This window comes from Rhinoderma darwinii, chromosome 5 (assembly GCF_050947455.1).
Source record: "Rhinoderma darwinii isolate aRhiDar2 chromosome 5, aRhiDar2.hap1, whole genome shotgun sequence".
Taxonomy (NCBI): domain Eukaryota; kingdom Metazoa; phylum Chordata; class Amphibia; order Anura; family Rhinodermatidae; genus Rhinoderma; species Rhinoderma darwinii.
The window spans coordinates 180,452,139-180,524,227 of NC_134691.1; positions in this window are offsets into that span (position 1 = coordinate 180,452,139).

Below are 72,089 nucleotides of genomic sequence, written 5' to 3' on the forward strand. Positions count from 1 at the left end.
GTTGTTTTGTGCACATGGCGGTTCCTACCTTGCCGGGCAGGGGCTTGTTATGGTGTACCGCGTCACTTGGTACATTCGTCCCTTATATAGGGATTGATGGAGCTAAAGAGACGTTTACTTTGAATAATAAAGTCATTACAGCCCTACAAATTTTCTTTCATCCTGTGAACATCCTCTAGTTTTCCACATAGCTGGATACATTCTTCCTCCTTTTTTTTTTATATATTGCTTTTTTCCGCCAACAGTTGAATACATTTTCCCACTCTAACTTACTATATATCAGAGCGGGTTGATATACATAATGTCTATGGACTGACATGATTTCAGGACAGCTGCTTTCTTAGCACGACATAGTCATAGGGTGTAGAAACTGTTAGGGACATCTATTTCTCAATCTAGAAAAGTAGAATCCTCCCATTTTCAAAGCAAAATGTGTGTCCTGAAAGCCTCCGGGTGCTCCCTTCCTTTTGGGTCCTGCCGTGTGTCCAGGAAACACATTAGGGCCACAATGGGGATATTTTTGAACACAGGAGAAACAGGGTGATACATTTTCTGGTGCATTTCCTTATTCTCATGTCCTCTGTACAAGAAATCTGACCTTAAAATGACACATTTGTGAAAAAAAGTGAAATTAAATTTTCTTTCCACCTGCTTTGCATTAATTCCTGCGAAAACTGTGGGGTCAAAATACTTAGTACACAGCTAGATGAATGCCTTAAGCGGTCTAGTTTTCAAAATGGGGTCATTTATGGGGAGTTTCTATCTTTTTGGCAGCTGCCTCTATAAATGTGTAATGGGACCTGAAACATTTTCAAGCAAAATGTGTGTCCTGAAAGTCTTCGGGTGCTACCTCCCTTTCGGGCCCTGCCGTGTGTCCAGGCAACGCATTAGGGTCACAATGGGGGCATTTTTGAAAACAGGATAAACAGGGTGATAGATTTTGAGGGTTGTTTCTTCATTCTCTTGGTCGCTTTACAAAGAAATCGGTCTTCAAAGTGATACTTTTATATAAAAAGTGTTTGTTTTTTTATTTCACCTGCTATGCATTCAATTTAGCAAAAAACTGTGTGGTCAAAATACTCACTACAACCCTAGATAAATACCTTAAGGGGTCTAGTTTTCTAAATGGGGTCGTTTATGGGGAGTTTCTATCGTTCTGGTAGTTCAAAACCTCTCCAAATGTACAGTGGGGCCTAAAACATTTTCAAGCAAAATATGAGACCTGAATGCCTCCGGTTGCTCCCTTCCTTTCGGGCCCTGCCGTGTGTCCAGGCAACGCATTAGGGTCACAATGTGGGCATTTTTGAAAACAGGAGAAACAGGGTGATAGATTTTGGGGTGCATTTCTTCATTCTCATGGTCGCTTTACAAAGAAATCGGTCTTCAAAGTGATACTTTTATGAAAAAAGTTAAATTATATTTTTTTACGCCTGCTTTGCATGAATTCTTACAAAAAAACTGTGGTGTCAAAATACTTACAACACCCCTTAATAAATACCTTAAGGGGTGTAGTTTTCAAAATGGTGTCACTTGTGGGGGTTTCCACCATTCTGACACCTATGAGCCTCTGAAAACCTGGCTTGGTGCAGGAAAACAAAATGTACTTCAAAAGTTATAAATTCATTACTAAACTTGTAAGTCTTCTAAATTGCTCAAAAAAAAAAATTTTTTTTCAAAAGTGCTGCCAAAATAGAGTAAAGCGATGGAAATATATATTTAATAAAAAAAATGGTACAGTATGTATGTACATATGTGACATATTGCAGTTAAAAATAGGGAAAAATGATAATTTTTAAAAAATTTCTTCAATTTTTCTATTTTTTCATTAATTTCCGCAAATCTTATCAGTCTACTTTTACCACTAAAATAAAGTACAACATGTGACGAAAAAACAATGTCAGAATTACTTGGATATTCAAAACTTTCGCAGAGTTATTCTCTGATAAAGTCAGACATACCAGATTTAACAAATCTGGCTTGGTCATTAAGGTCTTTTCAGGCCCGGTCATTAAGGGGTTAAAGCAGATCTAGGTGTTGGAGCATATACATAAGGCCACTATGGCTCGAGAGACTCAAGGGGAACTTTCCACATTGAGGAATAAATTAAAAGATGTCCTTAATATTAGCTCTGCTAAGACTTACATGCGCTGCCGTCAACGTTTTTATATGCACGGAAATAAAGGTAGTAAATTAATGACATCGTTACTCAAAAAACAGGTTACCAAATCCTTTATATCCCAGATTATTACTCCTTTAGGTATAAATGTCCCATCCACACCTAATATTGCGGAAGCTTTTAGAACATATTACTCTTCTCTGTATAATCTAACCAGTGATATCCCTACTCACCCATCTTCTGACACTTCTGAACTGGTAGATAATTTTCTCTCCAGGATGACTTTACCACAACTTAGTCCCGAGCAAAAATAAACCCTTGTCCAGCCCATTACTTCGTCTGAAATCTTGGCCACTCTTAAATCTATTCCTAATGGTAAAAGTCCCGGTACTGATGGGTTTCCTATAATCTATTATAAAAAGTTGCTGGATCCCCTCCTTCCTCATCTAGTCACTCTCTTTAATGGATTGTTGAGGTGGGATTCTCTCCCTTCACAGGCTTTATCAGCTCATATCACCATTCTCCCGAAAGAAGGAAAAGATCTGTCCCTATGTAGCAGTTATAGGCCGATTTCACTATTAAACACAGATATTAAGCTTTGGGCCAAGGTACTGGCGAGATGGATGGGTACTATTCTCCCATATATTCATCGAGAGCAAACAGGATTTGTGGGGGGTCGTGAGGGGAGGGACAATTCTGTTAAACTTTTACATATAATCAGACACGCTTGCGTGAAAAAGGTACCATTGGTACTTCTTAGCACTAATGCTGAAAAAGCGTTTGATAGGGTTAGCTGGTCATATATGGTAAAAACCTTAGAGCATTTTGGATTTCCGGCTCAGTATGTGGAAGCAGTGTTGTCGCTCTACTCGGACCCTACTGCAAGGGTGAGGATAAATGGTTCTCTATCATCTACGTTTAGGATCTCTAATGGGACAAGACAAGTGTGTCCCCTATCACCCTCCCTTTTTACAATAGTTATGGAAACATTAATTCAAAGCATAAGGGAGACACCGCAAATTTGTGGCATCACTATAGAGGGAAAACCCTATAAAATGGCTGCGTTTGCAGATGACTTGTTAGTCCTGGTTTCGAACCCCCTTCAGGCTTTTCCAATTCTTATTTCCATATTCGAAGAATTTGGCCAGATGTCAAATTTTAAAATAAATTACTCAAAATCTGAAGTATTAAATATTTCCCTGAACCATACCACGGCAGATATTCTAAAACGTACTTCACCGTTCAAATGGGCTGAACACCAAATTAAGTATTTAGGGGCTTGGCTGGCAAAGGATACAAAAGGCCTATTTGCTCATAATTACACTTCCTTATTGAATTCCTTAAAATCCCTATTAAAGACCTATGATACACTTATGCTCTCGTGGATGGGACGTAAAAATGTCTTGAAAACTTATATCATGCCCACGATATTATATTTGATGAATATGGTACCCATCAAACTGCCTTTATCTTATTTTACAGCAGTTCGGCGTATGTTTTCTCAATATTTATGGGCGCATAAGAAACCTAGAATTGCGCATCATACACTAATTAGACCTAAAGGGCTGGGAGGGATAGGCTTGCCAGATGTTTATACTTATTATATTGCTCTTCATCTGGGTAGATGGCTGGACCTGGTTAGATCTCCTCCCAGGACGTTAGCAACTGAACTCGAACTTGCTCTGTTATGTGCTGACCGCCTACATATGTTGTGGACGGAATCACCGAACAGCGCTTCGTTAGGAAAAATCTCAAATATTACTTGGAAGACTATTATGATATGGTGTAAAACAAATGCCCAACTCCATCTGTCACCTTTTCCATCCCCCATAGCACCTGCCACGATAATTCCTTATGTTTTGGAAGGTTCGTTTAACCCCTTCGCACTCAGGTCAGTAATAGTACGTCCTGCTAAGTAGAACGTTCGCGCTCAGGTCAGTACTATTACTGACCTGAGTAAACACGGCGCCATTTAATCCCGGCGCGTGTCTGAGCTGTGATACCTGCTGTTTCCGACAGCAGGCTATCACAGCTTAGTGTGCAGGGACCGATCGCGGTGGTCCCCGCCGATTAACCCCTTAGAAGCCGCGTTCAATAGCGATCGCGGCTTCTTAGGGGTTAAGCTGCCATCGCCGGCCTGCTACACGATAGCGGGCCGTGATGGCTACTATGGCAACCAGAATCCTAACAATGGACTCTGGCTACGCCATCGACGGAAGCCTAGTGGGTCCCGACAAAGTCAGGACCCACTATGCTTGCTGTCAGCGAACAGCTGACAGCTCTAATACACTGCACTACGTATGTAGTGCAGTGTATTAGAATAGCGATCAGAGCCTCCTGCCCTCATGTCCCCTAGTGGGACAAAGTAAAAAAAGTGTAAAAAAGTAAAAAAAAGTTATGTAAAAATAAGAAAATAAAAGATTTAAAAGTAATAAAAGTAAAAGTCCCCCTTTTTCCCTTATCAGTTCTTTATTATTAATAAAAATATATAAATAAACAAATAAACTATACATAATTGGTATCGCCGCGTCCGTAACGTCCTGAACTACAAAACTATGTCGTTATTTATCCCGCGCGGTGAACGCCGTAAGAGAAAATAATAATAAACCGTACCACAATCACAATTGTTTGGTCACTTCACCTCCCAAAAAATGGAATAAAAAGAGATCAAAAAGTCGCATGTCCCTAAAAATGGTACTGATGGAAACTACAGTTCGTTACGCAAAAAATAAGTCCTCGCACGACTTTCCTGATTGAAAAATAAAAACGTTATGGCTCTTAGAATAAGGTAACACAAAAAGTAAATGATATTTTACAAAATGTATTTTATTGTGCAAACGCCATAAGACATAAAAAAAACCTATAAACATCTAGTATCGCCGTAATCGTATCGCCCCGCAGAATAAAGTGAATATGTCATTTATAGCGCACGGTGAACGCTGTAAAAAAAATTGAATAAAAAACAATAGTAAAATTGCTGTTTTTTTAGTCCCCACGCCACCTAAAATTAGAATAAAAACTGATCAAAAAGTCGCATGCACCCCAAGAAAACTACAATGGATTCCTCAAGGTCTCTAGTTTCCAAAAAGGGGTCACTTTTGGGGGGTTTCCACTGTTTTAGCACCACAAGACCTCTTCAAACCGGACATGGTGCCTAATAAATTAAATTAAATTAATTAAATGTCACCTCTACTTTGCTCTAAATTCCTGTGAAACACCTAAAGGGTTAATAAACTTTTTAAATGCTGTTGTGAATACTTTGTGGGGTCTAGTTTCTGAAATGGGGTGTTTGATAAGGGTGTCTAATATATGGGCCCCTCAAAGCAACTTCAGAACTGAGCTGGAAACGAAAAAATAAAATAAAAATGAGGCAATACTTCGCTTCTTACATTATACTCATAATGAGCCGCGCCCACCCCGAGATGACCCCAGTTTTGACCGTTTGTATAAACGGAGACCCCTATTAGACCATTTCAGTGCCCGGTTTTCCCAGCATTCACCCCCGAGAAGTGTATTTCTATAGATGAATCCCTGGTACATTTGAAAGGGAGGCTTCAATTCCGCGAGTACCTGCCGGGTAAGAGGGCAAGGTATGGCGTGAAGATGTATGAGCTGTGCGAGAGTGCATCAGGGTATACCTACAAATTTAGGATATATAAAGGGAAGGACACCAGTACTCAGCCCCCAGAATGCCCCCCCTTACTGGGAGTTAATACAAAAATTGTGTGGGATTTGGTGCACCCACTGCTGGACCAGGGTTACCACCTCTACCTGGATAATTTTTATACCAGCGTCCCACTCTTCAACTGCCTCGCTTCCAGAAGTCCTGCGGCATGCGGCACTGCTAGAAGAAATCTGAGAGGCCTCCCTAAGACTCTGCAGGGCAAAGCTCAGAAGGGGTGAGAGCAGGGCACAATCTAGCAGCAACATATTGTGTGTCAAGTACAAGACCAGGGAGATGCCACACCAGTACCCATGTACCTGTACGAGGTACCAGTACAGAGACCCCCAAACCAGACTGCATCCTGGACTACAATAGGTACATGGGAGGGGTGGACTTGTCAGATCAAGTCCTGAAGCCTTACAGTACTTCTGGAAGCGGGGCCACAGGCATCGTACCAGGGCAACACTTTTTTAGCACTGTTTTAGCACCACAAGACCTCTTCAAACCGGACATGGTGCCTAATAAATTAAATTAAATTAATTAAATGTCACCTCTACTTTGCTCTAAATTCCTGTGAAACACCTAAAGGGTTAATAAACTTTTTAAATGCTGTTGTGAATACTTTGTGGGGTCTAGTTTCTGAAATGGGGTGTTTGATAAGGGTGTCTAATATATGGGCCCCTCAAAGCAACTTCAGAACTGAGCTGGAAACGAAAAAATAAAATAAAAATGAGGCAATACTTCGCTTCTTACATTATACTCATAATGAGCCGCGCCCACCCCGAGATGACCCCAGTTTTGACCGTTTGTATAAACGGAGACCCCTATTAGACCATTTCAGTGCCCGGTTTTCCCAGCATTCACCCCCGAGAAGTGTATTTCTATAGATGAATCCCTGGTACATTTGAAAGGGAGGCTTCAATTCCGCGAGTACCTGCCGGGTAAGAGGGCAAGGTATGGCGTGAAGATGTATGAGCTGTGCGAGAGTGCATCAGGGTATACCTACAAATTTAGGATATATAAAGGGAAGGACACCAGTACTCAGCCCCCAGAATGCCCCCCCTTACTGGGAGTTAATACAAAAATTGTGTGGGATTTGGTGCACCCACTGCTGGACCAGGGTTACCACCTCTACCTGGATAATTTTTATACCAGCGTCCCACTCTTCAACTGCCTCGCTTCCAGAAGTCCTGCGGCATGCGGCACTGCTAGAAGAAATCTGAGAGGCCTCCCTAAGACTCTGCAGGGCAAAGCTCAGAAGGGGTGAGAGCAGGGCACAATCTAGCAGCAACATATTGTGTGTCAAGTACAAGACCAGGGAGATGCCACACCAGTACCCATGTACCTGTACGAGGTACCAGTACAGAGACCCCCAAACCAGACTGCATCCTGGACTACAATAGGTACATGGGAGGGGTGGACTTGTCAGATCAAGTCCTGAAGCCTTACAGTACTTCTGGAAGCGGGGCCACAGGCATCGTACCAGGGCAACACTTTTTAGGAGAAGTTCCCCAAACTGGCAAGAAGGGAAAAAGTCAAAAGAGGTGCAGAGTCTGCTATAAGAGGGGGATAAGGAAGGACACAATATATCAATGTGACGCGTGTCCCGAAAAACCAGAGCTCTGTATGAAAGAGTGTTTTAAAATGTATCATCCATCCCTTTATTTTTAATTTACCCCAGTTTTACTCGCTCTGATCCACTTCGCACAGCTTACCCCTCCTCATCTTTCCCCTCTGAGCCCTGCTGTGTGCCCAGGCAGCTGATAACAGCCACATGTAGGGTATTGCCGTACCCGGGAGAGCCAACATTACAGTTTATGAGGTGTATATCTCCGGTGGCGCATGCTGGGCACAATATATCGGACACTGAATTGGCTTATATGTATAGAAAATTGCAAATTTCACTCTGCACCAACTGCTGCACATTATCTTTTACACAATACCTGTGGGGTCAAAATGCTCACTACACCTCTAGATGAATGCCTTAAGGGGTGTAGATTTTAAAACAGGGTCACTTTTTGGGGGTTTCAACTGTACTGGTACCTTAGGGGCTTCTGCGTACAAGACTTAGCACCAGAAAAGCTCCAGTAGGCCAAATGGTGGTCCTTTCCTTCTGAGCCCTGCCGTGTGCCCAGGCAGCTAATAACAGCCACATGTAGGGTATTGCCGTACCCGGGAGAGCCCACATTACAGTTTATGGGGTGTATGTCTCCGGTGGCACATGCTGGGCACAATATATCGGACACTGGCATGGCATATATATAGAAAATTGCAAATCTCACTCTGCACCATCTGCTGCGCATTATCTTTTACACAATACCTGTGGGGTCAAAATACTCACTATACCTCTAGATGAATTCCTTAAGGGGTGTCGTTTTTAAAACGGGGTCACTTCTCGGGGGTTTCAACTGTACTGATACCTCAGGGGCTTCTGCACACACGACTTAGCACCAGAAAATTTCCAGTAGGCCACATGGTGGTCCTTTCCTTCTGAGCCCTCCCATGGGCCCAAACGGCAGTTTATCACCACAAATAGGGTATTGCCACACTCAGGACAAATTGGGCAACAAAATGCGGTATTTTATTCCTTGTGAAAATAAGAAATTTTGAGCCAAAACTACCTCTTATTGGAAAAAATAATTTTTTTTTTAATTCACAGCCCAATTCAAATAAATTCTGTGAAAAAACTGTGGGGTCTAAATGGTCACAACACCCATAAATAAATTCTTTGAGGGGTGTAGTTTCCAAAATGGGGTGACTTCTGGTGGGTTTCCATTGCTTTGATAACTTTGGGGCTCTGCAAATGCGACATGGCACCCGAAAACCAATCCAGCAAAATCTGGGCTCCAAAGAACACATAGCGCTCCTTTCCTTCTGAGGCCTCCCATGGGCCCAAACGGCAGTTTATCACCACAAATGGGCTATTGCCGCACTCAGGACAAATTGGGCAACAAATTGGGGTATTTTATTCCTTGTGAAAATAAGAAATTTTGAGCCAAAACTACCTCTTATTGGAAAAAATTACATTTTTTTGAATTCACAGCCCAATTCAAATAAATTCTGTGAAAAAACTGTGGAGTCTAAATGGTCACAACACCCATAAATGAATTCCTTGAGGGGTGTAGTTTCCAAAATGGGGTCACTTCTGGTGGGTTTCCATTGCTTTGATACCTCTGGGGCTCTGCAAATGCGACATGGCACCCGAAAACCAATCCAGCAAAATCTGGGCTCCAAAGAACACATAGCGCTCCTTTCCTTCTAATACCTCCCATGGGCCCAAACGGCAGTTTATGGCCACAAATAGGGTATTGCCGCACTCAGGACAAATTTGGCAACAAAATGGGGTATTTTATTCGTTGTGAAAATAAGCCATTTTGAGCCAAAACTACATCTTATTGGAAAAAAGTTTTTTTTTTAAAATTCACAGCCCAATTCAAATAAGTTCTGTGAAAAAACTGTGGGGTCTAAATGGTCACAACACCCATAAATAAATTCCTTGAGGGGTTTTGTTTCCAAAATGGGGTCACTTTTGGTGGGTTTCCATTGCTTTGATACCTCTGAGGCTCTGCAAATGCGACATGGCACCCGAAAACCAATCCAGCAAAATCTGGACTCCTAAGAACACATAGCGCTCCTTTCCTTCTGAGGCCTCCCATGGGCCCAAACAGCAGTTTATCACCACAAATGGGGTATTGCCGCACTCAGGACAAATTGGGCAACAAAATGGGGCATTTTGTTCCCTGTGAAAATAAGAAATTCTGATCAAAAATGACATCTTATTGGAAAAATTGTCATTCTTTTAATTTCACAGCCCAATTCAAATACGCGCTGTGAAAAAACGACAGGGTCAAAATTGTAACAATAACCATAAATTAATTCCTTGAGGGGTGCAGTTTCCAAAATGGGGTCAGTTTTGGGGGATTCCTACTGTTTTGGCACCTCAACACCTCTCCAAACCTGGCATGCTGCCTAAAATATATGCTAATAAAAAAGCACCACCAAAATGCACTAGGTGCTTCTTTGCTTCTGGGGCTTGTGTTTTAGTCCACGAGCGCACTAGAGCCACATGTGGGACATTTCTAAAAACTGAAGAATCTGGACAATACATATTTAGTAGTGTTTCTCTGGTAAAACCTTCTTTGTTACAGAAAAAAAATAGAATAAAATTGAAATTCAGAAAGAAAAACGAAATTTGCAAATTTCACCTCCACTTTGCTTTAATTCCTGTGAAATGCCTGAAGGGTTAAAAAACTTTCTAAATGCTGTTTTGAATACTTTGAGGGGTCTAGTTTTTAAAATGGGGTGCTTTATGGGGGTTTCTAATACATAGGCCCCTCAAAGCCACTTCAGAACTGAACAGGTACCTTAAAAAAAAGGCTTTTGAAATTTTCTTAAAAATATGAGAAATTGCTGTTTATGTTCTAAGCCTTGTAACGTCCAAGAAAAATAAAAGAATGTTCAAAAAACGATGCCAATCTAAAGTAGACATATGGGAAATGTGAACTAGTAACTATTTTGGGTGGTATAACCGTCTGTTTTTCAAGCAGATGCATTTAAATTCTGAAAAATGCTATTTTTTGTAAATTTTCTCTAAATTTTGCAATTTTTCTCAAATAAAGACTGAATATATCGACCAAATTTTACCACGAACATGAAGCCCAAAGTGTCACGAGAAAACAATCTCGGAATCGCTTGGATAGGTTTAAGCATTCCGACGTTATTACCACATAAAGTGAAATATGTCAGATTTGAAAAATGGGCTCTGAGCCTTAAGGCCCAAACTAGGCTGCGTCCTTAAGGGGTTAAAGACCCTTTCAATATTTGGAAGGACCTATGGTCCACTCCGTGGACAAGATTATTAGTGGATCGAAAATTGCCAGTTGTGCATGAATGGAGTGAGTTTTTGGGAGGGAGACGGCTAGGCACAGCCCACCTATCTTATCTCTCAGTGACTTGTACGAGCTTTCTTTCCAAAGTGGTCTTTAAGGGATATTTCGTGGTTTGAAACCTATGTTATGTTACCAAAACCTATTCCGAAATTACTATCTTCTTTGTATAATAAAATAATATCCTGAAGTGCCATTATATTTGAGACAGTGGGAAGTAGAGTTAGACACCACCTTTTCAGATGCAGATCTTAAAGCTTTAGGGAAAAATGCACATGGCTTCTCGCGTTGCATTAAAATGCAAGAGAGCTCCTTTAAACTAATTGCTAGATGGTATAGGACTCTTGAAATATTATATAGATTAAATTTGGCAGAAAATGATCTTTGTTGGAGATGTCGCGCAAATACAGGGTCCTTGTCTCATATCATCACAGAGGTGTTGTTATCTTTGCCTTCTCAGACATATCGCCCCTCTAAAACCAATTTGGTAACATATTTGTTGAGCGTCGCACGAGCTTTGATTCCTCTTCATTGGCTAGACGATAAACCCCCGGGACTACAAGAATGGCTGGATAAGGTCAAAGATATATATAGATTGGAAGAAATCTCTAGTTGGCATACACACACACATTCTCTATTCCTCAACATATGGGCTCCTTGGCGCAACTGGAAGCAATAACAAGGTGAAAATAATATAAGGGAGGCTCCTCCCAGTTAACCAGTGTCCTCTACTAAGGGCCCAACATTGGTTATCTACCGTTTCTTTGGCTTTCTGTTTATCCGAACTTTCTCTTATGGGTGTGCATCTTAAACTTTAGCAAATTAAACTAGGGAGCAAAGGATTCTCAGTATCAATATAATTATAATTATAATACATATATTTCTCGGCAATTACTCAACTTTCTGTATGGGGTTTTTGTTTTCTGTTTTCTTTTTCTTTTTTTTTTTTCTTCTTCTGTATAGGGGTATTGAGGGCTTACCTAAGCTGTTGATTTGATGTCTAGTATCTAAATGAATATATATCTATGTACTTATTATTATATATGATGTATCATAAAATGTTTCTTTTTTCATTGTTTTATTATTTTATTTTATATTTTTCATTTTTATTTTTATTTATATTCTATTACTTATTCTTATTTTTTATGTCTATGTTGTCATTATTAATTCGCTGTACTGGATAGGTCTCCCGACAAGGTAGATTTGTACATGTAATAATATCTTTTGAAAAATAAATAAATAAAGAATTTAAAAGAAAAAAGACGACTAAGGGGGGACATGATGAACTTATATAAATATATTAATGGCATATATAAAAAATCTGGTGAAATCCTGTTCCATGTAAAATCCCATCAAAAAACAAGGGGGCACTCCTTCCGTCTGGAGAAAAAAAGGTTCAATCTACAGAGGCAACAAGCCTTCTTTACTGTGAGAACTGTGAATCTATGGAATAGTCTACCGCAGGAGCTGGTCACAGCAGGAACAGTAGATGGCTTTAAAAAAGGCTTAGATAATTTCCTAGAACAAAAAAATATAAGCTCTTTTGTGTAGAATTTTTTTACTTCCCTTTTCCCATCACTTGGTTGAACTTTTTTTCAACCGTACGAACTATGTAACTATGTAACTATGTACTGCTGACATAATAGAAATGTATGGGGACGACGCTCGTTTACACGGCCCACGTCGGGCCTTGCATGAGGAGTTCTATTGCCTAAATCATGTACAGATGTTGGTTATACATATGTAGAAGAAAGTTAATGTGGGCCAAGGTAGTGGTGGTGGTAAAGGTAGGGCCCACTTATAGTCACAAAGTGTCCAGGGAGAAACCGTTTTTTTATTCAGTACGGCCTTGGCCGATTTCCTGCCTCACTCTGCTTCAGTGACAGTGAGCTGGAAGATAATTATTATGAGTCGTAGGCGGTGTTGCCCTAAGCACATTGGACACGAAGTTTAGGGCAGAGAAAGACTAACGGTTCTTGCACACTGTGTAAGAGCAGCTGCACTGCCATAGTTGTTTAAGGCATGTAGCTGCTGCTAAATTGATTTCTCTCAAAGTGCCACTGTCATGTTGCCACTCTACAGCACCCATGCCAAGGGGAACATGTCTGCCAGCTTTCTCTTAGCTGTGCTCCAAACATTTGGACCCCCTCTCCTAGTATGCATTAAGCCCTTTATTAGAGTTGCGCACACGTGAGCAATTTCTTTTGCTTTCTTTCTTTTCTATAAATAATGCTGCCCCATGAGGCTCCTGTGTACCTACACAAAGTCACAAATAGCAGAAATTGACATTACTCTAGATTTGATGAATTCCTACTTTTTCCCTGAAGAATAACCATGTAAAACATATTGAAAAAAACGTCAGTGTTTTTTCTGTTTCAATATGTCTTTATTAAACAGTTGAGACATTAGAAAATATATGTGAACTGTTCTACTCGCAGGTAGAAGTAAATAGTTAGTCTCAAATAATAATTAAATCGTTAATTCCTATAAGTTTTAACATTTTGAGAAAATTGGATTCAAAATAATATGGATAATAAAAGAAAGGTAAATAAAATAAATGTTGTGAAGAACGTATACAGGTCATCATAAAGAAAAAATAAAATGTATACAACAGACAACGTATGAGCTCCCACTAGAAAGGGAGTGGATCTTGATATGCCTACCAAAATAGAGAAAATCCCATTCCAAATCTTGAATGACTTTCTTCCAGATCTAGACATAAACAGCTGGATAAACACAGGCTTAACATATATAGATGATCTATATGTGGAAAATAATCTATGTTGCTTCTCTGACTTATCATTCAGATACAAACTAGATAAAACTCAATTCTACAAATTTCTGCAGATAAGAACGATTATGAGACAAATTCCATATCCATTACTTTCCCTACCTACGCCGGCCTCTACGTACTTAAATAACCAATTAAAAACAATTAAAGGTATTCACATGTTTTATCAGATTGGTTCCCAATCACTTACCTTTGAAAATCAGACACATAAATCTAAATGGCATAGAGATCTGAACGGCCAATTTTCAAGAGACCAGTGGTTAAGAGCGTTCTCCATCTCTCTTAAATCCTCTTCCTGTACTAATCATCAAGAATTATATTATAAAATATTCTATAGATGGTATCTCACTCCGTATAAACTTTCCAGAATATATAGTGATGCATCGCCCCAATGTTGGAGAGGCTGTAACCATTTGGGATCCATACTTCACATATTTTGGGAATGTCCTTTATTATTAACCTTTTGGCAATCAATTAGCGCACTACTAAATGAGATTACAACTCAAAATATTAACCTCACGCCGAAACTTGGGTTAATACGGCTTGGAATTGATGTTATTCCCAAACAATTCCAAATTGTAATATGTCATATTTTAATATCTGCCACATCAGCTGTAGCGTTCAGATGGAAAACATGTAACATCCCGACCATCACAGACATCATTAAAAAAGTCAATACAAACTATCAATATGAATATATTTATGCCTGTAGCATACAAAGACATGACCGGTTCTGTAAAGATTGGATGTGTTGGAATAACTCTGTATATGACGTCAGTGTTTTTTCAATGTCATAATAAATATGATAAGAATGACCTTACATAATATGTTTTATGTCATAAATTAACATAGACAAAACGTATTGATATTGGATAGTTACCGTATATATATCCAGCATCTCTAGACATTTTCTTTTAAATTGTCTTTTGAAAGGTTATACAATAACCTTGTGTTTGCCAAGAAGGAAAACGAGTGTCATTATCATGTACATTTTCTTTTATCTCCAAAGAAGAATACTTATTATGAACTATATGGAAAATTGTCAGCTCCACCACCAATTGCAGTGTGGGTTTGGAATACCTCTCAAACCATAGAGAGCAAGGATTTAGTGGGAAATAATTAAATATAAAAGTGCATTTTAACCCCTTAGTGACCAGCCTATTTTAGGCCTTAAAGGGGTATGCGGATAGGTCATCAGTACATGATCTGTGGGGGTCCGACACCCGGACCCCACACCGTTAAGCTGCTCCGGCTGCCTCCGGGCATCGGACGTACATGCCAGAAACAGTTTGCTCCGGCCACGGAATAGCAGCCGAGCTGCAGTACTTCAGCTCTGCTCCTATTCAAGTGAAGAGGAGCAGTTCTGCAGTACGCCAACTAGGCTATGTACGGAGCCAACTGCTTCCAGCTCCGTACATCGCACAATGGGCAATAACCAGAGTGGCTTATCGGTGCGGGGTCAGGGTGTCGGACCCACACCAATGATATACTGATGACCTATCCGGTGGATAGGTCATTAGTTGTCCGGTAGTGGACAACACCTTTAATGACCAAGCAATTTTTTTTTTCAACGTTGCACTCAAAGAATGCTTTTTTATTTTTCAATCAACATAGCTGTATGAGGACATGTTTTTTGAGGAATTATTTGTATTTTTTTAATGAACTTTTATTAACTTATTTTGGAGGGAATAGAAAACCGCATTTCCGCCATTGTTCTAGGCAATTTAAATTTACGCCTTTCACCTTGCGGCATAAATAACATGTTATCATTAATCTATGGGTTGGTACGATTACGACAATACCACATATGTATGGGTTTTTTATGTTTTACTACTTTTGCACAATAAATATACTTTAGAACTAAAATGATTTATTTTTGCATCGTCGCTTTCCAAACGTTTTTATTTTTCTGTCAATGTAGTGATATGTGGGCATGTTTTTTTGCGGGACGAGGGGTAGTTTTCATTGGTACTTTTTTGGGGTACATGGGACTTGTTGATTAACTTTTATTATTACTTTTTTGGGGGGCAATGGAAAAAAATAGCAATTCTGCAGTGGTTTTCTGTGGGTTTTTATTACAGTGCTTACCTTGCGGTTTAAATTACATGTTAACTTTATTGTTTGGGTCATTATGATCGCGGCGATACTATATATGTGTACTTTTATTTATTTTTTACACTTTTACTAAATAAAAACACTTTTAATGGAAAAAATTGTTTTATTTCTTTTTTATTTAACATTAATTACTTTTTTTTTTTTAGTCCCAATAGGGGACCTCACTATGCGATCTTTTGATCGTAGATATAATGCTTTGGTATATTTACTACCTGTCTGTGTAAAACTGATAGGCAATCTATTAGGTCATGCCTCTGGCATGGCCTATTAGGCACAAAGCCAGGTCAGGACTGGGGGCCTTTGTTAGGCCCCTGGCTGCTATGACACATCATCGGAGCATTTACAGGCCGCTGATGGGTGACAGAGGGAGCTCCTCCATCTATAAACCACTTAAATGCCGCTGTCACTATTGACAGACGCATTTAAGGGGTTAAATGGTCGCGTTTGAAGGAAACTTTGATCGCTACCATTCAAGCAGGAGCTCGGCTGTCATTAGACTGCCAAGCACTGGCGTAGCTATAGGGGTCGCAGCGGTCGCAATTGCGACCGGGCCCCGAAGCCAGGGGGGCCCACGGCCCCCCCGCACCACATCAATAAAAAGTTACTATAGTAACTCGGGCCGCAGGCCCCTGTTACTATAGTAACATACTTTACTTACCTTCCTGGTTCCGGATCGCAGCGGAGGTCAGAACTCCCGCCGCGGCCGAAGAGGAAGGTAAGGTAAGGTTAGCCCTGACTGGCGGGGTCTGACGCCCGGGACCCGCCAATCAGCTGTTTTGAAGGGGCCGCAGCACTCGTACGAGAGCTGCTCCCCTTCATTCCTGTCACTTCATTCCGGTCACACTGTGAATCCGTGTCGGCGATTAGTGAACACGTGTCAGCTGATTTGCGGGTCCCGGGCGACACATCAGCTATTGATGGCCTATCCTGTGGATAGGCCATCAATGTTTAGGGACTGCACAACCCCTAAGCCTACGATGTAGCAGGCTTAGGGGGCCCATGAGACAGGATCACAGATTGTGTGATCCTGTCTGCTGGGCCCTGTATCTAAGCCAATCACATGGTATTATTTATTTATTTCAGTTACTTATATAGCGCCAACATATTACGCAGCACTGTACAGAGATCCACTTTTTTTACTGTCCCCATTGGGGCTCACAATCTAAATTCCCCTATGGGTACGTTTTTGGGGTGTGGGAGGAAACCGGAGTCCCCTGAGGAAACCCACGCAAACACAGGGAGAACGTACAAACTCCATGCAGATGGTTGGATTTGAACCCAGGACCCCAGTGCTGCAAGGCAATAGTGCTAACCACTGAGCCACCGTAGGCTTAGATACAGGGCCCATGTGTGATCCTGTCTGCTGGGCCCTGTATCTAAGCCTACCACACTGTAGGTTTAGATACAGGGCCCCAGCACACAGTAATCTTATACTGTATAAGATTACTGTCTGCTGGACCCTGTATCTAAGCCTACCTTGTGGTAGGCTTAGATACAGGGTCCCACAGACAGTATCACACATGGGCCCTGTATCTAAGCCTTAGGGTATGTGCACAGACACTAATTACGTCCGTAATTGACGGACGTATTTCGGCCGCAAGTACCGGACCGAACACAGTGTAGGGAGCCGGGCTCCTAGCATCATAGTTATGTACGATGCTAGGAGTCCCTGCCTCGCTGCAGGACAACTGTCCCATACTGTAAACATGTTTTCAGTACGGGACAGTTGTCCGGCAGCGAGGCAGGGACTCCTAGCGTCGTACATAAGTATGATGCTAGGAGCCCGGCTCCCTGCACTGTGTTCGGTCCGGTACTTGCGGCCGAAATACGTCCGTCAATTATGGACGTAATTAGTGTGTGTGCACATACCCTAACACATGTGTCACTAATCATTTTTTGTGTGTTTTCTAACAGGTTCGGTCGTTGGACTACGGCGGATTCCAGGACTACTTCGATGACGGCTTTTTTTTTTATTAATAAAATGGTTAATGAGGGTTGTGTGTGTTTTTTTTTTATTTCAATAAAATATTTTTTCTATGTCTGTGTTTTTTTTTAAACTATATTACTACCACCTTAGTAATGGCTGCCGGCTGATTGACAGTATCCATTGCTAAGGCGGGGCTTAGTGTTAGCCGATGCATGGGCTAACACTAACCCCCATTATTACCCCGGTACCCACCGCCACCAGGGGTGCTGGGAAGAGCCGGGTACGATCCAGTACTTGACCATCTGTAGTGATGGTCGGCCACTGGGGTGGCCGCAGGCTGGTATTATCAGGAGGGGAAAGGCCAAAAACAGTGGCCCTTCCCACCCTGGTGATGCTAGGCTGCTGCTGCTTTATTGTATCTGGCTGGTTATGAAAAATGGGGGGGAACCCACGTCATTTAAAAAAAATAAAAATAAAAAAAAATTGGAAAGAACGATGTCGGGTCCCCCCCAATTTTCATAACCAGCCAGATACAACACAGCAGCAGCAGGCAGCATTACAAGGGTGGCAAGGGCCACTGTTTTTGGCCTTCCCCAGCCTAATACTACCAGCCTGCGGCCACCCCGGTGCCTGCCCGTCACTACAGATGGTCGGGTACTGGTTCGTACCCGGCTCTTCCCAGTACTCCTGGTGGCGGTGGGTACCTGGGTAATAATGGCGGTTAGTGTAGCCTCTCCACCGGCTAACATTAAGCCCCGCCTTAGTAATGGAGGTTGTCAATCAGCCAGCGGCCATTACTAAGGCGGTGATAATAAAGTTTAAAAAGATACAAGCACATAGAAAAAATATTTTATTGAAATAAAAAACCACAACCCACATTAACCATTTTATTGAGAATAAAAAAAACGCCGTCATTGAAGTCCTCGTATCCGAAGTCCAACAACCGAACCTGTAAAAAAACACAAACACACAAAAATAATCAGTAACACATAAAGAAGCAAAATTATTATTCTTACCTATCCTGGGTCCAGCGCTGGAGCCGCAATGTCAGCGTGCTGGGCCATGTATCTAATCCAATCATGTGTGATACTGTCTGCTGAGCTGTGTATCTAATCCAATCATGTGTGATACTGTCTGCTGGGCCCTGTATCTAATCGTATCTTGTGTGATACTGTCTGCTGGGCCCTATATCTAATCCGATCATGTGTGATACTGTCTGCTGAGCCACTGTATCTAATCCTATCATGTGTGATACTGCCTTCTGAGCCACTGTATCTAATCCTATCATGTGTGGTACTGTCTGCTGAGCCACTGTATCTAATCCTATCATGTGTGGTACTGTCTGCTGAGCCACTGTATCTAATCCTATCATGTGTGATACTGTCTGCTGGGCCACTGTATCTAATCCTATCATGTGTGATACTGTCTGCTCAGCCACTGTATCTAATCCTATCCATAGTTTATAGGGTCGTAGTGCTATAGATATGCTATGCTGTCTCATATACACACTTTTTTTTGGGCGGACACATATGTATTGGGGCTATTTCCCGGACATTTTAAGCCCTTAGGGTATGTTCACACGGCAGCGTCTGTTACGGCTGAAATTACGGTGCTGTTTTCAGGAGAAAACAGCACCGTAATTTCAGCCGTAATGGCATGTTCAGGCATCTTTCGCTGCATCCATTACGGAAGTAATTGGAGCTGGTTTTCTATGGAGTCCATGGAAAACGGCTCCATTTACATCTGAAGAAGTGACAGGCACTTTTTTGACGCGGGCGTCTTTTTTACGCGCCACCTTTTGACAGCGGCGCGTAAAAAAAAATTACCGTTGGCACAGAACATCGTAAGACCCATTCAAATGAATGGGCAGATGTTTGCCAACGCTTTTGAGCCGCATTTTCGGACGTAATTCAATGCTAAAACGCCCGAATTACGTCCGTAAATAGTGTGTGTGAACCCAGCCTTAGTGACGCCCCCGGCTGCTAGTGCTGCATTGTTGGGTCACTTAGGAGACCCAGCGATGCAGCTGAAAGCGGACCGTCGGCCATGAGAAGTTTGCGGGGGGGGGCCCAGTAGGAATTTTATCATCGGGGCCCATGAGCCTCTAGCTACGCCCCTGCTGCCAAGCACCCGCTCCAGCATGCAAAGGACACCCGTGCAGGACCTAGACAAGGCCGCCGAGAAAAGGCGGCATCCTAGCCTAAGGCTTCTTAGTGACCGCAGTGAAAAGTCGTATTGGGGGTCACTAAGGGGTTATTGGAGCCAGATTATCTTGAACTATTACATGGCTCTAAGTCTTTATTACCAACAGCTACTGTACAGATCAGAAAAAGAACATGTTATAAAATGTTTTTTATTTTAAAATGTTATATTTTAATGAAAATGAACACAAGATAAGCCCACATAATTTACATAGACATATAAATAGTGCCAGGATAAACCAATAGTTATCACTGATTATTTCGGCCCAGTGAGGGCGCAATAAGTACGCTACTATGTTTTCAAAAGAATGCAATTTCTCTTAAAAGAATCTTAAAAGGGTTTGCCACTACCGGACAAGATGATCTATCCACCAGATAGGTCATCAGTATATGATGATCCGAGACCCGGACCCCACTCCGGTCAGCTGCTCTGGCTGCCTCCGGGCATCGGACGTCCATCCCGGATGTAGTTGGCTCCGGTCACGGAATAGCAACCGAGCTGCAGTACTGCAACTCTGCTCCTACTCAAATGAATAGGAGCAGAGCTGCAGCACGGCCGCTATCCTATGTACGTGCCAACTGCTTCCGGCTCCGTACACTGAATATAGTATGCAATGACATCCGGTGCCCGCAGGCAGCCAGAGCTGCTGGTCGGTGCAGGGTCCGGGTGTCGGACATGCACCGATCATATACTGATGCCTTATCCGGCAGTCATCAGTTGTCCCGTAGTGGAAAGCCCCTTTAACAATGTGTGTATGACAATAGCAACAATCTTAAAATTGATCATGCATTTTTTACTGGATTAAAATGGGTAGTGTATGTACTACTCACCACTGGGTTCCCCGCCATTAAGGAAAATGGCGAAACAGGGGTCGCCGGATAGAAGTTTTATGATCCTGTCCAGCTAAGAAGAGGTGTAGAGGTAGCCACACTTGCACGTCTAATGTAGTGACTGGCTCAGCTATATTCATAACTCCCATAGACCAGTGGCGAGGGGCACAGGCATGCATGGCCACTTTTCCATATATGGTTGTGATAGCAGGTCAGGTGGCGTCTCAGTTCTGGAGATGAGAGATAGGCCTCCACATTTTTTTTTCTCAGGAGCCTCCGCCAACCTTAATCCAACCCTGGGTCCAGCACCTCTTACTGTCAGGGTGCCTGTGCAGCAGCAAACATTACACATGCATTATTGCCACCTCTAGACGATGACATTTAATAGAATATACCTGTGTTCAATACTATGAAGTTATCACAATGGTTTGTATACAAGCAGAGCAATTTCATTTTAATCTAAAGCCGATTCTTAATAAATATCAGACTTAGGCCCCATGCACACGACCGTAAAAACTCGCCGTAATTGCGGACTTCAATTACGGACCCATTCAGTTCTATTGGCCGTGGACACCTTTTCGTATCGCTACGGATGGGTGTCCGTGCCATAGAAATATTCTGAAAATTATGGAATGTGTTAGTTCTTTTGCATTTTACGGGCCGTGCTCCCATACTTTGTATGGGAGCACGGCCCGAAAATGCGGGCTGCAGTCGGCGGCCAGCCGTGCCCGCAAATCGCGGGCCGTGATTATGGGCACGGCCGTGTGCATGGGGCCTAAATGTCATTATTTAATACAGAAAGTCTCCAATTAGTTTTGGGAAGCTGTTTACATTGCGAGTGATTGCATGGCGTGGACCTTAAGGGGCACATTGGTAAAAGAATGTTAGCGTACAGAGTTTTATTTGAGTGAAAATAATATTGTTTTGATGCTTTTATATAAAAAGACCTCCAGAGCCTATAATTAAACTTCTCATTATTCATATTCTTTTGTGCCTGTAATCAGATCCTAGTAACCCCCCTGCCAAAACATGAAGTATACTTAAACTTGGCATGATATTTCTGGACTGAAATAGCTCCTAACAGAAAATTGTGTAAAAAGAGGCAGACAAAAGGAGCATTAAGTATAAGAACTCATGGAAAGATGTGCATCATCATTACCAACACATCGGTTTTGTACATCTTAGGAACTGTCTCCCGGTGTCAGACAGAGCAGTCTGAATATTTGGATCTGCAATTGATGAAAGATGACCGCTCAGGGAGGGAAGAAGAAGCAGCCGTTTAATTACCATTTCAGTGTAAAGAAAGAGGGCTTGTATAATACATATGTGTAATATAGTAATCTAATGTTAAAATCTATAGCATGTGCTGCAAAAATATTCTCTACTACTGGTAAAATGTTTTCCGAAGCAAGAATTAAATTTTTTTGTGTGACTCTTCTGTAATTTAGGAAGGGCAATAAATATATTATAATTTAGGATGCCCATGTCTGTTTGGTGTTTTAAAAACGTCTACCAAGCTGCACCTTTTTTTCTTCATAGGTTTTTATGGGAACGGATAAAAAAAGTTTTGCAAGATTTATTGATTTGTTTGTTCATCATATATAATGGCAATTCTATTCTTTTTATATGTGCACAGGGAATTATAATGGGGCCCTTTTCATGGGGTACTTGATCTTTTTACGTACTTTAGGTACAAATCGCCCCAATTGCTTCAAAAAGAGCCTTGTTATCATGGTCTAGCCTGGTATATAAACATCACAATGTAAAAGTCCTTATGATTTATTGTTTTAACTCTCATACTTTATAACCTTTGATCCATAAGAAAATCTAACATAGTGAGAACATATCCTTAACCCCGTCCCGGAATTTTATGCAGTTATTGTACATCATAGCTGGGAAGGGAGAGTATGGAGCAGGCTCATAGGCTAAGCCCGCTTAATCAGTGGCGGATTTAGTAGACCATAGGCCCAAGGCTCTGCCGCGCCGTAACTATTGTTAACACTACCTTTTTGTGCAAGTATTAACAAATGGGTGTTACTATTACCCTTGACAAAGGGCTGTGTCCCTACATACTGACAGTCTCCAACAATTGCTGACAGCATCACTCTGTGCAGGGACACATCCTCCTGACAAGGGGAATGGTAACACCCATATATCTATCAGTCCTGGACTGCACAAATACTTTTTTGTGAAATACAAGGATTTCCTATAATAAACATGTCAGAAGAGGCAACAGATTCTCTATAAATCCAGTGACTCACAGGTGACGTCTTCTCAGATTCTAGTAGGTTTTTTCCTCTTTTCTTCCCCATCCGGTCCAGACCTCATGATGACTTCTCCCGGCCATGACCCATTTCTGCAGAATTTGCCTCTCAGATGTCTTCGGCTTCTCACTTTTCCAACATTTTCACACATAAAATTCTCATGGTGCCACACACTGTGCCCTTAAATATAATAATAGCAACCATACACTGTGCCCCTGAATATAATAGTACCATACACTGTGCCCCTGAATATAATTGTGTCAAACACTGTAAAGTAAAGCACCACATACACAGTGCCCCCTGTAGATAGCACCATACACCTCCTTGAAGATAGTACCACCCACCCCCTGTTGATAGCGCCACACACAGCCCCTGTGGATAGCATCACACACACAGCCCCCTATAGTTAGCACTACACAGACCCTGTGGAGATAGTGCCACGCAGCCCCCCTATAGACTATAGATAGCACCACACAGCCCCATGTAGATGGTGCCACACAGCCCCCTACATATAGCGCCACACAGCTCCCTATATATAGTGCCACACAGCCCCCTGTAGATAGTGCCACACAGCCCTTCTGTAAATAGTGCCACACAGCCCTCCTGTAGATAGTGCCACACGCCCCCTGTAGATAGCACCACCCCGCCAGTAGATAGCACCTTCCCCTTGTAGATAGCACCACAGAGCCCCCCCTGTAAGTGCCACACACCCCCTGTAGATAGTGACACCCCCTGTAGATAGCACCCCCTTGTAGACAGCACCACACAGCCCCCTGTAGACAGCGACACACAGCCCCCCTGGGGAAAACACCACACAGCCCCCCCCCCTGTAGAATGCGCTACCCCCTGTAGTCATTCCCCTTCTTATCTGTCCCCGTTCTGGCGCCGTCCTCTTCTCCGACAATGTAAACCTGGTTTCTTCTGACCAGGCCGCATCCAGAAGAGCGACGCAAGTGGCGTGATGACATCATCGAGCCGCCTTTATCACAAAAAAAAGAAGGATGTTTCCCTTGCCTTGCCAGCGATGCCAATTCTGACTAGGGGCCAAAACTAAACGATTGGCGGCAAAAACATGACAAAACTGTGATGTAATCTTTGGGCGGCCATGCCCCCCCGGGAGCCTCGGGCCCCAGGCAGCCGCCCATAATGGACCTATGGGGATCCACCACTGCGCTCCATACTCTGTTGCAGCCGACACCTCCAGCAATGGCCGGGATCGAAGATAACTTAATTACCAGCTGTTTAATCTGTCATCTGCCCACAATATTGGTATTTGACATATACTATTTAAGAAAGTAGTCAACTCAGGACCTGTAGAGTGCTTGTACCTCAATCTTCAGACTTTGGTTAACTTATCTTCTTCTGCAGTCGTGTTTCTTTTCTCATCCTGGCAAGATTCAGTTTTCCTCTTTTTTTTTTTTAAAGAATTCCTACAGTAAAAAATAAATATTTAATGTTGCTTTGAGATCCTCCTGTACAGTAGCTTTGTGGATCCTTCCCCTTCAAAGCTCCGACGTTTGTGCTGCAGACCTCTCCTTAATTTACTAACAGTAAGTTGTTTTTATTACTGATATAGTGGAGCTGCAGCCTAATACAAGCCTACTTTTTCACATTACACTTGACCCCCCCCCACCCTCTCTTTCATTTTAGTACACACTTATGCGCCACCTGAAACAACGCAGAGGCTGCTGTGATCACAGGGCTTTATTAACTAGCAAGTTTCCTCACAGACAAACAAACAACTTGTCATTCCCTGTTTGAGTCAAATATTAAATATCTATCTACTCCTGCAGCTGACATAATCAGGAAGGAAATAAAGGTCTACAGTATTTCAAATCTTCTTCTCTGCCCCATTTTTAACTGAATAAAATGTGCAGACTGCAAATGAATGAAGCTAATAAACAACATAGAGTACTTCATTTTTAACTCTAGGTTAGAAAGCTGTATTATTTTGGAAATTGTTGAACCCATGACTGAACGTTAGAAACGCTAACAGAGTAATGGATTTCAGTTGTGCTAACACAATTACAAAGGTTTTGCTGATAACCAATTAGCACTTAAAATGATTAATTAAGAGTAAGAGAACTAAGTTTGACATTATGACAGAGTAATGATGGCTTAAAATGAACTTTGGAGTCACATGTTAATAATACATTATAAGTCAGCTAATTCAAGCAGTAATAACCATTTGAAACATCAGTAATTTCATATTTTTACAGCAATTTATAGGGGTTGTCTGATGAAATGTTTGCCGCTTAGCTGTTATTGCCGAGCGAAGGCTGCAGCCAGCAGTATTATACATTGACCATTCAAATGCATGGCAGCTTTTCATTAGATGATCTTTGCTATATTCCTAGGGGGAGGAACTAGGCAGGGAAATCCTTTTTGATGTCCATATACCCTCATCTCTTCTTGTTTGCACGCTGGATTTATTTCTGGGATATCTACATGGTCTTTGGATCAGGACTATCAGCTGGCACCCTTTTAATGCTGAACTACTTTTGCTTGGAAACCGAGTGCTGCTGTCTCTCTCTGCTGGTATATATATAAATATATATATATATATATATATATATATATATATATATATATATATATAGTAAGAGGGCAGCCCACGGGATCGCTGTCTCTTGGGGTAGACAGGCACTTTTGGCACAGTAAGAATAGACTACAGTCCAGTCACAGTGTGGTACTACTGGCCTCAGCCAATTTTATTAGGTAGAAAAGTTGTAGCGGATAACAAATAAATACATAAAGTAAATCCTAGGCCGTTTGGCCACTAACTAACATACAGTTCCTAACTACAAAGAGCTGAGCCTAGAGCTCCAACTCCCAAACACAACACCACAGTTGCTTTACTCACATCCAGCTTTCCCAGGAGCAGAGAGGCTGTGAACTCTGCCTCTGTTTAAAGCACACCTCAGCTGTGCAGGTAATTAGCCACAATGCAATACCTAAAGTGGCTAGTGGAATAGGAACCCTCCCAACTCTCCCTATTCCAACAACCAGGCCCTTTTACACAGGTTTTCCAGAGAATCCTTGAGCAAGGAAAACACATTTTCCTTCTAGCTCAATTCCCTGGCTGTTTTAAAATGTATAGGACAGGAACCTGGGTGAGAGGTACACTCCGTCCACTACTTTTCCCCTGGTCCTGTCACAAAATATATATATATATATATAAACACACACACACACACACACACACACACTATATACACTATGACACATCTTAATCATTGAATTCAGGTGTTTCATTCAGTCCCATTGCCACAGGTATATAAAATCCAGCACCCAGCCATGCAGTCTGCCTTTACAAATAGTTGTGAAAGAATGGGTCGTTCTAAAGAGCTCACTGAATTCCAGCGTGCTACTGTAATAGGATGTCACCGTTAGTGAGTCAGTTCGTGAAATTTCTTCGCTAATAAATATTCCATGACCAACTGTTAGTTGTAGTACTGCAAAGTGGAAGCATTTAAGAACCACAGCAACTTAGTCATGAAGTGGCAGACCACGTAAAGTTACAGGATGCCACCATTGCAACAAGTCAGTTTGTGAAATTTCTTCCCTCCTAGATATTCCACGATCAACTGTGAGTAATATTATTGCAAAGTGGAGGCGTTTAGGAACCACATCAACTCAGTCACGAAGTGGGAGACCATGTAAAGATACAGAGCAGGGTCGCTGAGTGCTGAGGCGCATAGTGCATAAAAGTCGCCAACGCTCTGCTGACTCAATAACTGCAGAGTTCCAAACCTCTGACATTAACATCCGCACAAAAACTGTGTGCCGGGAGCTTCATGGCATAAGTTTCCACGCCGTAACTGGACTTTGAAGCATGGGACTGAATGAAACACCTGAATTCAATGATTAAGAAGTGTGTCCCAATGCTTTTGTCCATACAGTGTAGCAGACTGGCTTCAGGAGAAGATTCTGGTGAGACCATTCCTTTTTTACAAACCGCAGGGCTGATAGCTAGTAACTGAATGGGAGTTGAAAGTGGCAATAAGATTTGGAGGTGTATATCTCCTTAAATATTAGCGGTGAACTAGAAATGAACATATCAGTTAAGTGTCCTTTCACTAATGCCTCCAAAAATGTACCGTATTTTTCGGACCATAAGACGCAGTTTTCAGCAAGAATAAATCTTGCTAAAAAGTCCCTACGTCTTATAGTCGGCAGTCAGGGGACCCGGCAGTGCCAGGCCCCCTGACCGCTCCTTACTTAACCCCTTCCCGACCCGTGATGTGCCGGCACATCATCGAGTGGGGAGGGGATGATGTATGGGACCGGCTCACGCACTTAGCCCGCTCCATACACTGCAGGTGTCAGCTTCTGACACACTGCACTTAAGGCTAGGAACAGTGATGGTGCTGTTCCTCGCCGTTTAACTAGTTAAATGCCGCGGTCAATAGCGACCGTGGCATTTATAGTGGTTTTCCAATGAAGGACATTTATGACAGATCCGCAGAATATGTTATAAATGTGAGATAGATGTGGGTCCTAACCCGTTCTATCTTACTTGGCTCCGCTGTCTTCCAGCCACTTCCTGCTTACATGGTCGAGTTGCGGAAACAGCGTAACTCGCTGAGCTACACAGTTTCCGTAACTCCCATAGAACTGAATAGTAGTTATGGAAACAGCGTAGCATGCTACGCTACTTCTGTAACTACTATGGGAGTTACGGAAACTGAGTAGCTCAGCGAGTTACTCTGTTTCCGTAACTCATCCATGTATTGCAGTGTATTGCAGTGTATTCTACCAGCGATCTAATGATCGCTGGTTCAAGTCCCCAAGGGGAACTAATAAAATTTGTAAAAAAAAAAGTTAGATAAATTTTCCTGAGAAAAAATTATTTTTTTTAACCAATAGTTTTTTCTTTGTTAAAAGAAGTAAAATATGAATTTTTTTCCTATTCTCTGTTGTCTAAAACCTGGATGCATCTTATAGTCAGGTGCGTCTTATAGTCCGAAAAATAAGGTAAATTAAAAGTGGATCAAAAATTGCTGACAGAACCGTTTACATATACTTTCAGACAGGTGGCGTCACCATTGGAAGTTTAAATGGCATTGTTTTGTACCTCTCCTTCTGTCGTATATAATTGCTACAACTGCACAATTATTCGGAAAGCTGTATTGTAATAACCTCTTACTGGACAGACATAAGGCAGAACTAAGCTGTTCATGGGGATGAGGGGTGCAACTGGAACTAAAAATGTCTCTGAGAATCCAATGAGCGGAGATTGTGAGAAAAATAACTAAGACGAAAAAGGAAATAATATGAAAAGTGTGAAAATCAATAAATATCTCAGCTCCTCCCCATAAGATGTCAGACAAAAAAAGTGTTCCCTCATAATATTTATTCTTGGTGCAAATCCGTGAGCAATGTGGCGGCAGGTTAAAGACCCCTCAGATAATTTGGGAGAATCATCAAAAGCAGACATGGGAAAAACGTGGAACAACCAAAATGAGTAGAAAATGAAGGTAACACAGAAAGCGATTCGATGCCTCAGCCAATACTCCAGGAAATTATAGAAGCGGTAAACAGCTAAATTTCTCTGAAAAAGTTGGGAATATCCAATTTAAAATCTTATTTCATAGTGAATATCTGTGAAAAATTAGTAAAAGAACAACATCAGCAGAAACTAGAATAACTGAATTGGAGGATAATGAGCAGAGATTGACCTAAAGAATAATCTTCCAGGAACAAAAACTACCAATCTAAGTAATTGGATTTGATATAACATACTGTGCGTGCGCTTCCCTGAGGGAAGTGGAGGCCAAGACCTAGCGAGACTCATTCAGAAATAGCTAAGAGAACAATTTGTCCAAGAGGACTTTTCTAGCTGCTTTGTGGTTGAAAGGGCACATAGAGCTCCACTATAGCCTTTGCCCCCTGTGATTAGACCCAGGGCAATTCTGCTAAAAATGTTATGCTCAGGCGACCATGATAACATTTTGCTGAAGAGTAGGTTGGAGTTGAAGTTTCCTTCATGTACTCATTTTGTTAAATGGACAGGCAATCTAGGTTGTATATAAAGATAAAAAGTCATCTTTTGCCTTGTTATTGGAGTTTCCGGCTTAGGTTTACATCGGGCTGTTGAGAAATCTATGTGTCAAACAATTCCCCAGCTACTCCAAGACCTTCAAGTGCAGGTCACATAAAGATTTATTTATTGTAAATCAGTTAATGATATCTGATATTGGAAATATTAAGTATTATAATTTATCCATGTCAGATCGTGCCCGGATGGAATCCCCATTACACTCTTTTAAATCCCCCCCCCCAAGCATGGACAACCCCCAGCATGGAAACCCTTCCAGCATGGATAACATCTGCCACAGCATGGACCCCTAAATCAGACCCTAGATCAGACATAAAAAAAAATAATTTTACTCACCATCCTTGGCTAGTCTTTAGCCCGTCCACCAGGATCCTCACAAACTCCCACATCAGGCCCTGGAGAATAAGGGCTGTGCGTGGCGCATAGAGGGTCCTGACGCCGAGTAGCATCAGGACGTTGTATTCAACGCAGCACACAATCTCCAGTGTCAAGAGGTTGTGTGCTGCATCACATACAATGTCCTAAAAATAAGGAGAAGATTAATTTAAGGGGCCCAGGAAGAATGGTGGAGGTTTCCAAAGATTTATTTGTTAGGCATTGTAGACCTATAAAGTGAATTATAGTACCAAAGATTTGAGGTAATTTTTGGATGTTATTACAGTGCCAGTGCTTATAACATCACATAGAGAATTTTTGGACACTTTGAGACTTTAGCAGAGGTTGAGACGGCGCTGAAAGTTTGTAAGAAAGTTCTGCAATTACCAAATTAAATAGGCTTTGAAAATATCATCTGATGGAAAAAAGGGTAATGGTAGATGATTACACCATTGGAGCTCCCTAGAGAAGCCCATGACATCACTATCCATATATGGATAGTGACACCAGTGGCTTCTCCAGGAGCGGAATCCCCAGGCAGAGCGTCGGCAACGCTTTGGCCGGTGATTCCTCCATACCGCCAAACTTTCAAGTATTACAAAGAAGAAAAAAATGATGTGGCAGTATAATGCCTTCTAGCTGCCCACACACAGTATAATGCCCTCTAGCTGCTGCCATACAGTATAATGCCTTCATAGCTGCCACCATAGAGTATAATGCCCCATAAATGCATCCATACAGTATAAAGCCCACACAGATGCTCCCATACAGTATAATACTGACACAGATTGTCTCATGCAGTATAATGCCCACACAGATGCCCTCATGCAGTATAATGTCCAATCAAATTCCCCCATACAGCATAATGCCCTATAGCTGCTCCCACACAGCATAATGCCCCTATAGCTGCCCCCATACAGCATAATGCCCCTATAGCTGCCCCCATACAGTATAATGCACCAATACAGAATAATGCCCCCATAGCTGCCCCATACAGTAAAATGCCCCATAGCTGCCCCATAGAGCTTAATGCCCCAAAGCTGCCCCCATACAACATAATGCCCCCATAGCTGCCCCAATACAGTATAATGCCCTATAGCTGCTGTCATACTGTAGAATGCCCCCACAGCTGCCCCAAACAGTATAATGCCCCCATAGCTGCCCCCACACTGTATAATGCCCCCTTAGCTGCCACCATACAGTATAATGCCCATATAGTATAATGCCCCTATAGATTCCCCCATACAGTATAATGCCCCCATAACTGCCCACATACAATATAATGCCACATTATATTCCGCTCCTAGATGCTATAGTTCATATATGGACAGTGATGTCACTGATATCACTGTCCATGTATGGATAGTGGCGCCAGGGGCTACCCCAGGAGCGGAATCTCGAGCCAGAGTGTCGGCAATGGGGATTCCGCTTTAGAGGAGCCACTGACGTCACTGTCCATATATGGACAGCGACGTTAATGGCTTCCCCGAGCACAGCGCTTAAAGTATCGCTCTGCCCGGGGAGTCCTCGCTGAGCAGAGGAGCTCCCTCTGCTCCTCCGCTCCGAACTAATGCTGAAGCAGGGAGCTGAGGGTTCCTTGCTTAAGTATTGGCTTCAACTGTATCTGCGTCCTGAGGACGCAGATACAGTTGACAGCGGGGCATACCCCTGGCCAACTGGGACAGCAGGACAACACCCGGAATCTGGGACTGTCCCGCTGAATCCGGCATGGTTGGAAGGTATGGGAGGGAGCTCCCACTCTGAGTGCATTAGGGAGCTGACTGCTCAGCATTAATGCGTCAGCATTAGGTTCAACTGTATCTGCGTCCTGAGAAGGCAGATACAGTTGACTGCGGGACATACCCCAGGCCATCCAGGATGGTTAGGAGCTATGATTCCACCCTTGGAGGAGGAGCCCCTGAAGACACTGTCCATATATAGATAGTGACCTCAGGTGGGATTCCGCTCCAGGAGGAGTATTTAATTGTATCTGCACCTGGCCAGGCGCCCCCCTACCTTCTCTCCCAGTTGCAACCGGGGCACATGCCCCGTCTGCCCGCCCTAGCTACACCCTTGCCTTCTGGTAAAACATGGAGCACGTCTAAAATGGGACCGGGTTGCTCGAGTTGAGGAGGTGGCCACATTAGAATGTGCCTATAAATGCATGAATGCGCTGAATGTTCACTCATAACCCTGCTGGCCTGGCAGAAATTGTAGTCTGAACTGGATATTGAAACAAACATGTCACTACACCGAGGCCACAGCAACTTCTACGAGAACAACGTAGTTGTACACTGGTGATATCACTCCGTGAACATAGAGCTCATATCTTTGTCCCTACTATCTTCGGTATCCCAGGTTCTACTGCTCAAAACCCAAATACCATGGCTAAGTAGTTTGGGCTATGTTTGCTAAATGATTTTACCTTCACCCAACCCATGGCTCATACTCCACTTCTCCATAGCAGTCCTGCCTCCACTAATGTGCTAGGGACTCAGGCCTACCTTCCCTCCTTGAAGAAGCACTCTCATCACTTGAATTTACTATTTCCATTGTCGAAATTCAGACAGCACTCAAGTACATGCAGCTTAGGAAGGTCTTGAACCCGAGTGACTTTTCTGTCACTTATTATAAGACCTTCTTCTCCCATTTTTCAAGTCCTCTGGCCCAGGCATTTAATTCTCTTCTGTCTGGCTCCAAGATGCCCCCTGACATGCATGTCCACATATCAGTCATTTCGACCCATCTCTGTGTGCCAGTTATAGGCCAATATCCCTCATCAATGTTAATTTGATTTGAAAATTTTCACAAAAGTTCTGGCTTCATGGCTTGCCTTCCACATCCTTGGACTTATTCATCCCGACCAGCTCAGTTTTGTCCCCTCTAGGGAAAATGGCAAATATACCATGAGGGTAACGTGATCTACAAGCCTCAGGCTGCCGTATCCCCATATGCTTTTTGTCCACTAGCGCAGAGAAGGTCTGTGACCATCTTTGGCTCCTCATTTATGTGGTCTTGAAGCGTATTAATTTGGGATCTAACATGAAGTCTTGGATCTCAAAATGGTTTAAGTTAATGGCACCCACTCTTCCCCATGAGAGACAGGGCTACCTTCATACACTATTGGTCTTTATTTTCACCCTTGACCACTTCTAAAGGTGGATACATTTAAATCAAGTTATTTGGGGCATCCGAGTTGTACGGATGGAGCTAAAGGTCACCGCATATGTGATCTCATCTTCGTCAGTGCAGTGAGTCTGCTGACGAGTAGGCTGTCCCATAATTTTCAGTGTTTTTTCTACTTGTCAGAGGAGGAGAATGCGATCTTCAGCATCTTCTCTGCTTGTCAGTGGAGATGCTGAACATGCACAATGTAATACAAATGTAGTTTTTTTTTGGTTTGTTTTAAAAAAAAAAAGCTCTTTACATGATCTGACTTCAATATGAAAATGACCCGACTCTCCACCATAGTTGGGTCTGAACTTCCGGGTTTAGTGATTTCAGGCATCCAATGTATACTCCCACAATCCCCCATGGCAGCCTACAGGCTCATAAAGCGAGATATCGATGGTTATTGTGAGATCTTGAATTCTGTCTAAAAGAGCGCTAACTACTGTGTTAATACACCGATCGGTAACTGCTGTATTAATGCTTATCGATCAGTAACTGCTGTATTAATACAGAAGTTAGCGCTCTTTTTTAAAAAAAAATTTTTTTAAATAAAACAAGTACCCTATTGGTGATGATAGATACTATTTAAATGACTCCACTTTCTCCCCATGTTTTGACACCCTGTAAAGGATTTGCCTGACACAGCTTCTGTGTCGACGCCCGTGGTTAATCAGCCTGCATCTGTTCCTAGGTCTGCTAGAGTGACTCGATCTGCTACCACTCAGGCTGGTAAGCTGAGGAGTGGGAGAGCCTATCGCAGCCTGGCCAGACGGTTCTAGCTCCCACCCTTGGTCTACTTATACCTTCATTTGCTGCTTGTCCTTTGCCTGTGATTCTCTTGTTTCCTGGCTCTGCTGCTCCTGCTGTTACCATTGACCTCTGCTTTATATTGACCCTGGCTGACTGACTATTCTCCTGCTCTGCATTTGTTACCGCGTACACTCCTGGTTTGACTCGGCTCGTCTACTACTCTGTTGCTCACGGTGTTGCCGTGGGCAACTGCCCCACTTCCCTTTGCTTTTGTGTACCCTTGTCTTGTTTGTCTGTCGTGCACATATTGAGCGTAGGGACCGTCGCCCAGTTGTACGCCGTCGCCTAGGACGGGCTGTGCAAGTAAGGAGGGACTGAGTGGCGGGTAGATTAGGGCTCACCTGTCTGTCTCCCTATCCTATCCTGACATTACACACCCCTTACAAAAACCATAACAAGTGAACTAGTTCCTAGTTCCTTCCACTCTTCTTATTCATAGTACAACTGTGTACAAACAAGTCTTTAATATTAGATGCCCACTTATATTTTAAATAAAAACTTATTGGGCGGTATATAGTTTCCTAATAACATTTGCATTCTTCCCATAATTTGTTAAAAATGAAAATTGCATGTCATTATTCTGTTCTTTTTTTTGGAACCTTGTTTTCTCACCTCTATATGCAATAAAACCTTCTCAACCTTGCATCAATATTTATGTTAGTTTAACATTTTTCTAAAAAATGTGTTCTTATTATTTCTGTTTAGTACAATTATGCTTCAATCGCTGCATTTGTCCTTTTGGGATGTTGTTAATCCAGAGACCAAAATGGCAGCTGTCTTTATCTACATAACCATTCCTATCAGTGCGAAAAAGGTTTTTTATTTTAAAACTCCCTTCTTTTAAAATAGTTAGAGCTAAAAAATCTACTTTTTCTTTGCCATATTCATTAGGAAAACAAATGTTCCCCATATTATTTAAAAACGTAAAAAAAAATCCTCTAAATCAGAATCTGTACATTTATAAACAAACAGGCAGCCGTCTATATAACGTTTCCAAGCTAAAAGCTCATACTCCGCCCACTGAACCAGTTCGGGAGTAATAAAGTAAATGTTTTCCCAAAGGGCTATAAAACATAACTATAAGCTACCTTGTCAAGTCATTAGACTTACCCTGGCCATATCCCCTGCCCTTTCTCTCCTTCACATCAATTTCATCCCTCAGCGTTATTAAACCCGGTCTGTTCTTAGCCACCTTTTTAACACAGGGCAGGCCTGTATCTCAGCTCTGTACCGTCCATCGCACAATGGGTGTGTAAGGTTGATGACATCATGAACATGGAACACTACATAGCTACAGAACACCGATTATTTTTTCAACTGTACCTGGTCTCCCTGGATTAAATTTCAGGCCTTGAAAGCTTACAAGTCGCTCCTGGCTAATAGTATGGATCTCCACACTTGGTTGTCTTTCATAACTCTTCATAACTCTGTCTCCTTGTTTTATTGCTGGTTTCCTACAATATTATAATGCCAATAAACATCTGGATGAAAAAGAAAGTGTTATGTTAGCAAATTGTAAGTGCTCAGTGACCAGTATGAAAGCTAAGGTTTTAAGATTTTTTTTTTAATACAGATAGTACCATAGAAAATACAAAAAACATCACCAAATAACAAAAAATCTTGTTTAACATCAAAACTTGATTTAAACAATAAGTAATTTTCAGACTATAGATTCCCCTTTAACTACAATGACAGCCAAAATTGTAAAATTGGTCATATATAGTAAATTGAATCAGAATTTAGAGCAACAGCCAAAGCTGGGTAATTATGTTTTATTAGCTTACAGAGATTTTGTCATTTTGGTATTTTTCTGTAGCAGCAATTTTCGCAAAAGTAAAGGAGGTGCATTTTTAATTAGTTTCTTAGAAACTGATGCATCATGGCTCATGATGACACTGGGAAACCCATGACATCATCACAGCTTCACAGGTCTTTAGAGCAAGTGTCTGAATGTTGTAGCAACTACTTAGATTGATTAATGAAGAAGGGTAAGGAAGTAATGATTCTACAGTAGTTCCCAGTCATGGGATCCATCAATAAAATGAATGAAATGGTAAAAGCCTGATCTGTGTGTGCATTACACAGACAGTCACCCATCACATAAAGTCCATGGATCTTTCACAGAAAGAATCAAAGTATGGCACAATAGCCTCATGTGGGTCATTGTTGTGGCATATCTAATGGATTGGAATCATGTACAATGCTAGTCATAGGAACTGTCTTGTATGCCTGGACAATATCAGCAGGATTGTTTTTTTTCATTCACTTATATCAGTCTATTGATGTTCAGATAGACAGAATTATGTGCTGACACTGCCTCCTTCTTTTGACGACCGCTTGCAAGAATTAAGATATAACATACAATTACGGTTACATTAGTATTGAATTCAATTGTTTAAATCTATATATTCTTCTTGTTTTTATGGGTTTTTTTTAGAGCAAATTGAGGGAAGTGAGAGAGCAAGAAGCAAATTTCTCATTATTGTGAGAAATCAATATAGATGTAAGTCTGATTTATCACTGCATGAAAAGAAAGTTAAAAGATAGTATTATTGCATGAAACGAAAGGTAAGACATGAGAATGTTAAACAAACAAATGCAGCAGTTTTATTGCATAGTATACTGTACCCTGGACCATTTTTTGTTGTTGAAATCTCTGGAAATACTCTCTAAAATAGCAAACAAGAGTAAAAGTTCAGGGCTTTACTCATAACAGCTCGCACAAAGTATCAACAACATAATTGAGCCTTCTAAACACTCCTGAAAATAACTCTCCACTTTCCATAACTCCCATTCATTTAAATGAAAATGCACAGTGTCACGATTTGTGGGTATGTGGACCCACTGGGCCGTAGCGGGATAGCAGCTGGCCAAACAGTGTAGCAAGTAAAGTCTATAGTCCGGGCAAGGGTACCTGTGGTAGTACAGACAGTAGCGATGGCTAGGCTCAGATGGGACCTTGGCAGCCGACACCAGGTCGTGGTGTAAAACAACACGACTCCAACTCTATTAAGGCACAGGAACAAGGTAGCACGGGATACAGGATACAGGTAGCAGGAACGGGAACACTGGGAGCAGGAAAACAGTAAGGGACCATTTGCTAGACTGACACAGGAAAACACAACAACGCTCAGGCAATGACTGAAGGGGCAGAGCCCTTCTTATAGTCCTGGGTGATTAGACAATTCTAATCATGTGTGCGCGCTGGCCCTCTAAGGCCAGGACTGAGCTCACACGCGCACCCTAGTGGTCACTGCAGGCCAGGACGGCCACATATTCTGGCATCTCCGGGAAGGAAGACGTCGGCAGGATGAGAGGAGTCTGTGGTCTGTGGCCGCGGACGTTACACAGAGTCTGCTCTCCACTGGCAGCTGAGAATGCACTTGGCCGTTTACGGACTCAGTTGGGGTCCCAGTGGCCGGCATTTTTACCAATCGGTGTTCTCTGACATGTCATATCACTTTTTATGCAGGACAAATACTGTATATAATGAGAAGAGAGAAGATATTAAATTGTTTGATCAATATTTTTGGAAAATCAATATGATAGAGCTGTCCTTTTTGCATAATTCATTTTACTTTTAAGTAAATCTCCACCTTATATCATCATGTTATTTTTGGGTCCAAAATTCTGTGCTTATCAATTTCCTAATTTAATTTTATAGTGGTCAATACTCTGTTTTACTGATACAACAGATATTCAAATCCACTGCATAGACTTAAAACGTAACGGGGTTTTCTCATGAAGACAGCCTCTGTCCAAATGCCCTATTAGGGCATATAGACGTCCCGCTTGTGACCCCTCTATGAGCCAAAATACAGAGCCGATCTGTAAAAACAGCTTCCTCTTTGGCGTAGCTCAAACTGTCCATGCATTATACAGACAGACATTTATCAGAATGGCTACCATGTAGTGCTACATATCCCCTGCAGTGGCTGCTGCAGGAGAAATGTATAGCCAGATTTGGCTACCCATTTCAAAAATCAGCTGATACCCGAACCGGCTACAGTTTGAAAGGGATTATGACTGAAGAGACAACCTCTTTAACATGCTGGTTACCTGCAGCCACCTCTAGAGGAACTTATAGCATGCTGTCTTATTATTGAGTTAAATGTATAACAGTATTCAGTAAGCTCCTTAGCTCCCTTTATAAAACAGAATTTTTAACCACTTTAGATTTAAAAAACAATAAAAACAAAATGTTGTTCCAGGGCAGACATCACTTTAAGCAGACCACAAGTTGTCCCGTTATTGGAACACTCAGTGATCAGCTTTTATCTATGGGGACCCTGGCAGTAAGAGCTCAATGCTCCTGCAGTGCCACCACAGGAGAAGTTAAATATTACACAATGCACATTAAAATGAATAGGCTGTCCATGTAAAGCATTGATGTGCAAGGTCCTCCAGCGTGAGATGTTACCGAACATAAGTATATTAATAGATAGTTTTAGGAAAAAAATATATGAAGTGTTTTTTTTTTATTGTGGGTGTTTCCAGTACACACATTACTAAATTGTCTTCCACACCCTCTGCAATCATTTTTGCAAAGCTGTTAAGCCTACAACATGAACCTAGCTTCAGCAATTGTTTTGTGATTCTCAAAAGTCCCCATCATTTTCTTTTGTTTCACAGCTAAACATTTAACAGATGTCTTGGCATAGTTCTCCTTCGAAGACATTTAGAAGACGAGGTCCTCCCTATTCTGCGACCTCTGGCAACATTCATTACCCCTGTGGATCTGGTGTATCTCCTACTTGGCAGTGGTACTGATAGCATCACAAGTAAATTAAAGCACTGGAGTATTTCAGATCAATTCTTCAAAATAATACTAGAATGTCTTGTTATGTATAGAATGTTATTTACTAAGGCATTTTGCTCCACGGCTGAAACCAATGGCTTTGTACTCTTTGTCTCAGAGTGATGGATATGCAGCAGAGCAGAGCTTTGGGTAGAGCTTAGAACATAAGCAGAGCTGCTGATTATTTCTCAATTGGTCTGGCACAAAAGAAGAAAATGTCTCTCATAGGTTCCCCTCTGTATATTCTAGAAGCATCTGGTTCTTCACTTCAAAAATTATACATATTTATTTCTTTCTCTGCTCTTTACTCATGAGGACTTTTTTTTTAACTAGCCTGTCAAAACCTCAACGCTTTTGAATATCCAAGAAACGCGTCAGGCATAGCTTTACATTTTTAATTGGACGCTGCGACGACTGAATCTGTCAGTACTATAATTTAAGAAATGTATACAGATGAATCAAAAACAGCTGCCTTCCTGCATTAGTCATTGGTCTCAATTCAATTAGCAATGAAGACATGTATATTTTTTGTTATAATCACTTTTATATTAGTTGTATAGATTAAATGTTTCTATTTCCAGAACTTTACAACGGTGTCTCCCCCCCCCCTTTTATTGACCCACAAAGTTGAGACTAGTGGTGTCTGGTGGAAATATCACTCTTTGTTGAGACACTTTGTGGCCCAGACAAAATCTTGTCAAGTTTTTCCAGATCCCCATTTTTTTTGAAGTCACAATGGAAAACTGCATAGGTCATGACATTACTCGGCCACCCATGAACGTTTTACAGTTTTACATATGCCAGATGTTAGTGATGTCTTGTAGCTAAGCAGAGGTCCACGTGTGTGTATCTTGGCTCAAATTTACCTACTGTATATAGGATTGTGCAATGTGAAGATAGTGCTCCTCTGAGTATACCTCCATGCAGAACAAGAAACTTCTTGCAGATGGCTACTTGACTTTCATCCTAAACTCTGTAATATGTTTCTTATACAATGGATCAAAATCTCATCTGTAATATGTCAGGTTTTAGCTGATTTAGTCACAATCTTGACAGCATACTTTGTTTTTCAATGCGGACAGCCAACGGTGCTGTTTTTTCCCTTGAATAAAGTTACCATGGAGACACATAGATCTGCATAGGAGCTGTAGCAAAGTTGTTTCATTTTTTCTTTTAGGTGCATTGGGACTCTATAAAAATGTAGTTGCAAAAGTGGACATAGGCAGTACTGTCCATGACTGAAGTGCATATAGATTACGGTCCTAGGCATGATTACAATAAGAGACATGAATCAATCTCCTATAATTCTACGTATTTGACAAGGTCTTCACAGGGTTTATATATTAATCAATCAATTGCTGTACTAGAAGGAAATAAATAGGTGTCTAGCCACCCATTACCTTTGAGTAAAACATCATCCTGTAAAATGGAACAGAGTATAATGCTAGGATACCGGCTATTATAGGAATGCAGGTTGAGAAAGCATTTCTAAAGGAAACTAGTTAGACACTAATTGCATTAATAGCTGAGACAGCAGACACTGCTAAAAAAATAAATATAAATATATATATATATATATATATATATATATATATATATATATATATATATATATATAATCGTAAGAATATACTGCATCTGTATATTTATCCTGTCTTTACATGTACAGACAAAAATAATATAACAGAGAAATCAACTACAATATGTGATCATACCCTAAGTAACCTGGAGTCTATACACTGCAATAACAGGAGGGTGCCTAGTCTACAAAGAGATGATCACACATTTTTGGCCAAGAAAAAGTACAGAGCCAGAGCTTCAATAAAAGCACTTTAGGATTTTCCCAAAGAGAAAGAATGTTATCATGTCTAGGATTTTAAAGAGGTTGTCCTGTCTTATAAAAATAAAGTGTAATGATTGTATAGTAAAAAGATCATTGCAGTTCTAATAGACTTTACATTTCAATTACTTTAAATGTTCAAGATCTCTGCTTGCTGTCAATGAATGTCAACATCCTTGTTTACAATCAGAGGCAGAAACCCCAACCTGACCTAGTTCTGCTCACAACTGATGAGGTGGTATGAGTTTAGACATTCCTCTGAAAGATAGGCTGACTTGCGCTATTGAGTTCCATAAAGGTTTCTGTCAAGCTTTCCAGTATTTTTGATAGCATGAATAGTGCAGTCTGCATCTTTATTCATGCCCCCAAAAACACAGTAACTCCAAGGAACACTGAAGTCAATTGGGTCCATCAGGATCCATGGGAATCTGTTAAAAATGGATCCATCACACAGCAGTCATGGCTCCATTATAAAGAGAAGCCTTAAACACAGCAGCAACATCAATATCTCTCCTGTTTTGGACTCTAAACGGATAGCTACAACTTACACTGATAATCCATACCTCCCAAACGTCCTGGATTCAGCGGGACAGTCCCGGATTCCGGGTGTTATTCCGCTGCCCCGGGTGACCAGGGGTATGTCCCGCTGTCAACTGTATCTGCGTCCTCAGGACGCGGATACAATTGAACCCAATACTGAAGCAAGGAACCATCAGCTCCCTGCTTCAGCATTAGTTCATAGCGGAGGAGCAGAGGGAGCACCTCCGCTCGCCGAGGACTACTTTAAGCACTGTGCCCAGGGAAGCCCTTGAAGTCACTGTCCATATATGTTGACGCTCTGGCAGGGGATTCCGCTCCAGAAGTAGCCCCTGACGTCACTGTCCATATATGGATATTGACATCAGGGTTTCCCTCTAGGAGTGGAATCCCCGATCTATACTCTGGCTGGGAATTCTGCTCCTAAAGGGAGTCCCAATGGCACTATCTATGGGGAGGGGGGTAGCGCTATCTACAGGGACGGTGGAGCTATCTTCAAGGGGGTGTGGTACTATCTTCATGGGCAAAGTGGCACTATTTAGGGGCACTATCTACAGGAAACACTGGTGCTATCTACATGGGCACTGTGGGCACTACATGGGTACTGTGGCACTATCTACGTGGGCACTGACACTAGGGGCAGATATGGGGTCATTATACTGTATGGTGGCAGCTAAAGGGGCATTACACTTTATGGGCAAGCTATAGGGGCATTATAATGTATGGGGCAGCTATGGGGGCATTATACTGTATGGGGGCATTATACTGTATGGGGCAGCTATGGAGCAATATGCTGTATGGGAGCAGCTATTGGGCATTATGATGTATGGTGGAATTTGTTTGGCCATTATACTGCATGGGGGCATCTATGTGAGCTTTATACTGTATGGGTGCATCTATGGGGCATTATACTGTATGGTGGCGGCTATGGGGGCATTATACTGTGTGGGAGGCACTGGGTGTGTATGAACGGGGATTGGGTGGGATTAGTGGCTTGGCTTAAAAGAAAAACAATTGCTACGTGCGTCGCATCGGTTGTCCCGAGTGGTGGATTAAGTAGGCCATAGGCCCTGGGCTGGTACCCAAACATGGGCCCCCCTTCTCCACCGCCGCCCTGCCGCGCCGTAACTATTGTTAATACTACCTTTTTGTGTAAGCATTAACAAATGGGTGTTACGATTTCCCTTGTCAAAGGTATGTGTCCCTACATACTGACAATATCACACTGTGCAGGGACACATCCTCCTGACAAGGAGAATGGTAACACCCCTTTGTCTATCAGTCCTGGTCTGCACAAAGACATTATGTGGAATACAAGGATTTCCTATAATAAACATGTCAGGAGAGGTGACAGATTCTCTATAAAGCAAGTGACTCACAGGTGACAGCATCACACAAAGCCCCACACACACAACCTTGTGGATAGCGCCACACACACACCCCAGTGGATAGCGCCAAACACTGCCCCCTGTAGATAGCTCCATACTACACAACCCCCTGTAGCTAGCGCCACACACGGCCCCCTATAGATAGCACCATACACAGTCACCTATAGATAGCGCTACACACAACTCCCTGTAAATAGTGCCACACAGCCCCACTTGTATATAGTGCCACACAGCCCCCCTTGTATATAGTGCCACACAGCCCCTCCTTGTGTATAGTGTTATACAGCCCCCCTTGTATATAGTGCCACATACCCCCTTGTATATACTGCCACACAGCCCCCCTTGTATATAGTTCCACGCAGCCCCCGTCATGTAAATAGTGCCACGCAGCCCCCCTTGTATATAGTGCCACAAAGCTCCCCCTTGTATATAGTGCCCCACAGCCGCCTCCCTTGTATATAGTGCCACACAGCCCCCTTGTATATAGTGCCACACAGCCCCCTTGTATATAGTGCCACACAGCCCCCCTTGTATATAGTGCAACAAAGCCACCCTTCTATAGTGCCACATAGCCCCCCTTGTATACAGTGCCACACTGCCCCCCTTGTATATAGGGCCACACAGCCCGCCTCACTTGTATATAGCACCACACAGCTCCCCTTGTATATAGCACCACACAGCCCCCCTTGTTTATAGTGCCACACAGCCCCCGCTTGTATATACTGCCACACAGCCCCCCTTTGTATATAGTGCCACCCAGCCCCCCTTGTATATAGTGCCACACAGCCCCCCTTGTATATAGTGCCACACAGACCCTCTCTCTTGTATATGTTGCCACACAGCCCCCCACCGCCCCCAAAAAAATATTGTACTTACCTTGCCCTGTTACCGCACGGACAGATTGCTGTACATACTCGGGGCAGAATGCTTGCTCAAACCAGCGTGATGCAGTGCCGTCATCACGCCGGCCTCCACAGGGAGTCTTCCCAGTGCCTTATAGGCTGCAGGCCTAATGTGGCCTGCAGCCTATAGTATTCATTAGTGTCTGGGTCCTGAGGATGCAGATACAAGTAAATGTGGCTGTCGCTAGTGCTGTCCGGCCCAAAAATTTTATGGGCCCCCTTATGATGATCCGCCACTGGTTGTCCCTCTTTGTGATACTTGAAAGTTGGGAGGTGTGCTGATACATTGTATCAAACCAACAGCTGTGTGAGCAGCTCTAGGTCAGGACCAGTTTTCTGTCACTGAATGTAAGCAATAATGAGTTCTGTAACTTTTCATTATACAATGATAATGCTACCCTGGAATCTCTGGTAAGACCTGTCAGCCATGGGGTAAATGGATTGAACAATCTTATGTAAATAAAGCTTTATCATGGTCAATGATACAGGTCAGCAGCATTAAAGGATGGAGGATGGAGCAGAGATCTATTAGATAGCAATGGCAGACTTCAATATGTTATCAGGCAGGAAATAAGAATCTAAAGCTGCAAAAATAGATTCACAATTGGAACAATAAATGTGCAAAGTCTAGGTGAGTTAGAGAAAACACAAATGGATCAGATATACATACACAACTTAGTACTCAGCAAACAAAAATGGACTGGGCAAAAACACCTTCTGCGAGGCCGCAACCCCTCTACTACTCAAAAACAACAAAAAGAAAAGCTTACAGCCATTAAACATGTTATTCTAATATACAATCCTGTAAGTGACAACTGATATTATGTGACAACCTAATAACACGGCCGGAGGAAGACGTGGAACAAATCGTAAAATTCTAATGCGGAAACTCCAAACTTGAGAAATATCGATTCAAACATAGAGATAAAAACGCCATTCAGATGAAAATCATGAGTACAACCCATGGGTCCATTGCTCATCACTTTTCATTGTGGTGCCATGTGTTTTTTCCAAGCTACATTTTCTGTAAATATTTCTCTGTTCACACTGGCGTGATGGATTCCGTTATTAACAGAGGAGTGACAGTTATGACTAATCCCTTATGCAACAGATCCTGATGGATCCCATTGTCTTATGTTTCTTTATTTTCCCAGTAAAAAAGCAAGACAACCTAAAGGACCGTACCCTAACGGTAGTGTGGATAAAGCCAAATTCTGGTTTCTTTTTAAGAGCTGTCAATATTTTGCTGTTGGTCAGGAGGAAGTGATTGATGTTTGTGTCTAAATAAATTATACTAGAATTTCCGCTGCAGCTCACTGCTTGTATTATTCAGAAGTCTATTAGTGAATACTAAAGCAATAAAACGGCTACTGTAACTGTAATGTGTGACCGCTCCTCTGCTCGTTTCCATCCACAGACTAATGACTGACAAGTAGTAGAGGGTTAAACATATTGATCTGCATTTCTGATTCTCTTTGCAGGTCCAGCTAGTAGGGAGGCTTTAGGGTAATGCTCCCTGTGAAAAAAGTAAAGCTATTTTACGTATTGATCTGGTAACAGGGACATTTGTCAGTATGATGCTGAATATTATTATTACGACTATAGGCTTTGATTTCTAGAACTCGTCACATTTTATGTTTTTCCATATAACACTTCTGCTATTTTACCTTGATGTAAAGCTTCAGATTCAATCCTTTTAACACTTTCTTTGGATTTAAAAGGATTGTCTCATTACAGACAAGCCCTTTAATCGAAAAGCTGCTGACTTATAGTATTGCGTGGCAGGTTGCCAGCGGCTCTCCACTTGGGACCTCAGTCTCTTACATCCATATGCCCTAAAAGTTTACATGAACAGGGGTTGTCCTGATGATCCATGATTTAGGGTCCCATAAATTGGTGTTCATCTTTTTGTATTCTGATGTTGCAGCAACTTAATGTCCGTTGTATAGTGTCTTAACAGATAAAGTTTTGAATATTAAAGTGATTTTCAAAGCTTTACTAATTTGTTTTTAGGTTATTTATCCAGAATTAATTTTTATTCTTCAGGGGAATGAACACTCGAGAGTCTTGTTTATACGGACTCCCCTCTGCTAATGTCAGTATTGTAACCCTGCCTATCTAGTCTCCAACAGAAAGTTTTTCATATAAAAATGTTGTTCTATAAAATATGCCATTTTTTTTTTGTCTGATAGATTTCTTTTAAGCTGAATTTTAAGCGTTTTGCTGCGTCTTAATTGCATTTTTAATGGTGATTTTTTTTTGCGTTGCCAGATGTTACATTAAAGTCTATTAAAAGGTTTCAAAAGCGCTACACACAACTGCAATTTTGTTTGTGGCGTTTTGGATGCAATTTTGTGGTCAGTGGCATTTTTTTCAATACGCCCCATGCTCTGGGTGTGGCGTTTTTTTTCCATAGGCTTCTCTATAGGACTTCAAAAGCGCCAGAAGAAAAATATGAACCTAATGACACTCAATGAAAAAGCCACTAAAAACGCCATAAAAAAATGTATGTTATATTTTGATAAGGCTGGCGTTTTAAGAAGCGGATTTTGATGAAGTTTAAATTGCCAGAATAACTCTGTGTGTGTGAAGGAGGACTTAAGCATTGCTGGTTTCATGTCTGACATTTAAGGTTAGTTTGTTGTCCTCCTATGTTGCTAAATCTGTACATCAATATAAATGAAATTTTTTCATGGCATAGCAGTAACATTATGTCTGTATTCACTGACCTATGTACTGACTGATGAAAAGTTCTTCCTTTTCCTGTCTGTCCTTGTTGGAGCCACTGTCATTGATTTCCCTGCATGGTTAAACAATAGGATGATGCACAAAGATATCAAAATTGGAACAATGCTCACATTATTCTATAGGACAAACAATTATGGGTGATAACTAGTGATACAGATGAGCTGTAGTGATGGGTAGAAGTCTGAAATATACTGTATTTGCCTTGATTACTATGTCCATAAATTCCTATTAATATAAATAGCTATTTCTATTGATGCCTGGTGTACATAGTTACATATAAATGAATTGTATGTATGCATTGTATAGTTTGTCTGTAACAGCAAAAATACCATAGACAGTAAAAAAACAAAACAAAAAAACGGTGGTTTGAAAGGGGTTTTCTCATCTCGTCTCCTCCTTCGGGATTCCCCTCTATGAGCAAAAGGAGAGTCACTTCTTGCTTTGGCAAAGCCAATGTCTCCATGCATTACACAGATGGCCACCCATTTGAATGGAAGCATGTAATACTACATTTCCCCTGTAGAATCCACTAATAGGGAATTAAGGAGTTGATGACAAACAGCTGATTTTGCTGGGGGTCCCAGAAACTGGGCCTGCGGCAATTATATTTAACCCCTTCCCTCTTTGGCCGCTTTTGACCTTCCTGACAGAGCCTCATTTTTCAAATCTGACATGTTTCACTTTATGTGGTAATAACTCTGGAATGCTTTTACCTATCCAAGTGATTCTGAGATTGTTTTCTCGTGACACATTGGACTTTATGTTACTGGCAAAATTTGCCCGATACATTGAGTATTTAATTGTGAAAAACACCAAAATTTAGCGAAAAATTGCAAAAATTAGCATTTTTCTCAATTTAAATGTATCTGCTTGTAAGGGTATGTTCACACGTAGTCAACCAAAACGTCTGAAAATCCAGAGCTGTTTTCAAGGGAAAACAGACCCTGCTTTTCAGACGTTTTTTTACCAACTCGCATTTTTCGCGGCGTTTTTCGCGCCGTTTTCGCGGCGTTTTTTACGTCCGTTTTTGGAGCTGTTTGCATTGGGGTATGTTCACACGGCCTATTTACGGACGTAAATCGGGCGTTTTTGCCCCGTATTACGCCCGAAAATAGCGCCTCAATAGCGCTGACAAACATCTGCCCATTGAAAGCAATGGGCAGACGTTTGTCTGTTCACACGAGGCGTATATTTACGCGCCGCTGTCAAATGACGGCGCGTAAATAGACGCCCGCGTCAAAGAAGTGACCTGTCACTTCTTTGGCCGTAATTAGAGCCGTTATTCATTGACTCCAATGAATAGCAGCGCTAATTACGGCCGTAATCGACGCGGCGTTCAAGCGCCTGCACATGCCGGTACGGCTGAAATTACGGGGATGTTTTCAGGCTGAAACATCCCCGTAATTTCAGCCGTTACGGACCCCCGCCGTGTGAACATACCCTTGGAGTCTATGAGAAAACAGCTCCAAAAACGTCTGAAAGAAGTGTCCTGCACTTCTTTTGACGAGGCTGTATTTTTACGAGTCGTCGTTTGACAGCTGTCAAACGACGACGCGTAAATAACAGGTCGTCTGCACAGTACGTCGGCAAACCCATTCAAATGAATGGGCAGATGTTTGCCGACGTATTGGAGCCGTATTTTCAGACGTAAAACGAGGCATAATACGCCTCGTATACGTCTGAAATTTGGCCGTGTGAACATACCCTTAGACAGGCATTTATACCACACAAAAATGTTACTAACTAACATCCCCCATATGTCTACTTTAGATTGGCATCGTTTTTTGAAAATCATTTTATTTTTCTAGGACGTTACAAGGCTTAGAACTTTAGCAGCAATTTCTCACATTTTCAAGAAAATTTCAAAATGCTATTTTCACAGGGGCCAGTTCAGTTGTGAAGTGGCTTTGAGGTCCTTAGATATTAGAAACAGCCAATAAGTCACCCCATTTTAAAAACTGCACCCCTCAAAGTATTCAAAACAGCATTTAGAAAGTTTCTTAACCCTTTAGACATTGCGCAGGAATTAAGGCAAAGTAGAGGTGAAATTTACAAATGTCATTATTTTTTTCCAGAAATTCATTTTGAATCCATTTTTTTTGTACCACAGAATGTTTTACCCAAGAAATGCAACTCAATATTTATTGCCCAGGTTCTGCAGTTTTAGGAAATATCCCACATGTGGCTCTAGTGTGCTACTGGACTGAAGCACCGGCCTCAGAAGCAAAGGAGCACCTGGTGGATTTTGGGCCTCCTTTTTATTAGAATATATTTTAGGCACCATGTCAGCTTTGAACAGGTCTTGTGGAACTAAAACAGTGGAAACCCCCCAAAAGTGACCCCATTTGGGAAACTACACCCCTCGAGGAATTTATCTAGCATTTTGACCGGCCAGTTTTTTTGCAAAAATTTTTGGAACTAGGCCATGAAAATGAAAATCTAAATTTTTTCAAATAAAGTGTAGGTTTAGCTAATTTGTTTTCATTTCCAAAAGAACTAAAGTAGAAAAAGCACCACAACATTTGTAGAGCAATTTCTCCCGAGTAAAACAATACCCCACATGTGGTAATAAACGGTTGTTTGGACACACGGCAGGGCTTAGAAGGGAAAGAGCGCCATTTGGCTCTTGGAGCTCAAATTTAGCAGGAATGGTTTGCGGAGGCCATGCCACATTTGCAAAGCCCCTAAGGTGACAAAACAGTGGAAACCCCCAACAAGTGACCCCATTTAGGAAACTATACCCCTTGAGGAAATTATCTAGGGGTATAGTGAGCATTTTGACCCCACAGGTTTTTTGAATAAATTTTTGCAAGTAGGCTGTGAAAATGAAAATCTACATTTTTTCAAATAAAATGTAGGTTTAGCTAATTTTTTTTCATTTCCACAAGGACTAAAGGAGAAAAAGCACCATAAAATTTGTAAAGAAATTTCTCCCGAGTAAAACAATACCCCACATGTAGTAATAAACGGCTGTTTGGACACACGGCGAGGCTGAGAAGGGAAAGAGCGCCATTTGGCTTTTGGAACTCAAATTTAGCAGGAATGGTTTGCAGAGGCCATGTCGCATTTGCAAAGCTCCTGAGGGGACAAAACAGTGGAAACCCCCAACAAGTGACCCCATTTTGGAAACTACACCCCATGAGGAAATTATCTAGGGGTACAGTGAGCAGTTTGACCCCACAGGTGTTTTACAGAACTTATTGGAAGTAGGCCGTAAAAATGAAAATCTACATTTTTTCAAAGAAAATGTAGGTTTAGGTATTTTTTTTTCATTTCCACAAGGACTGAAGGAGAAAAAGCACCATAAAATTAGTAAAGCAACTTCTCCCGAGTAAAACAATACCCCACATGTGGTCACAAACATGTGTTTGGACACATGGTAGGGCTCAGAATGGAACTAGCACCATTTGGATTTTGGAATGGTTTCTGGGCGACATGTCACATTTGCTGAGCCCCTGTAGTACTAGTACAGTGGAAACACCCCAAAATTGACTCAATTTGGGAAACTGCACCCCCTGAGGAATCATCTAGGGGTATAGTGAAAATTTTGATCGCAAAGGTTTTTTGCTGAATTAATTTGAATTAAGCTATGAAAATGAAAAATATTTTTTTTTTTCCAACAAGATGTAGTTTTAGATACACATTTTTCATTTTTACAAGGAATAGAGAAGAAAAAGCACCCCAACATTTGTAAAGTAATTTCTCCCGCGTACGGTAACACCCCATATGTGGTTATAATCAGCTGTTTACGTATATGGGAGCATTCAGAAGAAAAGGAGCGGTATTTATCTTTTGGAGCGTAGATTTTTCTGGAATGGTTTGCGGACGCCATGTTGCATTTGCAAAACTCCTGATGTACCAAACAAACTACACCCCTATTTATAAACTACACCCCTAAAGGCATTTATCAAGGGGTGTAGTGAGAATTTAGACTCCACAGGTGTTTTTCAGAAATGAATAGACAGTGGATTGTGCAAAGTGAAAATTGCAATTTTTCCACTGATCTATCTGCCTATTCATCGCACAATATGTTGTGCACCTGGAGAATCTTACCCCATAAATTGTTAAGCGGGTTCTCCCGGGTATGGTAATGCCTTACTTGTGGCCATAAATTGCTGTTTGGGCACGCTGTAGGGCTAAGAAGGGAAAGACCGCCATTTTGAGCATGGATTTTGCTTGGTAGTTTTGTTTGAGTTTTGCTGGTATTTCAGTTTATAATGTGGTGGCATATGTAATCTGTGCGGAGTACATCAGGGCATAATAAGAGGGTATAATAATGGGGTAAATAATACAATTATCCATAGATGTGTGTTACGCTGTGAAGCAATCCGTTATGCGCAGGCCGGTGTCACACTGATAAACGGTTTTCTTTCTTATCCCCCTTTTGTAACGCTCTGCACCTTTTGGGGACTTTTTCTCCTTCGTAGTTTGGGAAATATTACTGGGAAAGTTTTGCGCTGGTATAATACGGGCTCCCTCGCTTCCAGCGGATGTGCGATGTCTCTTCCCTTTCCTAGTTCCTAAATACTTGGGCCCTGAAACTGAAGGAATGTTCCCCTCTGGCCTGCGCATTGAGATGTTTTTTCATCAACGCATTACTAGTGCCGTAACTTTTTTGTTTTTCAGTTGATTGAGTGGTGTGCGGGCTTGTTTTTTGCGAGACGGGCTGTAGATTTTATTGGTACCATTTTAGAACACATACGACTTTTTGATCACTTTTTATTTCATTTTTTGGGAAAGGAAATTACCAAAAACAAGCAATTCTGGAATAGTTTTTTATTGTTTTTATTATCGGCATCCACAGTGCGCCCTAAATTACATGTTAGCTTTAATCTGCGGGTCGATACGATTACGGCGATACAAAATTTATATAGTTTTTTTATGTATTGCAGCTTTTGCACAATAAAATCACTTTTTTTATAAAATCATTTGTTTTCTTTGTCGACATATTGTAAGACCCATAACTTTATTATTTTTGCGTGCACAAAGCGGTGTCAGGGATTATTTTTTGCGGGACGGATTGCCGTTTTTATTAGTACTATTTTGGAGTAAATGTGACTTTTTGATCACTTTTTATAGCATTTTTTGGAAGGAGATGTGACCTAAAGATTCTGGCGTTGTTTTTCATGTATTTTTTTACGGCGTTCACCGTTGCAGGATAAATTACATAATAGTTTTGCAGTTTGGGTCGTTATATAAAAGACTTACTATGGGAAAAAAGTCAGTTTAGCTTTACTTTTATTTGAAATGTGTGTGTTTTTATTGTTTTACCACATTTTTATTATCTTTTTTTTTACTTTTTTTTACTTTTGTGACTTGTCCCACTAGGGGACATGAGGGCCTGATGCCCCGATCGCTACTCTAATACACTGCACTACATACGTAGTGCAGTGTATTAGCGCTGTCAGTTATTCACTGACAGCAAGCCTATGAGGACACGCCGCATCACTGGGTTGCCGGTAGAGCGCAGCATCTGAGGGGTTAATCTGCCGGATGGGAGAGTAGCTCCGGTCCTGGCAGTTACAGGAGGGTGTTAGCTGTATAATTCAGCTGTCACCCTGCGGTGATGGTGCCGGCTCTGCTTCTGAGCCCGCACCATCACTGCGCCATACATATACGGCGCTTTGCGGGAAGCACCTCCCGACAGCGCAGTACATGTACGGCGGATGTCGGGAAGGGGTTAAAGTGTAGCCAAACTTTTGACAAACTTCTGACATGTCATAGTGACATGTCAGTTTGGATTGGTGGCATTCTGAGCACTGAGACCCCTACCAATCGCTAGAAAAATGCAGCTGAAGCGCTCGTGTGAGCTCTCAGCCGATTCGTATCTGTTCGGCTTTTTCCGGAAAGCCGATGTATCAGAGTATGGGCTCATAGACTTTCCATTGAGTCCGTACACGATACATTTATTTACGGAAAAAGCCGAACAGAAACGAATTGGCTGAGATCTCACACGAGCGCTTCAGCTGCTTCGTTCTAGCGATTGGTGGGGGTCTCAGTGCTCAGAACCCCACCAATTCAAACTTCTGACATGTCACTATGACATGTCAGAAGTTTGTCAAAAGTTTAGCTACACTTTAAGGGGATTTGTGTGACAAGACCCCTTCAACCCTTTACTCATCTTTAATAGAGTATCCAAATGTGATGTAATGCAAATTTAAAGGGGTATTCTCATCTTGGGTATTTATGGCATATCCACAGGATATGCCGTAACTGTCCGATAGATGCGGGTCTCACCTCTGGGACCCGCAACTATTTCTAGAACGGGGCCTTTGTTTTCTAATCACACACACATGCCCTGTTTTATAAAAAGTAACTGGATTAAAGAAAATGGTCAGGCTTAAATTTATGTAAATTTTGTGAAAATACAGGCCAGCTAAATCTAAACATAATTTTGTGCATGAATCACTTCATTTTACAAATAGGAAACATGTAGACATTCATTGTGACCTTGAACTTGAAGTGTAAAGGAGTTTAGTCTTTGGAAGCCAATAAAACAAAAGCCAAAAGGTGCACAAACTATGCCAGAGTTCTGTTTACATATTACCACATATAGTTTACTGATGACAAGGAAGCTAAAATGTAACTTTTATTTAAAGTGCACCGTAGAATTTCTTCTATTTTTGTATATTTGTCACACTTGGAAGTTTCAGACCACCAATCTACTTTGAATATTAGACAAAGATAGCCCAAATAAACACAAAATGCTGTTTTCAAATGATTATTTCATCTATTGAAGGAAAAGTGCTGTTCAGCCCTACCTGGCCCTATGTGAAAAAGTAATTCCCCCCTTCGCTACTAAATCAAGAAGTTAACTAAATTTAATTGACAATTGGGTTCAATTTCACTAGTCACAACCAGGCATGATCACTGCCAGTCCTGTTGAATCTAAACATCACTTAAAGGAACAGTGTCACCCCCAAAAAAAAAATTATATCAGTTTGATGTTAGTGTTTTATTAAAAACTTTTGTATTTATTTGTGTGTTTGTGTGTTACTTTTTTTTATTTTTTCTTCCCTATGGGGGCTGCCATTTTTTTTTCCATTTCTGTATGTGTCGATTAACGACACATACAGACATGGAATACGGCAGCTACAGTCCCATAGTGAATGCGAACGGGGCCCGTTCCATCCACTATGGTGTACGCCGTCTGTGTGGGAACGGCGCATGCGCCGCTCCCACACAGTCCAAGTTGAACTGAGCGCCGTCCGGCGCCATTTTCCTGTAGACCGGAAGTCGCGGCCGGACAGTAAGATTACTACTTCCGGTCACGGCTTCCGGACTTGTGCACTTGGAGCAGCGGCAGCAGACGGAGCGGAAGGACCGGAGGGAGCGGCGGCGGCTGGAGCAGGTAAATGATTTCTATGTATGTTCATGTTTCAGTGTGTGTTTACTAGTGTATGTAAACCTTCTACACTGTGTGTTAGCTCAAAAAATGGCGGCACACAGTGTAGGAGGTTTGACCGTTCAATCCCCTCGTTTCTCCCGGCACTAGCCAGGATAAAGGAGGGGGGGGATTCTGAGAGCTCACTAGAGCGAGGGATTTTTTTCCAATTTTGCAGCATAAAGCAATGTGGTTGCTTTACACATGCAATGCTGCAATTTTGGGAATTGCTCCATCTAGTGACCAGTGCTGGGAAATATTATAAATTAGAATCTAATTTATAATATTTCCTGACTTGTGAAAAAAATAAAAAAAATTAGAACAATGTTTAATCACCTACACACTAATTGTTTAACTAAAAAAAAAATACATTTTTTGCTAGCAACACATTCCCTTTAAATAGAACCTGTCTGGCAATGTGAGGCCGTTTCAAAAAGCAGCACATGATGTCACTTTCCAAAGAGATTCAAATACAGATGTCAAACAAAGTCATTGAAATCTACCAGTCTAGAAAGTGTTGCAAAGCCATTGCTGAGGCTCAGGGACTCCAGAGAACCACAATGAGAGCCATTATCCACAAATGGAAAGAACTTGAAAAACTGGTGAACCTTCACGGGTGTGGCCAGCCTACCAGAATTTAACCAAGAGTGCATCAAAACTCATCAAAGAGGTCACAAAAGAACCCAGACAAACATTTAAAGAACTGCAGGTCTCATTTAAGGTCAATGTACACGATTGGACAATAAGAAACACACTGGATATGGCATCCGTGGGAAGGTTGCAAGGTACAATCCACTGCTGACCAAAAAGAACACAAAGTCTCGTCTTGCTTTTGCCAAAAAACATCTAGATGACCCCCAAGACTTTTGGGATAATTTTCTGTGGACTGATGAATCAAAGGTGGAACTTTTTGGAAGACATGGGTCTTGTTACATCTGGAGTAAGACCCCATGCGCACGACCATAGATTTTATCCGTAATTACGAACCGTAATTATGAATCCCATTCATTTCTATGGACGACTGACACCTTCCCGTATATTTACAGGAAGGTGTCCAAGCCGTAGAAACCTTCCGTAAAAAATGGGACATGTCCTATTTTTTTATTTTACGGACCGTGCTTTCATACTTTACAATGGGAGCACGGCCCGCAAATGTGGGTGACTGCGGTCGGCCGTACCCGTAATCATGGGGCCTAAAGCAAACACCGCATTCCACCATAAGAAAATCATACCAATAGTCCAACATGGTGGTGTTAGCATGATAGTTTGGGGCTGCATTGCTTCTGCAGGACCTGGACGACTTGTTGTAATTGATGGAACCATAAATTCTGTTCTCTATTAGAAAATCCTGAAGGAGAATGTCCGCCCATTAGTTTGTGACCTAAAGCTCAAGCGCAGTTGAGTTATGCAGCAGGACAATGATCCAAAGCATATAAGCAAGTCTACCTCAGAATAGCTCAAAAGAAACAAGATTAAGGTTTTGGAGTGGCCAAACTCAAGTCAAAGTCCTGACTTGAATTTTATTGAGATGCTGTGTCAAGAATTTAAATGGCCAGTTCATTCTCGAAAACCCTCCAATTTAGTGAAAAACATTCTGCAAAGGATAGTGGGCCAAAATTCCTCCACAGCGATGTAAAAGACTCATCTCAAGTTATTGTTATCGTTTGATTTCAGTAGTTACTGCCACAACCAGTTGTGAGGTTTAGGGGGAAATTACTTTTTCACATGGGTGATATAGGTTTTGAATAAATCTTTATCTTCAATAAATGGAGTGATCGGTGGTTTGAGCAGCAAGGTGATGCATCAGCCTCCATCCACCTACTAGGGAGCTCCCAGGAGAATTCTATTTGCCGGTATAGATTCCCCTATAGAGAGACGTGCAGTTTGAGGGGTAAATTCCCCGGAACTGAGCTGTCCCAGGGACGTAGCCTACACACGCTGCTGAAGTTGTAGCTTAAATTGCCAGTCGCACGCCCAGCCTGAACCGCACTTGTCGCTGCGTGGGATTGGGAGTGCAGAGGAGCCTGCCAATCCTCCTCGCCCTGATCTCATCTCCAGGCTGAGTCTGCGGCCTGCTTCTAGAGGTGCTCGGTAAGGCCAAGACCTGCTTTACATTTACAACCTGGGGGGCCCTTTAATGCTACATAGCTGGCTGGCCTGTTACCTTCACCCTGGAATCTTTTCTACAGTGTCCCATGCCTTCCTGGCTTATAAATTGAGCTTCATCCCCCAACACTGACCTGTAATACATGTAGGCTTTAGTATGTCTACTTCTGATCACTTGCAATTGGACTTCCTAATATCCCTCAGTACCTACCCAATCTTACATGCACCCACAGGGCATATTTTAGGGCCTTCTTAGTTGACTGCCCGTGAACCTCTCCTACCAAATACCCCCCAAAAGGGATGGGCCATTATGTCTGTGCTACCATCTAATACTTAAACAGCCGCAGGTGGTAATGTACCTAGCCTATATGTGTTCTTTTGCTCTGGACACTCTGAACTTTGACTTTGCTTGATACTATTTCAATATGATGGACATTCGCTCTTATTTCATATACCACTTATTCATGTTCTTCAGCACAATGGCTTTTTGATTATTTGACATGGGTAAATTTGTTGAAGGCGCCCAAAAAAACATCTGATACCCCTAAACAAAAGAAACTGAGCTTGATAAATACATATATAAAAAAGGGGCGACAACCCCTCCAAGCCGCTCCAAAATGGCACTGGTGAGATCAGGATACACACGAGGATTCCAATGATGAAATCGCCTGTGCCGCTTCAGATGTTATGAGCTCATCCAATACTATCTCACGCTCTTTCCTGACAAAAGCATTGAGCAAAGCTCTGTCACCAGTTTTGAGAGAACTTGCGGATTTAAAAGCTGACACCAAACATATTGGTCAGCTCGTTGAGGCGCATGAAACTGCTCATTATGCTCATGATCACTGTGGTTATGCAATGCAACCTCAAGACAAGTGGCTCACCGAAATAATCTGATGCTAGAGGAGCAAGAAAATAGGTGTTGTGACCTCGGTCGCTGACCGCCGGCACGCTGTACTTACCGGCAGCCGCGACCGCGGGACACTAGGAGCTTGTCGGCATCTCCTTCCTAGGAGATGCCAACTCACGCGGCTGCTTTCCCCTGCTTCTAGGGTGCGTGCGCACTCGTCCCCCACCTTAGAAGACCAGCGCGCGCACCAACCAAAATGTTCCCTAACCAATCCCCTTACTTTCTGGACTATATAAAGGGCTCTGCCCTTCCACTTCTTGCCTGAGCATTGTTGTTGTGTTCCCCTGTTACTCTTGCAAATGGTCCCTTAGTTGTTATCCTGCTCCCAGTGTTCCTGTATCCGGCTACCTGTATCCCGTAATTGTGTTTGTTCCAGAGTTGCATCTAGTGTTGCAGTCGTGTTGTCATCTGCCTCGTTCCGTGTTATCCGCCACGTCTGGTATCATCTGACCACGTCTGTTGTCATATGCCACGTCTGGTATCTTCTGCCACACCAAGCATCACCTGTGCCACGTGTCTGCTACTCCGAGCATCTGCCTGAACATCCGCCCAGGTGATCTTACCCTAGAGACTGTTATTGACTGTAGTTGGCCAGCTGCTACCTTGCTACGGCAGAGCGGCCTAGTGGGTACACATACCACACAAGCGTGACAGTATGCTCAGGCCAGGGATCCCGCTGATCAACCTAAGATGCAGATTCAGGTGATGCAAACAGACATGCGTGATTTGCGGGCACGCCAGGATCAGCTTCTATAGTCGGTAAATTCAATCATCACCTGTTTGGTTCATCCTACTGCACCTCCTCTGGATGCTGCTGCTGTTCCATTACCTGTTATCCCTCCTGCCTGCCTGCCTTGGATCTACAATTTCGCTGCCTTTACTGCCTCGCTATGATGGGGACCCTAGAGCCTGTAGTGGTTTCATCAATCAATGTACGATCCACTTTAGGTTGCGGCCCCATCTCTTCCCCTCTGATGAAGCCAAGGTAGCATTTATTACTTCTATCCTCGCTGGCAAAGCCCTGGCATGGGCGAACCCCATCTTGGAATGCGAGGGCCCAGAATTCTCTGATCTTTCCCTGTTCCTAGAGACTTTCCGTACTGTGTTTGAGGAACCAGGTCGAACATCCTCTGCAGCTGCCTCACTGCTAACAGTCAAACAGGGGGAGTCAACCGCAGGGGTGTACACTATATCCTGCGTAAAACTGACGGCACAGCTGGCTTGGAATAATGAGGCCCTGGTAGCGACCTTTTGGCAGGGTCTTGCTCCTCGTATTAAGGATGAACTGGCGGCTCGAGAACTTCTTGTTACCTTGCATGCCTTAATACTTCTGGTTACCCTGATCGATATGCAGATCCAAGAGCACACTCTGGAAGTCCATTAAGAGAGAAGACCTTGTCGACTGGCTCTGAAATTCCAAAGGCCGCCATTAACCTGTCCTACTACACCTTCGGAGGAGCCTATGCAGGTAGATAGACTTAGATTGTCCGACCAGGAACGGCAATGCAGACGATGGACTGGATTTTGTCTGTACTGTGGCCACAAGGGACATTTTGTGCGCCAATGCCCTCAAATGCCGGGAAACTCCAGCACCTAGGATTGATTGGAGTGACTAACCTAGGTGAATCACTCTCTACCACTAAATTCTTTCCCAAATGGTCTATTCCCGTGTCTATTGTCACCAGTGAAGGATCGCACTGTGTGCCTGCCTGCTTGGATTCCGGAGCGGCTGCAAATTTCATCCAAAAGGACATAGTTGATCATCTCCATTTGTCCCCAGTCCCTCTGGAGAAACCCTCGGCGGTCGCATCTGTAGATGGACAACCTCTGCCTGACCCAATTCTTACTATCACCAAACCACTGAGGCTGCAGATAGGAGTCCTTGATTCTGAGCTGATTGCTTTCTACGTCCTTTCCAAAGCTATCAACCCCATCCTATTGGGATTACCATGGCTTCGCCAACATGCTCCAGTCCTTGATTGGAATTCCCCGATGTCTGCACCGTTGCCTGCCTCAGGTTTATCCTGTTCTGTCTCCACTGCCTCAGTCTCTTTCTGGATTACCCCCACAATATTCCAGCTACGCGGATGTCTTCAGCAAGAAGGAGGCAGAGGTCCTTCCTCCTCATCGTCCATATGACTGTCCTAAAGAGTTGCTTCCTGAAGCTTCTCTCCCTCGTCAACGAGTCTACCCGCTTTCCTTGCCTGAAACCCAGGCCATGTCACAGTATGTCAAGGAGACCCTGGTCAGGGGGTTCATCAGAAATTCTACTTAACCAGACGGAGCTGGATTCTTCTTCATTAAGCAAAAGGATGGGTCATTCCGACCGTGCATCAACTACCGTGGATTGAGCCAAATCACAGTAAAAATAAGTAACCCTTGCTCCTTATTTCTGAGCTTTTGGACAGTATTCGTGGAGCTAAGGTGTTCACAAAGCTGAATCTATGCAGGGGCCTATAACTTGATTCGTATACGCAAGGGTGACAAATGGGTCGGTCACTACGAGTATCTTGTCATGCCCTTTGGACTGTGTAATGCTCCTGCGGTGTTCCAGGAGTTTGTGAACGACATCTTCCGAGATGTTCTGTATGTTTGTGTGGTGGTATATTTGGACGATATCTTGATCTACTCAACTGATCTGATGACGCATCGGAAGCATGTACACCAAGTCTTGTTTCGGCTAGGGGGGAATAAATTATACGCAAAACTAGAGAAGTGCGTATTTTAAAAGACGTCCTTGCCTTTCCTGGGCAATATTGTCTCAGATCGTGGTCCTCAGGGTCTCCACGCTATACAAAGATTTCTTGGATTCACTCATTTCTATCCCCAGTTTATTCCAAACTTCTCGTCACTTACTGCTCCCATCTCAGCTCTCACCAGAAGGGAAGTGAACGCTAAAGACTGGACATCTGAGTCTGCATTCTCCAACCTTAAGAACGCCTTCACGTCTGCTTCTGTTCTTCATCATCCTGATGTTACTAAGCAGTTTTCCTTGAAGGTTGATGCCTCTTCCATTGATGCTGGAGCACTCCTGTTTCAAAAGAATTCTAAGGGTAAGGCAGTATCCTGCGGGTTCTTCTCCAAACTCTTCTCTCCTGCTGAGCACAACTACTCTATTGGGGATCATGAGTTGCTCGTTGTCAAGCTGGCCTTGGAAGAATGGAGACACCTGCTTGAGGGTTCTGTCCACCCCATCATCATTGACGCTGACCAGAAAAATCTTACATATCTGCAGTCTGCACAGTGACTAAATCTTCGTCAAGCTAGGTGGTCGCTGTTCTTCACCAAGTTTAATTTTCTTCTTAATTTCCGACCTGCGGACAAGAACATTAAGGCCGATGCCTTGTCTCGATCATTTGAAACTGAGGACTCAGAAGAGAAACCTCCTTTTATGATTATTGTCGTAAATCCCCTGCAGATGAAAGGCAATCTGCCTGGAAAGATCTTTGTCCGTCCTGCTGACAGGAAAATAATTCTTCCCTGGGGGCATAATTCCAAACTGGCCAGGCATTCTGGTGTTCGAATGACTCAGGACTTTATTGCTCGTCATTACTGGTGGCCCTCCCTACCTAGGGATGTCTTGGACTTTGTTTCCTCCTGTGCTAAATGTGCTCTAAACAAGTCTTTTCATTCTAAACCTGCTGGTCTGATCCAGCCTCTGCCGGTGCCTGATGTTCCCTGGCAACGCATTGCTATGGACTTTATTACTGACCTTCCCTCTTCTGCTGGATGTACCACGATCTGGGTGGTGGTGGATTGTTTATCCAAAATGACACAAGTCCCTGTAACTCCCTCATGGCGGGTGCTTCTTGGCCTCTTCAGGCCCTTGAGATATATGTATATATATATATATATATATATATATATATATATATAAATATATTCCAATTATCCAGAAAGAGGGGAAAGATCCAGAACTGTGCTCTAGTTATCATCCAATTTATTTGCTTATTACTGATTTAACATGGTGGTCCAAGATTTTGGTAACCAGGATGTCGGAAGTCTTGAAAGAACTGATCACACCAGAACAAATGGGATTTATTCCAGGTAGAGGAGGAAAATTTAATACTGCCAGGCTTATTACTGCTGTGATTAATGCGAAAATAAATAAGATCCCATTAATCCTTCAGGGTGGGGACGCCGAAAAAGCTTTTGACTGTGCGGGCTGCACTTATGAAGCTTGGCATTCCTGCTAGTCATTTTTCAGCGGTTCTTTCAATGTATTCAATGCCACTGTCACGATCTGTAGGTGTGTGGACCCAATGGGTCGCACCACCGTAACAGGATTGCAGCTGGCCAAACTACAGTGTACCAAGTCAAAATATATAGTCCAAGCACAAGGGTACCTGTAATAGTCCAGACAGTAGCAACAGCTAGGAACAGATGGGATCTTGACGGCAGGTGATGCAGACGAGACAGATGACACCAGACGTGGTGTAACACAGCAGACGTGGCCGATTACAGAACTTGACTCCAACACTATAACGGGCACATGAACAACTACAACACGGGAGCAGCGTACGGGAACAACGGAAACCGACTAACACTAAGGGACCATTTGCAAGACTAACAGAGGAATATGAGCAATGCTCAGGCAAGGAGTAAAAGGGCACAGCCCTTCTTATAGTCCAGGGTGATCATGGGCTAATTACTGATGATTTTCATGTGCGCACACTGGCCGTTTAAGGCTGGGCGCGAGCTTGCGCGCACACCCTGAGGGACACAGCAGAGTGGAGTGGAAGTGAGCGCTGGCATCTCCTGGGGAGGAGATGGGGACCAGCGCTCACAAGTTCATGGCTGTGGCCGTCGAAGGGTGAGTAATCCAGATGGTCCGCGGCCGTGAATGTAACAGTATCCCCCTTCTTACACCCCCTCTAATTGGGGCTAGAGCAAGAGAGGAAATTCTTAACGAGGGTTGGGGCATTGAGGTTCTCTTGTGGCTCCCAGGACCTCTCCTCTGGACCAAACCCTTTACAAACCACTTACAATTCACCAAATAAAAAGTCCTTCCTCCTCTCTTGAAGTCCAGGATCTCCTTTACCTCGAACACATCAGAAGAACTGCTGGGAGCAACTGCAGGGATAGGAGTTTTAGTGTAGCGGTTTCAGGATCACAGGCTTCAGGACGGACACATGGAAGGAGTTGGGGATTTTGAGGGTAGGCGGCAGCCGAAGCTTATAGGAGACTGGGTTAATTTGATGCAGGATCTCAAAAGGTCCGAGGAACCTGGGAGCAAATTTGTATGAAGGCACATTCAGACGGATATTCCTTGAGGACAGCCAGACATTGGTACCCGGAAGATACTGAAGCGGCTCTCGTCTTATTGTATCTGACTATCGCTTCAAGCGACCAACTGCCAGCAGCATATCTGTTGCCAGATTTGCAGAAAGTCCCCAAATGCAGAGTGAGCTGCGGGTACCTGAGATGTAGCTGCTACAGGAAGAGGGATTAGGGATTTGTGGATGTTGGCTGTAGACAATGAAGAACGGTGTGGAAGTGGTGGACTCACTGGTGTGGTTGCTATATGATAACTCGGCCAATGGAAGAAGCTGTACCGAGTCATCATAATGCATGAAGATGAAGTGGCAGAGATAATTATCCATGATCTGGTTACTCCTCTTGACTTGACCATTGGACTGGGGGTGATAGGCTGAAGAAAAGTCCAATCTCACATTCAGGAGTTTGAGGTAAATTGAACCCCCCGATCAGACACGATGTGAAGGGGCAAGCCATGCAAGCGGAAGATGTGCTGAATAAAGAGACTTGCCAGTCGAGGAGCAGAAGGTAGGACAGTCAGCGGGATAAAATGTGCCATCTTTGAAAACAGTAGAGATTCCAGCTGACCCCGATCCTCTATACTTCCCGAACTATACTCCCTTAATATCTAACATTAAATCGCAAATTACGTACGAATATGAGTGTAACGTCTGCGACCGCGGACCGCCGCCGCTTCCCATCGTCGGAAGGCTACGACCGCAGCCTCCTGATCGTCTGCAAGCGTCTCCCTCCCCGTAGATGCCAGCTCACACAGCCTTCCCGTCCTGGACTGAGTATTAGGGTGCACTTACTAAAGTTTCCTTTACCTATCCCCATATTACCCTGGACTATAAAAAGGACTCTGCCCATCCTCTCCTTGCCTGAGTATTGTTGTTGTCTACCCCTGTTTATACTGCAAATTGTCCCTTAGTTGTACCCTGCTCCCAGTGTTCCCATTCCCTGCCACCTGTATCCTGTATCCGATGCGGTGTTTGTTCCTGAGCCTTATCTAGTGTTGGAGTCTTGTGCCATCTACCACGCCTGCTGTCATACACCATGACTGGTGTCATCTGCTACTCTGGTATCATCCGCCACGTCTGGCGCCACCTGCCACGTCAAGCCCCATCTGTGCCAAAGCCTCTACTACTGTCTGTACTCTTACAGGTACAATTGTGCTGTAATGACGGGGTAGGGAGACAGACAGGTGAGCCCTAATCTACCCGCCACTCAGTCCCTGCCTACTTGCACGGCCCGTTCTAGGCGACGTCGTACAACTGGGCGACGGTCCCTACGCTCAATTAGTGCACGACAGACCAACAGACAAGGGTACACAGAAGCTAAGAGAAATGGGGCAGTTGCCCACGGCAACACCGTGAGCAACAAGAGTAGTGAACGAGCCGAGTCAAACCAGGAGTGTACGAGGTACCAAACGCAGAGCAGGAGCGCAGTCAGTAAAGCCAGGGTCAATTTGAAGCAGAGGTCAATAGTACTAGCAGAAACAGCAGAGCCAGGAAACAAGACAGAATCACAGGCAAAGGAAGAGCAGGAAATGAAGGTCTGGCCAGGCTGTGATAGGTTCTCCCACTCCTCAGCCTCCCAGCCTGAGTGGTAGCAGATCGAGTCACTCTAACAGATCTAGGCACAGATGCAGGATGATTAACCACGGGCGTCGACAAAGAAGCTGTGTCAGGCAAATCCATTACATGTGCTAAGGACTTTGCATAGACTATGTATAAACTGTGGCCGAGCGGCCGAGTGGGTCCACATACCCCTAGATCATGACAATGAGACTTCAATTCACATCTTGGATGGGGCGGTAGAATATACTGAAGACTTATATCCTGTCCAAAATTCTTTACATATTACAAACTGCACCGATTGAGCTTCCTAAGTCTTTCTTTAATCTTCTCCACAGTCTTCCTATGGAATGGAGGGCGACCCACGTTAGCTTATAATCTCCTGACACATAAAAAAAGACAGGGTGGCTTTGTGGTTCCAGACATCTACACATACTATAGAGCGAATCATATTTCTCAATGGTTAGATTTGGTTTCACCGTCTCCTGACCCCATACACATAGATGTTGAAAAGGTGCTTTTGGGATTGCAGGCGATCTCCTTTCTATTGAATTCTAAACTATCACCCCGGAAGCAGGAGATACCAAGTGCTATTACTTGTGACACGATTAGAGTCCACCATGACATGTCTGAATAGTTTGGCACTAGTGAGCTGCCTTCACCTTTGTTGCCAATTAGAATTATTCCCTCTTTGCAAACAGATACATTTAATTTTGGCCTATCCTCAGGATAGGCCATCAATAGGTGATGGGTCAGGGTCCGAATTTCGGGACCCCGTCGATCAGCTGTTTTGAAGGGGCCACAGTGCTCGTTGAGCGCTGCTTCCCCTTCATTTCTTCTTGCTCACTGTGAGTCGTCGACACACATTTAGCAGCAATTCACAGGCATTGCAGCCTTTTCTCCCATTGAAGTGAGTGGGTAGCTTCCATGTAGATGTTTTAATCTACACAAGTTCTTCATTGACAATACATAATGAATGAACAAAGATCAATAGTACATAGACCAGCACTGCAAGATAATTTTCCAATTAGAAATGTTTTAATTATACTCCCAAAGCAAAAACGTTACAAGCACATGTAACAACAATCTGCATGCGGCACAGCAAGTAGTCAACCTGACCCATGGTTTTGTCGTTCCTGGTTGCTTCGGGGCATACATGTCATATCAAGCATACATGACATATCAAGTCTACTCCTACTTAACTAGATTAGGTTACAGATGATACCAAATTAAAAACCACTGAATTCCAACTTAGTATACAGATGGTAACAAATTAAAAACCATTATCTTCCAATTAACACAATATAATCATAAAATAAAATTATCACAAAAAAATCTTGATTATATTTAGTTTCTTTATCATTATTTGTTATATGAAAAATATACTTATTCTTCTAGAGAAAGTTTTGCACAACAGTAATTATTTTTTTTGTCATTTCTATTCCCCATGGTATTGTATTAAAATTAAAACCTCTGTTATTTTTAATATCACTATTATTCCTACAATACGGTTTCAATTACATGTTAAAGGGAACCTGTCACAAGCATTTCACCTATTAAACCAGCAATACCTGGTAGTAGAGGGTGAAAAATCATTTTTTTGTAACCTATAATTATCTTCTAAGTAGGCTCTTAGTATTAATTTTTTTAGTGTTCATGTACCATATGCTAATGAGCATAAAAGAGTCATATCTTAGTTTGAAAAGAGTCATATCTTCATTCCTCAAGCCTTTCCGAGGTAAACCTCCTTAATTTTGATTGATAGCTCCTCACCCCCCCCCCCCCCCCCCCAGCACACATGAAATCCGACACTTGCACATCGATGTCCTGTTCTGGTGCATGTGCACAATGGGACACCATAGCGGCACATGCGCAGTAACTAGATTTGAGACCCAGGTGAAGAAGGGAAAGGTGTCGGACCATACATGACGAGCGCATGCGTGCTCTCTGAGACGAGATTTTCACATTCAGGGCGGGCCAGTTTTTGGCGGTGGGCAGGCATAAGAAGAGGAACAAATGAGACTGACGGATTATTACCATAAAAGGCGCAAAAACTTTGCAGACCGTTATTTACGGTTGGAGGGGGAAGAGGAGTTTAGGAGAGGGTATCCTATCAGCAACACTACAATGCTATTGCTTATGGTACAACCATGTGTCAGATTCTAGCCAATGAACCAAGTGTGGTATTGTTCATTGATAGATTTTATTACATCAATGTATGTACCAAGTCCAGAAGTTGAGGTCAAGATTCGCGCAAGAACAGTATGTACAATGTGATCCAAGAACATACTGAAGGGTCGCTTCCTACCGGACAGCTACACCACGGTGGTGAAACTCAGGCGCTCTCTACTTCCTCCAGGAATGAAGAGGGAACATAGAGAGGGGAAGGGAGATCTATAGGCAATATATATATATATATATATATATATATATATATATATATATATATATATATATATATCCCACTGTTTGCCTATGAAGTGGGATAGGTGGCAGCCTTTCGTTGGAGGTATAAATCAGCAGTCCTCCCGACGTGTACCTCCAACAGAAGGCTCACAACGCAGGAGGTTAAGGGTATACCCCACAAAAATAATGATGAGGGTATCTCATTGCCCCATCCAGATAAGGTTCCAATCCTAGTCTTGTTCACTTCAACATGAGACTGATGTTGACTACAATACATGAATGTCCCCAAATGTACAATCTTAACCCTACAGGAAACTATTCTCACAACAGGGATATTGCTTCCCTTACAACATTCTACCCTCTAACCTAGTTTCTAATTCCTAAAAGATTGTAGGTGGAATAGGAAGAACAAGATACTTTCCCGTAGAAGGTGTATCCCTAACAGGTAAAGGTGGAGTGAATAGAAAGCAGCAGCATACTGTGATTAGACTTTATGACCTAGTGAGTTATAACTGGCTGTACCAACTAACATTTTATGAAACTTCAAAACCTCCTCAGGTTATACTAACAGGAATCTGGTAAACTCAGACTTATTTTAGGCTTAAACATAACAAAAACATTGACTCCCCCTTGTTCTTTTATGCAAGTTTTAAGGATTGTTGGGATGTTTCCTTGAAACATGCTGAAAAAATTTAAATAACATAGTCAAAATATGTAAAAGTATTCTTATTTTTGAATTTTCCCTTTTCCATACTACAGTACGAGAACCTTTTTGATTGCTTTCTTAAAGGACTCCTCCAGGCACAAACTGAGTTATTCCAGAGGATTAAGAGGTGAAGATTCAAATAACAGCAAGGAGAGAACTCTGTATAATGCCTTGCATCCTCATGTCCTGCACTAGCTCTGGTTTTCTGTAACAGAACTCCCAAATCTACAATCACACAGCCATAGAACTTAATGTTAAAATTGTGCTAGCCTAAAGTCACCACCAGGTGGAGCTTACTGAAGACAAATTTATATAGCCCCTGTTGTACTCAATAATAAAATCCATATTCAGTAAGGTCCCCTTAGTGATGGCTTTAGGCAGCCAGTATTTTATCATTTAAGCTTATGGCTGTGCGAAGTAAACAAGTGGATTTAGTGCTCTGAAACAAAAAAAGGGACTAAAGTAATGATACAAAATAAAGATATACTAAACAATTAATCATTACAGAATGAATCAATATGTACACTTTATTAAGTCTACATAATGACTACTTTTAGTTTTTCTAGGGATGCATGGACAACAGTAGTAGAGTAATGCCAATATAAGCCAAGTTTCTAATTGTGATATTGAATACTATGGCAAATCGTATGGCTCTGTTTATTCCAGACATCCTTGAATAACCCCAGTGTCTTGTATTGGTAACCAGGATATAAAAGTACTAGCAGAAATCTGCTAAGTGAGCTCAGTGTGTGAAGCATGTATCTATTAGGATCATTACAGCACAAACTGAATGGCTGGACAATGTAGAAAAAAAACCCTATAAAATATGTTTCTGCAGACAGGATGAGAGCAGCACAATCTGTTGGGCTTATTGCAGATTCTTACATGTGATGCTTCTGACCTTTTCATTGCTGCGAGTGTCCCGTTTTTCACTTTGCCAACACATTATAAAATATTGACAGCAACACTTTGCATCTCTTTCTTTTTAATTGCCAATTTATCTCAACTATGAAACATCTGTCTTCATATTATTGAAGGGCTGTTTTTCATTACATATATAGCACCAGCCTGCTTGTCCTTGTCAGTGGCTGGCAGCACTTCATGCAGATTAATGTCGGAGGGTCTGGCATTTCTGATTTTTTATTTTTTTTTCATAAATCTGCTATTTGAAAAGGTTCTTCCTTTTAGGTGAGAAACGTGATTTTACTTTGGATATTTGTAAGAATGCCTTAGACTAGATTCACATGAGCGTGGGGGAATCTCGTATGTGAAAAACGTAACGTTTTTCACCTCCGAGGTGCCCCCGCACGGGTCCCGTTTTCACGGATCCCCATAGACTTGAGCCTATGGAGGGATCCGTGAGAACGGAATATAATAGGACAGGTTCTATTTTTCAACGAACCCTTCACACCTGTTGAAACCACGGCCATGTGGACAGCCCCATTGAAAAACATGCGTCCATGTGACGGCCGTTGTTTTAAAGGGCATCACACGGACGTATTCAACGCTCGTGTAAATAAGGCCGTAGTGTTAGGTAATGGATAGACTCACAGGTTTTTTTTACCTATAATTCTGACACAAAAAAAGGTGCGCTATTCTCCACTGGATGCAGTATTACATTCGTTTTCACTACTAGAAGCATTGTTTCCAGGGGAGAATATCTCCATAATACAAAGGCCTAACTTTTAATGCTGATTGCCAGTGGCACCCCCACTATTCCCAGCAGACAAAGTAGCCTTTAGTGTGAAATATTGTGGGTAAATGAATAATGGAAATGGAGACATACTCTTGCATACTTTTCTTAGGTTTCTTAGATATACCGTGAATCCCACAATAAATTCATGTACAAACAAGCGGTCAAAGACTACCCTAGGTGATGTAAGCTATAGCATATACTAGCGCTATGCCATAACCTGCTGTCATTTGAAAACCCCTTTAAGTCACCCATACCTGGTAATTTAAAGTAAGCAAATCCCATTTTTGGTAGATCAGATCACAAGTGTTTGAGGGAGCTGACATATGGGTTTGAAATTCATGGCTGATATTATTTATTCCAAGTCTAGAAACACTAATTTAATATTAAAATATTGCACTTACAATTTTTCAGCTTGTCTCCGGATTCCTCATTTTAGAGCAGGACTTCTCAATCTTTTTCTACTGAGGCCACAGCAGTCAGAAAATATCTGGGCCTCACAAGTGGTTGAACTCCAATATAATAATAAATGTATATTTTTTTTTTTCCTGAACCCAGGATATTATTAAAGTTAGCTCAAAAGGAGTAAATTATGTTGCTGAATCAGACATTGCTGCAGTCAGAGTAAGGACTGTTTTTGTTCTGTAGGAGTAAACAGTATATGATTACGTGTATCAAAATTGCCCGCTAAGCTAGTGCTCACAATCACCACTGGATTTGTTGTGGATGTACTGTAAAATCTGCTGCGGATTTTGCCATGGATCACCCGCTTTGCATTGCAGAGGGTAAAATTCGCAACAGAATTCACATGCTGTGTATTTGAAAATCCACAGCAGGTCCCATATTCCGCTTCGAATATTTTTCACTACGTATAGATGGGACCTCGAAAAGCCTATCCACAAGCATCGTACTATAATTCTCATCGATTTTCAGTGTGAGAATTACTGCTTTAGAGAATGTAAGGCTTTTATTAAGTATGTATACTTTGTTGGTAGAAGCACTGTATGTACACAATGGTAGACGGTGAGGCCGTATGAGTGGCACTTGGGGTCTAATTTGAAGAACATAATAAAATAAATATAAACCCCATAAACATAGCTCCATGGCCCGCTTTTAAGGTGGCTAAATGCCAACCTTGAAAATATTTTGCTTCCGTTAAAGACTTTTTCATTTTCAATTCAATATATGTGCATTATTGTTGTTTATCACAGGTTGTTTTATTCATTTCTGTATTTATGGCTGTAAAAAAAAATTTTTTTGAAGAGCAGGACAGTTTTACAGAAAGCAGGAGTAATATTTTGCTGTATAGTCAACCTCCACATTTTTTGTGGTTTGGATGAAGATAAAATAATTTGGTGAATGCTCACCAATGGTTTGGGCTGAGTAATACGTGGAGTGTTCATAGCAGGGGACTTACTGGGAGCATGATAGGTGTAGCAGGACTGAAATTGTCATTGAACTGTTGGGTTTGTGTAGAGATAATATATTGTCATACAGTATATAATTACCTGTGCCACATGACGAACTCAGCTCTCTTACATCTGTATACAGGAAATTGGGCTGAGACATGCTGAAGATCAGGGTCAAAAGCACAGGTTCATTTTCAGGGGTCAAGCTGAAGGGGAGAAAGCTGTGCAATTAAATTAACAATGCAGGATAGCACTGGACAGTAACACACCCTACTGCTCGGTAGTTTGGTGAAAAAAGTGCACAGAGATAAAAAAAAAAAAAAAGATGCCTGCCCCCTATAAAAGGGCAGCAAAATAAGGCATGCAATGAGTTTTTATTCGCAACGAACACATTCTCTGTTGGAAAAAATGGATGTGTGAATAGCCCCAGTGCCTTGTATGGTCCGTGTGCTGTTCGTTGTATAAAATGGACAACACACTGACGAGAAAAAATGTTTGTGTGAATAAGTGCGGCACATCAAGAAGTAAAATACAGCAAGTATAAATAAAAAGTAAAACAATAAAAATAAAACACATAAGTAAAGAGCAAGTAAGGACCCTTAAGGACACAGTCAATATTTATTTTATTGTTTTTGTGTTTTTGGTTTAATTTTTTCATCTTCATATGAGGGCTTGTTTCTTGCTAGACAATCTGTATTTAAAAATTGTTTTAATGTACTGTATAATGTATTGAGAAACTTTTCAAAAACATTTGGCAGGGTGGATTTGAAAAAAAAACATGAAATTCCGCCATAGAATTTTGTGTTTTGTTTTTACAGTATTCACATCTTAATTTTATTTTGCGGGTCAGTACAATTACGGCAATATTAAAGTTACGTTTTGTTTAATGTTTTACTACTTTTCCAAAATAAAAATAATTTGTTAAAAAAAAATTGTTTTGTATCGCCATATTGTTGTACCACTTTTAGATCACTTTTTATTAGATTTTTGGGGGGGAAACAAGATAACCAAAAAACAACAAATCTCACATTGTGATTTTTGTTTTCCTATGGTGTTCATTTTGCGGGTTACATAACGTGTTGTTTTAATAGTTCAGAACTTTTAAGGATGTGGCCATTATATTTATTTTTATTGTGTACATTTTTCATGGGAAAAGGGATCGAAGTTATCTTTGATCGTAGACATTGCAGGTGTGTGTCAGCTGTATAAAACCATACTGCGGGTGAACACATCTGCCGCACATGTAAGGGGCTAAGGGGTTAAAGAGGTTATCCCATTAATCATTTTCATACCAAAACTCCAGAAATGTTGTTAAAAGCCATTTAAATGTAAGTTGCAGTGTTTCTAGCATCGAAAAATACCTTTATCATCTTTTTTTTTTTTTTGCTTCCTTGCGTCCCCCTTGGTGCTACTGCTAATCTGTACTGCTGTGTGTGTGTGTGGGGGGGGGGGGGGGGGGGTTCTGAGGAGAATGAAGCCCCTTCCCATTTGGCAGCTGAAAATATAGTCTCTTCTCACTTTCCTTGTAGATAGGTAACATGAGATCCAGAGTTGTGAAGATATAAAAATGTGTGACACACAGCATGCACTCCCTTAGAGACCAATAAAAATATAATGAAATAAAACAATAAAGGCTGAGTGAGCATGCGCAATTCATATCAGCTATCAGAATTCATAGCTTTACAGAGCTTTAGGAGTATCCTCAGCTATACTGCCATTATACTGCAGAGGTTCTGCTCCTTCCCTGACAAGCAGGGCAGACAGCTATTTCTATACGCTGCTCTGTAGTGAACACAAGATCACTATGCAGAGCAGGGCCGTATTTGCCACTAGGCACTGGGGTCGCAGTACCTAGCGCGTCCAGCAGAGGGGGGTGGCGCCGCAGAATCATGTTTTTTTTTCGAGTTGAACTTGTGACCTGACCGACCAGCGGTCAGGTCACTTACAGGGCAGGGGGGGTGTGCACTTCATCAGCGCTTCTCAGACTGTAATACACACTCCCTGTCATTGGAATGGCCAGAGTTGCTCACATGTGCAGATGTGGCCAATCCGAGAACAGTGGGCGTGTCTTAGACTCAGTTTAAGAAGCGCCGTGGGTAACAGACGAAAGAGCATGAGGGTGCCGCACCAGGTCAGGTAAGTATAAATCATGTACTGCCTAATGCAGTGGTTTCCAACCGAGGTGGCGCGTCAACCCGAGGTGCCTTGAGAACCATCCAAGAGTGCAGCGACACTCCTCTGAACCACTGCCAGGCAGTGCTTTCTCTCCTCCTCACAGCGCGGAGTGCATGTGACAATTTTTGCAGCCCCCTTGTAGATAGTAGCCCCTCTTCCTGTACATAGCGCCCCCCCCCCCTTCTTGTACATAGCGCCACTGTAGCTCCCTGAAGGAGCGGAATCCCTCTGTGGCCGGAGCGCTTAACTATATTGTTGTATGATAGTAGCATAAAAGACAAATTCTGTTCTTTAAGTGCAGGACAAGGGGTCCTCTGCACTGCTGAATAATTGACCTACATTGAGAAATAAACATTTTAGGAATATTTTAAATTAAATATATTAATAAAATGTATTATTTTTTTTCCATTTTCAATAGGAACCACAACTCTTTTCCTTTCTCCCTACTTCCAAAATATATTAATTACATTATTTGGTGGTGTACACCTTGTGGTTCCCCATAACTCACTTTGTATATATAAATAAGTGAGGGTATCAGCAAAATCTATATTTTGACTACCTACAAGGGGGCTGTGTGGCACTACCTACAAGAGGGGTTGGGGGGCACTACCTACAAGGGGGCTATGTGGCACGACCTACAAGGCGGCTGTGTGGCACGACCTACAAGTGGGAAGTGGCACTATCTACAGGGGGCTGTATGGCACTATCTACAGATGGCATCTGTGAGTGGTGGGCTGATGGTAATTTTACTGTGAGTGGGGGGTGATGGACATTTTACTGTGAGTGGCGGGCTGATGGTTATTTTACTGTGAGTGGGGGGCTGATGTTCTTCAAGTGGTTTCCACCTCTGACCTCCAATTGAAATTAATAGGAGGCAGAAAATACCTGCGGCGCTCGTTTGGAGTGCTTTTTTGGCTGCGTCTTTTGCATTAGCTTCAACGGTTTAAAAAAACCTCAAATAAAAACTTCAAATAATGCTGTCAATTCAAAATGTATATCAAAGTTCCAGAAATCAATGGGAGGTGGAGGCTTTTTTTTGCCG